Here is a 66,791-nt window from a genome sequence, read left to right on the forward strand (position 1 = left end):
AGCTAGGATGAGAGTTTTAAAGCCCAAACACACAGTGACACACCTTCTCCTACAAGACCACACCTACTCCAACAAGGCAATATCTCCAAAGAGTGACACTCCCTGAACTAGGCATACTCAAACCACCACAAGGACATATCATTCTGAACGTCTATGCCCCAAATGCAAGGGGACCCACACTCCTAAAAGAAACATTACGAAAACTTAAATCACACACCAAACACTACACATTAATAGTAGGAGACCTCAACACCCTACTCTCACCAATGGACAGGTCATTGAGACAAAAACTAAACAGAAATAATGAAACTAACAAAGGTTATGATTCAAATGGACTTAATAGATTAATAGAACATTTCACCCAAACATAGAAGAATATATCCTCTTTTCAACATCTCACAGAACCTTCTCCACAACTGACCATATAATCAGTCACAAAGCAAGCCTCAACCGATACAGGAAGATTGAAATAACCCCTTAACAGATCACTGTGAATTAAGGCTGGACTTCAACAATAGAAACGACAGAATGCCTATATACTCATGGAAACTGAATAACTCTCTACTCAATGATCAGTGGGTCAGGGAAGAAAGAAAGAAAGAAATTAAAGACTTTTTAGAATTCAATAATAATGAAGGTACAACATAACCAAACTTATGGGACACTATGAAAGCAGTGTGAAGAGGAAAGTTCATAGCACTAAGTACCCTCATAAAGAAACCGGAGAGTTCTCATACTAGTAAATTAAAAGTACATCTGAAGGTTCTAGAAAAAAAAGAAGCAAACACACCCAGGAGGATAAGATGGTAGGAAATCAGGACTGAAGTCAATCAATTAGAAACAAAAAGAACAATACAAAGAATCAATAAACCAAGAACTGTTTTTTTTTTTTGAGAAAATCAACAAGATGAACAAACCCTTAGCCAAATTAACCAAAAGGTAAGAGACAGTATCCCAATAAACAAAACCAGAAATGAAAAGGGAGACATTACAATGGACACTGAGGAAACTTGAAGAATCATTAGGTCTTACTTCAAAAGCCTGTACTCCACAAAAATTAGAAAGTCTAAATGATATGGATGATTTTCCAGATGGATAGCAATTACCACCAAAGCTAAGTCAAGATCAGGTAAACTATCTGAACAGCTCTATAACCGCTAAGGGAGTAGAAACAGTCATTAAGTCTCCCATCCAAAAAAGCCAAGGACCAGATGGTTTTAGTGCAGAATTCTACCAGACTTTCAAAGAAAAGCTAATGCCAATACTTCTCAAACTATTCCACAAAATATAAACAGAAGGAACACTGTCAAACTCATTCTATAAGGCCACAGTCACCCTGATACCTAAACCACACAAAGACTCAACAAAGAAACAGAATTTCAAACCTATTTCTCTTATGATCATTGATGCAAAAATACTCAATAAAATACTCCCAAACAAATCCAAGAACACATCAAAGTAGGCTTCATCCCAGGGATGCAGGGGTGGTTCGATATATGAAAATCCAAGAACAACAATGCCAACCAACCAAAGCTCCCAGGGACTAAACCACTACCCAAAGACTATACATGGATTGACCCATGGCTCCAACTGCATAGGTAGCAGAGGATGGCCTTGTTGGGCACCAATGGAAGGAGAAGCACTTGAACCTGCCAAGTTTGGACCCCCAGTGTAGGGGAATGTCAGGGGTGGGAAGGGAGATGGATGAGGAGGGGAACACCCTTATAGAAGAAGGGGAGGGGGAAGAGATAGAGGGCTTATGTCCAGGAAACTGGGAAAGATAATAACATTTGAAATGTAAATTTTAAAAATCCAATAAAAGTAATATATGTAATAAGAAAAAAAAAGAAAATCCATCAACATAACCACCATATAAACAAACAGAATGAAACACACACACACACACACACACACACACACACACACACACACACGATCACCTTACTAGGTACAGAAAAAGCATTTGAGAAAATTTAACACCCCTTCATGATAAAAGTATTGGAGAAGACAGGCATACAAGAGATATACCTAAACATAGTAAAGGCAATATACAGCAAGTCAATAACCAGCATCAAATTAAATGGAGAGAAACTTAAAGCATTTCCACTAAAACCGGGGACAAGACAAGGCTGTCCACTCTTGCCATATGTCTTCTATATAGTGCTTGAAGTTCTAGCTAAAGCAATAAGAAAACTAAAGGAAATCAAGGGGATACAATCATAAAGGAAGAAGTCTGTTGTGGTTTGCCCTGAAGTTATCTGTATTTTGATGCTAACTCCACCGCCCCAAGGACAGTTGCCTAGTCACATACTCAGGACTCAAGTGACTTCACCAGAACCTTCTCCCCATTGAATTTGTAAAATACAGGTGAGGGGCAGGTACAGGATAGAAGGAGGCCTGTCATTGGAGGAGAAGGAAGGATGGGCAGGAGAAAAGTTTGAAGGAAGAGGAGGAGACTGGAACGGAAAGGAGGAGAGACAGGAGGGACAGGGAGAGAGGCTGTGGCAGGACAATATAGCAGGTGACGTTAAGATTCCGCTCTGTGTATTTCAAGGTTGTTATTAATGTTCTTAAGGGATGGATGGTACTGGGCTTTGTATGTTTAGGTGGGCAATTATATCTTACCAATTGGGTCAAAGATAATTGTGTTGTGTGTTCTTTTATGTGACGGTTTGAGTGTAGGAAAGTGTGAGGTGGCAGAAGACATTGGGCCACCACAGAGTTGAGATGTGTTTCCGCCAAGATATCTAGCAGATATCTTGGGGCACTGCAGTGCTGGACCTAACGGGATAAAAGACAACTATACTTTTTTTATTTTTTTTATATTTTTACAATAACAGAGATCAAAGTATCACTATTCACAGATGATACGATATTTATACATAAGCGACCCCAAAAATTATACCAAAGAACTTCTACAGCTGACAAACAGCTTCCGCAAAGTGGATAGAAAATTACTCAAAGAAATCAGTAGACCTCCTTTACACAAGCAATAAATAGACTGAGAAAGAAGTTATGAAAACAACACCCTTCACAATAGTCACAAATAACATAAAACACCTTGGTGTAACTCTAACCAAGCAAGTGAAAGATCTGTATGAGAAGAACTTCAAGTCTCTGAAGAAAGATATTGAGGAAGATACCAGAAGATAGAAAGATCCCCCTTGCTCATGGATTGGTAGAATTAACATAGTGAAAATGGCTGTCTTACTAAAAGCAACCTACAGATTCAGTGCAATCCCCTTCATAATCCCAACCCAATTCACAGATCTTGAAAGAACAATTCTGAACTTCGTATGGAAAAACAAAAACCCAGAATAGCTAAAACAATCTTGAACAATAAAAGATCTTCTGGAGGGATCACTATCCCTCACTTGAAGCTGTACTACAGAGCAATAGTAATAAAATATTGCATGGTATTAATTATTATAGAAATAGACAGATGGATCAATGGAATCAAATCAAAGACCAGAAATCAAAACCCACAAACCTACAGACAATCGATTTTTTAAAGATGTTTTATTTATTTTATGTATATGAGTGGTCTATCTACACCTGCCTGTCAGAAGAGGGCATCGGATCCCATTACAGATGGTTGTGAGCCACCATGTGGTTCCTGGGGTTTGAACTCAGGACCTCTGGAAGAGCAGTCAGTGCTCCTAACCGCTGAGCCATCTCTCCAGCCCCGACAATCGATTTTTGACAAAGAAGCTAAAACCATACAATGGGAAAAAAAGCATCTTCAACAAATATTGAATCTTCAACAACTGGATGTCTGCAACTAGAAGAACCCAAACAGAGGCACATCTAGCACCCTGCATAAAACTCAAGGCCAAATGAATTAGAGACCTCAACATAAAACCAGACACATTTAATCTAATAGAATAGAAAGGGGAAATAGCTTTGAACTTGTTGGCACAAGAGACAACTTCCTGAACAGCACACCAATGGCTCAGGCACTAAGGTCATGAATTAATACATGGGACCTCGTGAAACTGAAAAGCTTCTGTAAGTCAAAGGACACCATCATTAGGAAACAATAGCCTAGAGATTGGGAAAAGACCTTCACTAACCCCACATTGGGTGGAGGGCTAATATCCAAAATATACAAAGAACTCAAGAAGTTAGACATCAACAATCTAAAACCTCAATTAAAATATGGGGTACAACTTGTTTTCTCTCTCCTAATGCTCTCCCAGGTTCCAGACGACTCAGTAACCATTCTCCTCAAACTTCTCTAGGTCTTAATCTTGGGGTCCCTCACTAGAATAACATTATGACTGTGCTGAGGGATAAACTGGAGGCTATTTAACTGTGGGGAAATAAAATTATTAACCCTAAATGATTTCTTAAAATTTGTAAAGTCGATTATTCATTAGTGTTTGACATAGATTTTTTAAACACATATTTATTTCAAATTGTCTTTTATTACAAAAGCCTTGATGTTGTATGTCCATTCATCATGCAAGCTCTGATCAGATAAGCTTCAATAAATTGTCAGCACACACACAAAACATTAAAAAAATGGGGTACAGAGCTAAACAGAATTCTCAACAGAGGTATCTCAAATGACCGAGAAGCACCCAAAGAAATGTCCAATGTCCTCAGTCATCGGGGCAATGCAAGTCAAAACAACTCTGCGATTCCACCTTATACCAATCAGAATAGCTAAGATTAAAAACTCAAATACCAGTGAGGATGTGGAGCGAGAGGAACACTCCTCTATTGCTAGTGGGAGTGCAAACTTGTAGAACCACTCTGGAGATCAATTTGGTGGTTTCTCAGAAGATTTGGAGTATTCTACCTTAAGATTCACCTGTACCACTCCTAGGCATATACCCAAAAGATGCTCCACCATCCCACAAGGACACTTGCTCAACTATGTTCATACCATTTTTATTCATAATAGCCAGAAACTGGAAACAATCTAGACTTCTCTCAACCAAAGAATGGATACAGAAAACATGGTATGTCTACACAATGGAATACTACTCAGCATTAAAAAAAATAAGGATGTCATTAATTTCATAGGCAAATGGATATAACTATCATCCTGAGTGACATAATCCAGACCCAAGGACACTTGCATGGTATGTACTCACTTATAAGTGGATATTAGCCATAAAGTACAAGATAACCATGCTATAATCAACAGACCCAATAAAGCCAAATAACAAGGAGGCCCAAGGGAGGATGGTAGAATCCTTCTCAGAAGGGGGAACAAAATAGGTATCAGAGGTTGATGGAAGGAGGAAACTAGAAGGAAGAGGGGATGGATGGGGAGAAGGAGATCAGATGTAGGGAGACCAGGGGGCAGAGAAGGGAGATCAGCTGGGTGTGGGGGTGGGAGCAATCTCTAGGACATGCCAGAGATCTGGGATGGGGAGAGGCTCCAGAGGGCCTCATGAGGAAACTCTAGCTGAGATTCCTAGCAGTGGTGGATATGAATCCTGAAGTGGCCACTTCCTGTAGCCAGGCAGGACTCCCAAGGGAAGGATAAGGGTAACAACCCACCCCCAAAGCTTTCGATCCAAAATGTGTTCTGCCTACAAGGTGTGCAGGGACAAAGATCGAGCAGAAGTGGAGGGAATGGCCAATCAATGACTGATCCAAATTGAGACCCATTCCATGGGCAAGAACCGATCTCTGATACTATTAAGATACTCCATTATGCTTGCAGACAGGAGCCTAGCATAACTGTCCTCTGAGAGGCTGCAACCAACAGCCAATTGAAAAGCGATGCAGAGAGACTCACATCCAAACATTAGATGGAGCTCTCATTTTTAAGGAAGAGTTGGAAAAAGATTGAGGGCCACATGGACTCAAAGGAAGACCAACACAAGACCCTTGGGATCTGCCAGAGACTGAATCACCAACCAGAGAGCTTCCAGCTCGACCTAGGCCCCCTGCTCATAGGTAGATGAGCGGCTTGGTCCTCCAACAATTTGAGCAGGGGCTGCCCCTAAGCCTGCTGTCTGTCTGTGGATCCCTGTCCCTAAATGGAGAGCCTTATGTGGCTTCAGTAAGAGAGGATGTGCCTAGTCCAGCAGTGACTTGATGGGGGTGGGAGAGATGATCATACGAGTGGTCTCCCCTTCTCAAAAAATGGGAAAGGTAGGACTTTCGTGACGGGGTACTGGGAGGAGAGGAAGGGCTGATACTGAGTTGTAAAGAGAATAAATTAATTTTTAAAAAGAATATTATACAAAAATATTTAAACCCTTCCCCCTTCTTTTCTCTAGTAGTACTTTTTTTTTTTCATGGCTGACTTAACCTAGGGCTTCAAGCGTACTAGCTAGGCAGGGGCTCTACCATTAGGTTACAGCCCTAGCCCACTTCCTTCCCAGTCTATGTTGGTTCCATAAGGACAAGGATTTAGTCAGACGGAGTTCACTGTTGTGTCCATGGTGTCCACACTAGAGTCTGATATACAGAAGGCACGTAATGAATGATGCGTAAAAAGGTAAGGCAGATAGAAGGTAAACAAACAAATGAGAAAGAAACCCAGCAACATGGGCTCTGAACCACAAAACGACCAGTTTCATTCACTGCTCTAGACAGGGCATCCGCCAGGCCAGCACTGCGCATGCGTGCTCGAGCACTGCCACCACCACCCCACCACCCCCGGGCTAAGGGACCGGGCAGAGCAAGCAGCTCCTGCGCAGCCTGAGTGAGTTCTGGTTCTTAAGACCGGAAGGAAAGGAAACGAATTCAGCAGAGACTCTAGGACCCCCGAAAGCCGCGCCCTGAAAGGCGTTCCCAGCATGCCCTACGCCGCTCCAGTCAAGCGCAGGACTCCACCTCCCAGAGGCCCGTGCGCGGAGCCGCTCCTCAGCCGCGCCTTTGTGAGCTCTACCGGCTCCGCGAGATCGAGCCCCGGCCCCGGCCAGACCTGCCTCGGCGCTGCGCGAGGTGTGACTAGGACTGAGGAGACGCTCGGTGAGGAGCAAGGTACCGTGAGAGAGAATGTGTAGCGGGACCAGAGTGACCCTGAGAGACCACACCACCGTGTATGAGGGGCCTATGATGTAAGGATGCAACTGTATGAGACTGAGGCTGTGACAGCGGCAACATATGTGACATTATGTGACAGCACCCCATGTGTGGGGGGAGCCTGTGACTGTGAGACTGGATATAGCATGAAACTGAGAGAGGCTTGTGCCAGTGTGTGATAGCGCTGGGGGATGTGTTTGGGGACCTGAGTGAATGCGGCTGAGCCTGCGCGCACTGTGTGAGACTGAGGTGGTTATAATGTGTGTGACAGTATGAGACCACCCACTTGCATGAGGGGACCTGTGATTGAATACTCTGTAAGACTGAAAGACTGTGACGATGTGTGTGATTATACCGGGGAGGAGTCGACTGAGTGGTGGTGTTAGATCAGATCACTGTATATTAAGGGCTTCTGACTGTGAGACTAAACACTGCGTGAGACCGAGGCTGTGACATCGTGTGTGACAGTATGCGACGATATAAGGAATCATGTGGGAGAATGTGTTTGAAGACTTATATGACAGAGTGAGACCCCACACCATGAGAGGGGATCTGTTACTGCATGCACTGTGTAAGACTGAAAGGCTGTGACAGTGTGGGTGACTGCACAGGGTAGGGTGTATATTTGAGCACTTTGGAGTGGGCACCTGAGTGACAGTGTCAGACCACACCTTGTGTACGAGAGGTCTATGCCTATGAGACTACATACTGTATGAACTGAGGGGTCCTGAAAGTGTGTTGACTGTATGTGACAGCAGGGGACCATGTGGGAGAATGTGTTTGGAGACCAAGCCACTTTGTTATGGAGGCCTGGGGCTGAGTGCTTTTTGAGACTGTGCCAATAGCGCTGTCAGGGACTGTGGCAGTTTGTGAGACTAAATACCATGACCTAGAGAGAGAGGGGCTAGTACAAGGTGTGGTACTATGAGACCATGTCACAGTGTTGACAGGGTATGAGACTGTGAGAGGCCATAACAATGTGTGTGACTGTACAAGACGATGCCACCAGGTACGAGGAGGCCTGTGACAGTGTGTGGAATGTGTGAATATCGAGGCCAGGAGAGGCTTTGTATGGGACTGTTGTGCGATAGCACCTTGTGTGGGTGTCCTGTGACGTGGGAGACCATGGTACACTGTAAGAGTCACATTTGACTATGCCACTTTGTATGTGATCTAGCCTGTCAGCCTGAGGCTGCATTTGGGACTATGTGATACTATTACAATGAGGCTTTTGCTACCGGCCGGGATGGAGCCTGTGACAATGTATGGGCCCGAGTGACAGTGTATAGGGCTATGTCATTGACACTAAGACAGTGTAACTGAGACAGACAGTGCTGGAGACTGTGTGACAGACAGTATGAGATGTCATGGGGAGGGGGGTTGTTAGCAGGCCGTCCTGACCCTGATCCAGTGTCTTCCAGATCCCACAGTCCCTCTGCTGCCCACTCTGTGCAAAGTAGCTTCACTCGATAGCCTATATTGCATCCTTATAAAAAGGGTGGGGACATTAAAAACATCATCACCGGGCTGGAGAGATGGCTCAGCAGTTAAGAGCACTGATTGCTCTTCCAGAGATCCTGAGTTCAAATCCCAGCACCCACATGGTGGCTCACAACCATCTGTAATGGTATCAGATGCCTTCTTCTGGTGTGCATGAAGACAGCTACAGTGTACTCATATGCATAAAATAAATTTTAAAAATTAAAAAAAAACATCATCACCTGTACACTATAGATTGCACTCTAGTTTCCAGTTTGGCTCGGTTATTTTCCCAACTGTTGCCTTGTGTATCTTTAATGATGATATCTGATAATGCCAGTGTTTAATTGCTCAGCCATAAGTGAAAGAGATAACTTAGACATAAAAATACATGTTGAGTCCCGAGCTATGAAGCACGTGGAAAAGCATGGTTAAGTGTAAGGATACCTCAAATGCATGACTGTGGAGGGAGGAGAAGGGCAGAGGCGTGGTGCTGGGGCTGCAGGGTACACCTGGAACTTACAGTTTCTTTTTTCTGTCCAGCTCTACTTTCTCAGGACATCGACTCGCTCCCAGAAACACAGTCATATATTCTTGAAGCTTTAACGCCATGTCCAAGGTAAGAAGTGTTTCTTATCCCCTGGAATGCCACCTTATTTTTCAGGCAGGCTAAAGCAACATACTGATTTCTGAAATTCAGGAGCCCGGCAAAATCTCATCTCTCCATTGACTTGCTCCTGTTCTCTGTTGCAAAACAAAAGAAAGTCCCTCAAAGTCTAAGAGCACGCTTATCCTCCAGCCAGCATTTGCTTCCTGATTCAGGGACTCGTTCAGCCTCGTCTGTGGGTTCAGTGCTCTTAGGAACTCTAATGAGGCAAAAATACATTCTTGGCATTATGTAAGCTCAAATTGTGGGGATTAGAGGTGTTCGTTTGTGACTAGTAGCAAGGAGCTTTTCTCTACAGTCTCGGGTTTGAAAGGAAATAGGAGGGCTTTTGGGTGCCCAGAGTTAGGGCATTTGGCAAAAACTCATGTTCCAGATGATTTTCAGAAGTCTGATGTATCAAATTGGGGGTGTTGTTGTTTTGTTTTTGTTTTCCAAGACAGGGTTTCTCTGTGTAGCCCTGGCTGTTCTGGAACTCAATCTGTAGACCAAGCTGGCCTCAAACTCACAGAGATTTGCCTGCCTCTGCCTCCTAAATGCATGCACCATAATTGCCCAGCTCAAATCTTGGCACTAAAGTGCACCTAGGCTCAGATAGCATTTTTCTTAGTACTCATGAGCTTTGAAAAATCAGATTTTATGAGAACAGTAATGTCTTCTTGTAGAGATACTCTTGAGTTAGTAGCAGTCCACAGCTGATATACTGGGCCATCCAGTTAATTAATTAAATGAAACTATTATGGAAAATAAGTTGAGATGATGCCTTACGTAGCCCAAGCTAGGCCCAACTCATTCTCCTGCTGAGAATGATTTTGAGCTCCCAATCCTTCTGCATCTACCCCAACATTTGTTGGGGGGGGGGGTAGGAGAGGAAACACTTGGGTCTGTATTTTAAAACATTTATTATTTTTATTTTATGTGTATATTTGTTTGCATGTATGTGCAGCACATGCATGCAGTGCTACAGAGGGTCAGAAAAGGGTGCCAGATCCCCTGGAACTAGAGTTACAGATGACTGTGAACTGCCATGTAGTTGCTGGGAACTGAACCTGTGTCTACTGCAAAAACAGTCAGTGCTCCTAACGACGGAGCCATCTCTCCAGCTCACTGAGCCTGCATTTATGTGTATGGGTGCTCTCTTTTTCTGCACACCAGAAGAGGGCATCAGATCCCATTGTGGATGGCAGTGAACCACCATGTGGTTGCTGGGATTTTAACTCAGAACCTCTGGAAGAGCAATCAGTACTCTTAACCTCAAGCCATCTCTCCAGCCCCCGAGAGATGGAGAGATTTAAAAATACCCCAGCTGGTATTTTTAAAACATTACAAAAATATTTCTACAATAACTACAATAAATAGCATGAAATAGAGTCAAAGGGAAACATTTAAAGATATATATATATATATATATATTACCCAGAAACAAATGCAAATATGGAAAATGTGTAAGAATTGAAGATTATTTTCCCACTCTACTAAGTGCTGTGATAAATAAAAATGGACATTGTCTTTCTCTTCATGTATTTGGTGCCTACTGGCTTAATTATATGTTAATATGCTGGTGTGCATTACAGTGGCAGGGGAAGGATAGATTATTTATTATGAAAACCTTTTTCCTTACCATTATGGATTCTATAGGCTAAGTATGAAAATCATACACATCACTAGATTAAAATATATAGAACAGCTGTAAAGAAAAAATAAGCTGGAATGAAATCCCCTAAAGCAGAATTAAAAGAACATTTTCTATTCATGACCCTGCTGTACCTGAGACATTTTAAAGCTAATTTTTAAAAAACCATTAGCCAGGCAGTGGCACACACCTTTAGTCCAGCACTCGGGAGACAGAGCCAGGAGGATCTCTGAGTTTGAGGCCAGCCTGGTCTACAAAGTGGGTTCCAGGACAGCCAGGGCTACACAGAGAAACATTGTCTCAAAAAAAAAATTCTCTGTGTGTGTGTGTCTGTGTGTCTGTGTGTATCTGTGTGCACACACACGCACACACATGCGATACTCCATGAGTATGGTTAAAGGGCAGTTTGTGGGAGTCGGTTCTCTCATTCTAACATTTGAGTCCTGGGTATTGAAATCAGATTTTCAGGTTTGGCAGCAAGTGCCTTTACCACAGAAATCATCTTGCTAGCTCATGCCTGAGAGGTTTTTTTTTCCCAAAACAGTGTTTCTCTGTATATCCCTGGCTGTCCTGGAACTTGCCATGTAAACCAGGCTGGCCTTGAACTCAGAGACTAATCTGGCTTTGCATCCTGAGTGCTTGGATTAAAGGCATGCACCACAACCACCTGGCAAGCCTGAGAGATTTTTAAACAACCCTAGCATACGGGCATATAAAATGGTTAGACAAATCAAACCTTCATTAATATTAAATCATTAAGAATTATTTTAAAACTGGTACACATGTGATTTTTACCATTTATTAAAGGCACACATAGTAATGAGATTAATGTACCTGTTTATTTTTACAAAAACAGTTAAATCTTGGCTTGATTCTGCAGGACATTAAGCAGAGTTAATCAGTATTTTTATTTTATAATTAGCAATGCTGAGAATTCTGCTTTGTTTAAATATACAGTACAAATGGCAGAAGTATGTTTAGGGCCTTCTTATAGATTGTTGGAAATTCTGTTGTAACCCCAAGGCAAAATTCATTTAATGATTTAAAAAATGTATATTGTCTGTGTATGTGTGTTGTGTCTCCATGTGTTTATGTGCAACATGTGTGTACCTGGTTCAGGTAGAGACCAGAAGAGGGGCATCTAACTCCCTAGAAGAGTAGCTGGACAACTAGAAAAAGTTGTGGGTGCTGGAAACTGAGTATAAGAACAGCAAGTGCCCTTAACCTACACCATCTCTCCAGCTCCCATTTCATGTTTTCTGTTTGTTTGTTTGTTTGTTTGTTTGTTTTTGGTGAAACAAGTCAGCACCTTAAATGGTGCCTTAGTTTCTTTTCCTGGTGCTATGGTAAAATACTCTGACAAAGCAAATTTCAAAGGAGAGCTTATTCTGGTTCATGGTCTAGTCCATCATGGTGGGGAAATGAAGGCTGGGGAGCTTGAAGCACCCCGTCACATCACGTACACAATCGGGACGCAGAAAACAAGGAAGGCATTCTGTTCATGTTTGCTTGGCTTACGGAGACTCTCGGATCCCAACCAGGGAGCGGTGTCACCTACACCGAGTGATCTTCTCACCTCAAGTAACACAGTCGAAGTAATCTGCCACAGGCATGTTGCTCAGAGGTCCATTTCTAGCTGTGATGGTGTCTTAGTTACTAGTCTGTTGCTGTGAAGAGATACCATGACCAAGGCTACACACTTAACTGGGACGTTGCTTATAGTTTTAGAGGGTTTGACCATCATGGTAGGAAGCAGATCAGTGTGTACTGGTGCAATAGCTAAGAGTTTTACATTCTGATCCCTGGGCAACAGAGACAGGGCCTGGTGTGGACTTTGGAAACCTCAAAGCCCACCCCTAATGACACACCTCTTCCAACAAGGCCACACCTCTTTTAATCCTTTCCAAACAGTTCCTGTAACTGGAGACAGGGTCTCTAGAGGCATCTTTCATTCAAACCACCACTGATGGTTAGTGTACGGTAGGAATCGTCTGGGAAATGTGCTTATCTGATGTTTGTTGATGTAGGAAGACATCCACTACAGGCAGCAGTATTCTCTGAAAGGGATCTTAGACTATCTAAGTTAGTCTGAGCATCCATTAGTTTCTTAGTGTAGGATGATGTCATTACGCAGGTGAAGGCAGACAAGATGAAATGAGGCCTGCGATGGGACAAGAAGGAAGGGAGGCAGAAACAGAGAAGGGAGGGAGAGAGAGAGAGAGAGAGAGAGAGAGAGAGAGAGAGAGAGAGAGAGAGAGAGGAGAGAGGCTGGAGCGAGGAGCGAGGAGCTGAGAGAACATGGCGGCAGATGTTAAGATTCTTCATAGTTACAAGTTGTTATGACTATTCTTAAGGATGGGTGTATACAGGATTTTGTGTTGTCTAGATGGGCAAATTATATCTTATCAATTGGATCAGAGGATAGCGTGTGATGTGTTCTTTCATGTGGTGACTTAATTAAGTTCAAGAAAGTGTATGGTAATGGGACACACCAGGCTGCCATGGAATTGGGACACGTATGCCTGGTGTGCTAACAATGTGCCCTGGGAACTACATGGGTAGAGAGATTGCTGCCTGGGTCAGAGGGTTCTTGGGGACAGGGTGGAGCTGCTGAGATAAATTAGTGCTAGTTCCAATGGCCGACTGGAGCTGGAATTATCGAGAGTGTTACCGCCAGGGTAAATGCAAGAACTGTTCTATTTTTGTTTTGTTTTGTTTTTTACCACAACATCTTAGCTACTGTTCTATTGCCGTGAAGAGATACCATGACCAAAGCAATTTTTATAAAAGAAAGCGTTTAATTGTGGGCTTGCTTATAGTGTCAGAAGTTTAGTTCATCATCATCATGGCGGGGAGCATGGTGGCCCACAGGCAGACATGGCGCTGGAGAAGTTGCTGAGAGTTCTACATCCTGGTCTGAAGGCAGGGAGAGAAGCCTGTTTGGGCTTTTGAAACCTCGAAACTCTCCCCATTGACACACTTCCTCTGACAAAGCACTACTCAAGTGGCGCTACTCTCCTGGGACTAAGCATTAAAATATATGAACCTATGGGGGTCATTCTGTTTGTTTTGTTTTGAGACAGGGTTTCTCTGTGTAGCCGTAGCTGTCCTGGAACTCACTCTGTAGACCATGCTGGCCTTGAACTCAGAGATCTGCCTGCGTCTGCCTTCCAGTGCTGGAATTAAAGCCATCACCTGGCTATGGCCATTTCTTTAATATGGATGCAAGTGACCAGGTATCTCAAGCTCCTACCACTGTTGCTTCTTCCATGGTGGTGGACTGTAACCTTGAACTATGAGCTGAATTAAATCCTTTTCCCCTTAAGTTGTTTTTGTCAGGATACTTATCTTTTTCCTTTATGGTTTATTTATTTTTGTGTATATGAATGTTTTCCCTTCATCTATGTCTGTATACCACATATGTACCTGGTACCCAAAGCAGTCAGAAGAGGGGGTCAAGTTTCCTGGAACTAGACTTACAGATAGTCGTAAGCCACCATGTTGTGAGTTTCCCATGCTGGAAACTGAACTGAACTGAGCCATCTCTCCAGGCCCTTGTCAGGGTTTTTTTTTAAATAACAGCAAAAGACAGTTATGACACCAAATGATTCTAGAGTCTGTCAAGCTGGCCACACACACACACACACACACACACACACACACACACACACACACTAAGACTACTGTCTCTTCTTCCAAAAGAAGTAGAAGAGTTTGATTCCCAGCACCCACAAACATCTGCGACAACAATTCTAGGGGATCTAATGCCCTTTTCTGGTCTCAATGGGCAACAGGCATACACATAGCAAACAGACATACATGCAGACAAAACACTCATACACATAAATAAGATACATAAATAAATTAAAAAAAATAGTTATCATCAATAAAGATTGTATCTTAAAGTATTCTTGTTATAAAGAGACTGTAATTGATTGGGTTTTGAAAGTCAAGCCTGGAATGCCAGCAGCAAACCACTGAACTGAGAACGGGACCCCCGTTGAAGGAATCAGAGAAAGGACTGGAAGAGCTTGAAGGGGCTCGAGACCCCATATGAACAACAATGCCAAGCAACCAGAGCTTCCAGGGACTAAGCCACTACCCAAAGACTATACATGGACTGACCCTGGGCTCCAACCTCATAGGTAGCAATGAATATCCTAGTAAGAGCACCAGTGGAAGGGGAAGCCCTTGGTCCTGCCAAGACTGAACCCCAGAGAACGTGATTGTTGGGGAGGGTGGTAATGGGGGGAGGATGGGGAGGGGAACACCCATAGAGAAGAGGAGGGGAAAGGGTTAGGGGGATATTGGCCCGGAAACCGGGAAAGGGAATAAGATTCGAAATGTAAATAAAAAATACTCAAGTTAATAAAGAAAAAAAAAAAAAAAAAAAAGGAAGTCAAGCCTGATAAGCCTGATAGTCTTTTAATTAGTACATTTTCACTTACTGTTATTACTTACAGGTGTACATTTAAACCTAACATTCTCCTGTCTATTGCCTTGTCCAGATACATCTAATTAATTACACATAATCTCCATAACTTCTTAAGTGTCTGTGATAATATGTATCCATTACTCTCTATATAACACTCTTTTTTCCTGCCCCAGTGTATCCTGTTTTCCTCAAGAGGAGTTCTTTGTCATTTAGTATGAATCCCCTGTTACTGTACAATATGGATTGTAGGGTTACTTATCAGTATACATATGGTGAATCCGCGGTTGACAGTTTATCAGAAGTCATATACCTCTCGTAAGGGAGCACCAAAGCAAGTATGGCAATTACTTGACGTGCATTTTTTAGAATATAAGGTACAGGCCGATGGTGGCTGAAAGAGCTGCAGCTCTGAAGGGAAAGGTATCCTGTCAGTTGGGAGGCACCCCTGCTCCAGTGAGAAACAGCAAAGACCTGAACAGGAGACCAGATTTATGTAGGGTTTCTTGGTGGTTGGGGGTAGAGCTTTCCAGGGCGGCCTAGGATTGGTGGGATTTTTGTGGTCTGTTTTTGGGTCAAGCTCAGGGATTGGTGCTTTTGATCTTGGGCTTTTTTTTTTCCTATAGGGCAGAGCTTGGCCACTTGTGTTACCAGGTACTGGAAAATGGCCATTATAGCAGCCTAGAATAATGGTGGTGGTGGTGGTGGTGGAACGGGTACTTGCACCTTAAGGGACATAGAGTGGCCATACCTGTAAGTCCAGCACTTGGGAGGCTGAGGCAGAAAGACCAAGAGGCCAGCTTGAGAGAAAAAGAGACAGACAGGCAGGCAGGCAGGCAGGCAGGCAGGCAGACAGACAGACGTACATAAATAATCTTGGAAAGCTGAGACAGAACAGTTGTGATTTCAAGTCAGCCCTGAACCTCACACTGAGCTGTCTTTTTATAAAGTTGGGGTTTTTTGCCTCTACAAAGTATAGCCAGTTTAGTTAGTGCTGACTTTTCCCTGCTGTGCTGTGTTGTGTTGTGTTGTGTTGTGTTGTGTTGTTTGTTTGCTTATTCGTTTGAGACTGGGTGAGGTCACAATGGAGTTTTGAACTCACTACAGCCCAGGTCGTCCTGGAACTCTGGGCATCCGACCTCTGCCTCCTGAGTGCTGGGATTACGGGTGAGTGTGCTGTCTCCAGCTTTAACTGTTTAATCTGTGTGAGGACTGGGACCAGAGTGCAATTATATCATTTCAGGACTTGCTGACATTTGAGGATGTGTCTGTAGATTTCACTCAAGAGGAATGGCAATGGCTGAGTGACACACAGAGAGACTTGTACAGGAAGGTGACATTGGAGAACTATAGGAGCCTGGTGTCGCTGGGTAAGGCAGTCTCTACAGAATCCCAAGTCTGTGTTCTGTGAAGTGTCTCTGAGATGCCTCTGGGTTGCTTTACTAAATGTCCCCCTTTTATTAAAAATTTTAAAAATGATGTTTAACTCTATCTCTCCCTTTTTGTGTGTGTGTTTGTTTCTGTGTGTGCGTATTTGAGTGTATGTGTGTATATGTGTGTGAGTCTATGTCTATGTGTGTATGTGTATATGTGTATGTGTGAATGTGTGTCTATGTGTGTATATCTGTGTATATACACATGTGCTTGTATGTGTGTGTGTTTTATATGTGCATATGTATATGTGTCTATGTATGTGTATGTGTGTTTGTATGTGTGTGAGTGTGTTGTGTGAGTGTGTGTTTTATATGTGTCTATGTATGTGTATGTGTGTGAGTGTGTGTATATGTGAGTGTGTGTGTGTATATGTTTGTATGTGTGTGTATGTGTATATGTGTGTGTATATGTGTATGTGTATATGTGAGTGTGTGTGTGTGTGTATGTGTGTGTGTGTGTGTTAGGGAGTTGTGTGCACATGCCATTTTATTTGCCCAATTTCTTTGTAGTGCTTCTCAACCTTCCTAATGCTGCAATTAGTTCTTTAATACAGTTCCTCATTTTGTTTGTGGAGACCCCCCCAACCATAAAATTATTTTTGTTGCTACTTCTTAACTGTAACTTTGCTACCATTATTAATTGTAATGTAAGTATCTGTTTTCTGATGGTTTTAGGTGACCCCTAAATTCTAGAGGGGTCATGACCCTTAGGTTGAGCACCACTGCTCTAGGGGTACACAACTGATAGGAATAGTGAATATATATGTATATGCATATATGTATCCATACTCATATATATGTGCATTTATTAGATATAGGTATTATATATAGGAATTTATTAGATTGGCTAATCCAGCAATGGTTGTCTACCAACCTGAGGTCCAAGGATCCCATAGTTATTCAGTCCATGAGGCTGGATATCACATCTGCTCTTTAGTATATACCAGAATCCCAAAGAAGCTCTAACACCAATGAAGAAATGAACATGCCAGAGAGGAAGATCCAAATTAAAAGTGGGTCTTTCCACAGGGCGGTGGTGGCACATGCCTTTAATCCCAGCACTCAGGAGGCAGAGGCAGGCAGGTCTCCGTGAGTTTGTTCGTCAAGGCCAGCGTAGTCTACAGAGCAAGTTCCAGGACAGCCAGGGCTACTCAGAGAAACCCTGTCTAAAAAAAAAAACAACAATGCAGGTCTTCCCACTTCAAATGCTTTAATGAAAACAATTACTCACAGATGTACCCAGCCATGTGGGTTTTAGTTAATTCCACATGTGGTCAAGTTGACCACCATGAATAACCAACACAGTCAGGAGAAGGGGAACTGCTCTGAGGAAATAGCCTGGGCAACCTAGCAAACCCAGTTCCAGAAGTTCAAAGAGAATCCTTCCCCTCACCTCCTAGTTTCTGCTCTCCAAATACGTTACATTTTACAGAATTACAGCTTTTCTTAGACTACTCCTTCTTGTCACTTATTCTAAAGAATATTTCCTGTCTTCCTCAGCTCCCACCTATAGTGCCTCTCCTTCCTGATGAGCAGCAAACTTGATTTGATCTCTGAGAGTGGCTAATTCCTCTTCTGTTTCTTGGAAGCAGGAATTCCTATTTACAAACCAGTCGTGATCTCATTACTGGAACAAGGAAAAGACCCCTGGATGGTGCAGAAGAAGGGGGCCAGAGACACATGCCCTGGTGAGTGGGGATGAGCCAGGGAGGTGGGTGCCTTTGCAGTAGGTTTTGTTAAAGCATCTGGTCCGTTTAGATCAGTGGTTCTCAACCTTCCCAATGCTGCAGCCCTCAAGTTGTAGTAACTCCAAACATAAAATTATTTTTGTTGCTACTCCATAACTGTGATTTTGCTACTATTATGAATCTTCTTAAATATCTGGTCCAACATCTTTTTTTTTTTTTTTTTTTTTGTGTTTTCCAACAGGGTCTTAAGCCCCTTTGGAAAGCCCTGTGGAGTTGGACCCCCCAGGTTGAGAACCACTGGTGTAGCTGGTGCTCTGTTGTGCTGAGTTTCTGGTTTAGAGTGAGTGAGTTATTAGGTACACAGCCTGGGGCAGTAAAAGAAGAAAACAGCAAGCTTCAGAAAGACATTGGAGCATCAGGTCAGAAGCCAAAATCAGCGGGACCTCCTGATTGACATGGAGGGTCCAAGCAGAGCGCCTCCTGCATGGAGAGTTCTGGTCGGCCACTCCCACCACAAGTAGTTTTATATCATAGGGTAGACAGTAGCTGCTTTGGGAAGGTGCTTGGGAGTGTTTACCTCCTAGCTGTGTTCAAGGACACAGTGCTTTCTCTCTAGCAGTTCTCTCTCCTTCTCTTCTCATGGTGTTCTTTTATAGGATTTAGTCTTATTTTATGTGGATGAGTGTTTTGTCTGCATAGTATGTAAGTACACCATGCAATACGTGCAGAGGCCAGAAGAGGGAGCCATGCCTGGATCTGGATTTACTGCCAGTTAAAAATCACTTTCTGGGTGCTGGGAACTGAACCTAGGGCCTTTGCAAGAGCTGAAAGCACAGTCATCTGTGGAGCCATCTCTCCAGCACCGTGAATATGGTGTTTCTCTTGGAGGCTATTCAGGTTTAAATTGGACGGGCTAGCCTATCCCCAGCCAAGGGGTCTTAGGGGACACTCTTAAGTCATGCATGCTTAAGTCTGGAATTAGCCTCTCGGTAGGTTTACACAGCATGTGACAAGTTTCTAAAAGATTCATTCATTCTTATAATAATAAGAATATGTGGGGGGTTGGGGATTTAGTTTCAGCGACAGAGCGCTTGCCTAGCAGCGAAAAGAAGGCCCTCAAAGGTTAGGTCCCAGCTCTCGAAAAAAAGGAAAAAGAGAAAAAAAAAAAGAAAAAGATATGTGTGTGGGTATTTTGCCTGAATGAATGTTTGTGTAACACATGTGTGCAGTGCCCACAGAAGGCATCAGAACTAGTTACACCTGGTTGTTACTTACCTCATAGTTGCTTGAGGTCAAACTCAGTCCTCTGGAACAACAACAAGTGCTCTTAACTACTACACTGGGTCAATTTAAAGACTGATGTAGGATACATTGCAACATCAAGGCCTGCGAAGAGATGTAAGTCCCTGAGCTACTCTCTCGCTCCCCTATCTCAAAAGATCCTGACAACCCATTTCCCTCTTTCCTGCATCCACTGTCACAACCGGAATCCTTTGGGTTCTTCACAAGCTTATAAACCACTGGAGACAGCCAAGGCTACACAGAGAAACCCTGTCTCAAAATACCAAAGAAATAAGTATAAACCATCACAGAAAAAAGACAGCACTCTCCAGGTTTGGGTGATGACATGAAATAGAGATAGTCAGAAGAACCTGGGTTGGTCGGAAGAGAGATGAGCTGGGCTAGAGATATGAAGATGCCCAGGGCGTGTAGCTCAATCTGTACAGTGATTGCCCCGCTTGGTGAAATCCTGGGTCGATCACCAGCACTGCCTAAGCCTGCCATAGTGGTGCACACCTGTAGTCCCAGCATTGGGGAGACAGAGGCAGGGGGATCAGGAGTTAAAGTTCACCCTCAGATACATAGTGAGCTCCAGGCCAGCCTGGCTCTAGGAGATTCTGTCTTAGACAAGAAGGAGAGAGGCGAAGAAGGGACAGATGAGAGAGATATTATGGGTACAGAAAGCAGACTGCAGCTGAGCTGAAAGGCAGACTTAGAAAGTCGGATTTAGAGACACTAACTGAATGGTACATCTATCCTTAGGGGCTGAGAGGTAACCTCCAATATTGAGGCTTTGTGGGGAAGCAGATGTCTTGAGAATTTTCTCGGCATCCTCTTTAGTAAATAGTCTCTTTTCATATAAGTCATCAGGTTTGTGTCCATGAACCTGAGCAAAATAATCTCATAACTTTTTTTATATCGATGATAGTTTGTGGCTAAATCCCCAACCCCTCATAACTTTTTTATATCGATGATAGTTTGTGGTTTTAATTTTTTGTTGGATATACTTAACATTTAGAAATGATGTATTAGGTTGCTAATTCGTGAATTCATTTTATTTTTCGAGATCCAGCACGTGGCTTTATTTTGTGTTTCTATTCTCTCTTTCAGTTTAGCGTGCTGAGCTCACGCTCTCTTGTTTGGTGATGAAATTGTCCAGCCCTGTGAGATTTCCTCTGTCTCATCAGCTGTCTCCTGTAGGCTCTGTAGATCATGGATTTTGTTACTATTCTTTCCTATAGTTTTAAGTTTCTCTTTCACTTGAGTTGTTTGTTTTTGTTCTTTCAATTTGGGGTTTCCTCTGTGTAGCCCTGGCTGCCTTAGAACTCACTATGTAGACAGAGCTGTCCTAGAACTCACAGAGATCTCCCTGCCTCTTCTTCCTGGGCGCCACCACTGCCCAGCTCACTCAAGTTGTTTAAAAGATAATGTTAGGGTTCAAGAATCCCTGAAGGAAGACCCCAAACTCAAATAGTATGCAAAGGTGAAAAGTGTTTATTCTGCAGAAATGACCAGCATGCATGGGTCAACCATTTTCAAAATAGTGACCAAGGAGTGTGATCTACTGTGTCAATTTAAAGCCTGTTAGGGGAGGAGTGGGTGACTTTTACCCTTCTTTCCCTTGATTGGTTGGCTCTATCTCCAGGGGCATCTGTGCCTTTATGATTGGTTAGGGCTCTGGGCACTTTCCAGGGTGGCAAAGCATTCTCGGATTGGCTGCCCACAGCTGTGGTTGGCTGACCACAGGTTCCTGGATCCGGGTTCTCACTTCTAGGAAACAGAAACTTAGAGGCCTCGTCTCCCAAACTGCCAGTTTACAACCTGGCATCAACTGGGTTCTGGCTAACTCAGTCCTCTCAATAATTTTCTTGTTTCATTACATTTTGGTCAGATTATTTTATTGTATTTGATCAGATGCTGTTAACATTGTAGACAGTAAACTGCATTCATATAACTCATACAGTCTGAGGCATTTTGACACCGGTTACGTTATACTAAATTTAGACATCATGTAGTACCATTTGTAAAATTGCTTCGACTATTTCAGAACATTTGCATTTCATATAAATTTTAGAATGAAAATTACTATATTTACTCAAAGAGCTTTGTTTGGGACTATGTTTATATATCAATTGAGAAAGAAATGACATTTAGCCCTGTTAAATTCCAACAACATGTTTTAATTTTCTCTAGTTTGTCATAGGAATATTTTATAATGCCCAGAATAATAGTCCGTCCGTCCGTCCTCCGTCCTTCCCTCCTTCCTTCCTTCCTTCCCTCCTTTTTTCCTTCCTTTCTTTTTCTTACTATCTTTTTTTCTTTTTTGAAGTGGTTTCTCTGTGTAGCCCTGGCTGTCCTAGACCAGGCTGGTCTCAAACTCAGAGAAATGCTTGCCTCTGCCTCCGTTCCCTACCCCTCGACCCCCCTCCCCACTCCTGCTTCACTTCCGCCTCCTGAGCGCTGGGATGAAAGATGTGCCCCACCACCATGTGGCCTCAGTGTGGTGTTCTTACTGCCTTTTGCACTTTTTCCCTGAAGCGCTGAGGACTTTCTATGTAGTCATGCCATCTGCAGACATGGGCTGTTTTATTCTCCCTTTCTGCACTTTACCTTGTGTTTCCTGCTATCTTGCAACTGCTCTATAATGTTGAATGGAGGTGGTAAAAGCATATGTTGTTATAGGGCTCCAGTCTAAGGAGGATATGTATTCTATATTCTGTTTTTCACTGTTAAGTGGATTCCAGCTATTGGACTTTTGTCAAGCTACTTAGAAACAGATCCCTTGCTTTGCTAAAAAATTTGACAGTTCAAATACTCATTCTACATCTGTTGAGATGATCATATTTTTTTTTTGGCTTGGTTTTTTAACTGTTAACATAAAACATAGTGAATGATTTTCCAATGTTAAATCAACCTTGCATTATTGGATTAATTTTTTTGATAAAAATATGCTTCCTGTGTTTCGTTGCGTTTACTTTGCTATGTTTTGTTAAACAGTTTGCATTTATGTTTAGGCACTGCGTTGGTCTCTGGGCTCACTCGTGATCTCTTTGTCTGGCTTTCTTATAACGATAATGCTGGATTCGTGAAAACAATTCAGAGTCCTATCATCTTCCCCTTCAGAAAAAGCTTCATGCGATTATATTCTTTCCCCCTTAAATCTTTGGTGGAATCCACTAATGAAAACATATGTAGGAAGCAGAGTCAATGACTATAGGATTATTTTTTGATCCAATTTTTCTTGCTTCAGCTTTGGTAAGGGTTTTTCTTCCAAGAGATTGTGCATTTCAGTATGAGTTATCTACTTTATCAACTTATGTTTATAAAATTATCTTCTTAGTTTTATAGAATATTATAATTAACTCCTTTCGCTCTTATGTTGCCAATTTTTCTCTCTTTTTTTTTTTTTAGATTTTATTTATGTTATTCATATGAGTACACTGTTGCTGTCTTCAGACACACCAGAAGAGGGCATCAGATCACATTACAGATGGTTGTGAGCCACCATGTGGTTGCTGGGAATTGAACTCAGGACCTCTGGAAGAGCAGCCAGTGCTCTTAACCACTGAGCTATTTCTCCAGCCCAATTTTTCTCTTTTTTAATATAATGTTTTTTTAACATTTTATTTACTTCATGGGCATGTGTGTAGGTACACACATGATACAGAATGTATATGGAGGCCAAAGACAAATCTCAGGAGTTGGTTCTTTCCTTTTACAGTGTGGGTTCTGGAGATCAGCTTTGGGTCATCAGGTTTAATGGCAATCCCTTTATGCCCTGAGCCATCTTACAAACCCTCTCCTTTTCATAATTAGTGGTCTTTATTAGCTAATTTTGGCTTTACTGTCTCTGTTCATTGTGGCTACTTTGTTATTTCCTCACTTAGTGTGGTGGTTTTAATCTCTTTGGTCCAGGGCGTGGCACTATTAGGAGGTGTGGTCTTGTTGAAGTAGGTGTGGCCTTATTGGAGGAAGTATGTCATTGTGGGCATGGGCTTTAAGACCCTTCTCCTAGTTGCCTGGAGATCAGTCTGCTCCTGGCTTCCTTGGGATGAAGATGTAGAATTCTCAGCTTCAGCAATGTGCCTTCCTGCCTGGATGCTGCATGTCCCTGCCTTGATAATGGACTGAACCTCTAAACCTGTAAGCCAGCCCCAATTAAATGTTGTCCTTATAAGAGTTGCCTTGGTCATGGTGTCTGTTCACAGCAGTAAAACCCTAACTAAGACACTTTTCTACTATGTCTATTAAGATGCTTCTCTACTTCCTGTGGGCTTATGTTGGCCTTTTCTTCTGAGGTAGCCCCTCAAGGATTTTGTGTTTGGTGGTTGTTGTTGTTGTTGTTGTTAATTGTAAGCATTTTTAAATTACAACTGTTCTTAATACTCTGATAGTTAGTACATGCCAGCCATCATAATGCCTCTTAAAAATAATTCTTCTGAGGTTAGAAAACAACCCTCTCTGATTTCAGTCAGTCCTTGAAATTTATTGACACATTTTTTTCTTATGACCCATGAAAAACCCTGACTTATTGAACACGCCGTAAATACCTATTGGACAGTTGTTAGATGTATTTATATTGATAGAGAGTAGGATATGGTAGTCAATTCGGATGAGAGTATATGCATTTACTAATTTTGGCCAAGATTTATCAATTTCGAAGACCCTGGTCTCAAAACACACAAAAAGGTAATGTTGGGCCACTGAGCTAGCTTGTCAGGGACAGGCATTTCCACCAAGCCTGATGACCTGAATTCTGTACTCAGGTCTGACATGGTAAAAGGAGAGAGAGAACCAGCTCCCGCAAGTTGTCTTCTGACCTCGACACAAATGTCATAACATTCACTTACGTGCACACATTAAATAAATGTAGCTTTAAAAAGAAGTAACCTAATTGGGGACGGATAAGGGTAAGACAAAGTAACTTGTACTAAATAAAAGCAAGCGATTTGATAGAAAAGTACGTTTTCAGGAAGGCATGTTGGTTTCAGGAACCAACTGAGATTTTATATTTAGTTAGGACTTATTACAAAGAAAATTGTTTTCAGAAACACCTTTCCTAGAATGTAGGGATTAGCCATAAAGTTTAATGACCCACCAGTCAGCCAGCGTGCATCGAGGTCTGGGTATCCAGTGGGGGCACTTCAGCTACACGCGTGACATTCTAAAATTGACTTCTAACTTGAGATAGGAAGAGAAGATGTTTGAAGATTATATTATTAGCTCAGATGTAAGATCTTAATTGTCTCTAGATTTTAATTAATTAATTTTAAAAAGACAATTGTGATTTTAGATGACCTCTAATATTTTTATTTTCTAAATTATATTTCATGGTTATGTCTGATTAATTTAATTGACTTTCTTTCTTTCTTTCTTTTTGAAGAATTAGTCTCACTATGTAGCTCTGGCTATCCTGGAACTCACTGTGTAGACCAGGCTGGCCTCAAACTCACAGAGAAGGGCCTGCCTTTGCCTTTCAAGTACTGGGATTAAAAGTGTGTGCCCCTGCACCTGGACCGAGTGCCTTTCCTAATTTAATTTTTAAGGTGCATTAAGAGATGTTAAATCTTTTCATTTCTTTTGTATTTTACCTTCTCTGAGCACTTTCTTTTCTTCTTACGAATGAATCTTACAACATCTATTTTCTTGGTATCTTTCAGATTGGGAGTATGTTTTCAAAGGCACTGAATTTATATCAAAGCAAGATATTTATAAAGCATCTGCCAAAGTCCTGACAACGGGGAGAAGCCATTTTAGTTCCAGATTTGACTGTTCCAATTTGAAAGAAAACCATGAAAGTAAAGACTGGTTTAAGAACAGGTTGGGAGGTCAGGAGGTGCGTTCCAGTCAATCCCTTATCACTCATAAAGAAGTCCCTGAAAATCAAAATAGTGTGTGCAATCCATCTTGTCAAGCCTTCCATCGGGACGCAATACTAGATACACCCCAAAGTTTCTCTACCAAAGAAAGAATAGACCAGAGTGAACCACAAAAGAGAAGTTACCGGAAAAAGCCCGTTGAAATGAAACACAAGAAGGTCCACGTCGAAAAGAAAATCCTGAAGTGTACTGAATGTGAAAAAGTCTTCAATCAGAGCTCGTCCCTTACTCTCCATCAGAGAATTCATACCGGAGAGAAACCCTACGCATGCGTCGAATGCGGGAAAGCCTTCAGCCAAAGCGCCAACCTAGCGCAACACAAGAGAATACACACCGGGGAGAAGCCTTATGAATGTAAAGAGTGTAGGAAAGCCTTCAGCCAGAACGCACATCTTGCTCAGCATCAGAGAGTTCACACTGGAGAGAAGCCTTACCAGTGTAAAGAGTGTAAAAAAGCCTTCAGCCAGATCGCCCACCTGACTCAGCATCAACGGATTCATACGGGAGAGCGACCTTTTGAATGTATCGAGTGCGGAAAAGCGTTTAGTAACGGTTCATTTCTTGCTCAGCATCAGAGAATTCATACGGGCGAGAAACCGTATGTGTGCCATGTGTGTGGGAAAGCTTTTAGTCACCGTGGATACCTAATTGTACATCAGAGAATCCATACTGGGGAGAGACCGTATGAATGTAAAGAATGTAGGAAGTCCTTCAGCCAGTACGCACACCTTTCTCAACATCAGCGAGTGCATACTGGAGAAAAGCCTTACGAATGTAAAGTGTGTAGGAAGGCGTTCAGCCAGGTTGCTTACCTTGATCAACATCAGAGGGTTCACACTGGAGAGAAACCCTACGAATGTGCCGAATGTAGAAAAGCCTTCAGCAACAGTTCATCGCTCGCACAGCATCAGAGAAGCCACACCGGGGAGAAACCCTACATATGTAAGGAATGTAGGAAAACATTTAGCCAAAATGCAGGCCTTGCTCAACATCAAAGAATCCATACTGGAGAGAAACCTTACGAATGTAATATTTGTGGGAAAGCCTTTAGTTATAGTGGATCTCTTACCCTACATCAGAGAATTCATACCGGAGAGAGACCTTATGAATGTAAAGACTGCAGGAAATCTTTCAGGCAGCGTGCGCACCTTGCTCACCATGAGAAAGTCCATACTATGGAGTCACTCTTGTCCCTTTCTTCTCCATCACCCTCTATGTCCAGTCAGTTGCCAAGGACTCTCAGTTTTATCTCCTAAATCTGACCCAAATCTGACCCATTGGAACCATTTATATTACCTCATCCTTGTCTTCTATGTATTATCTGTTGTGTGTGGGAAAGTGCAACGGCTTTCTGGAGAATTCACCCAGGCCTCTTGTCAGTTTCCACACCAGCCAAACTTTAAAAAAAAAAAAAATTGGTCATATTATTTATCCCTCATTAATTGAAATTCCTTTCCGACGTCCAAAAGTTTGTAGGGAAAAAGTACACAGTCCTTAAGTAGCACCTAGCAGGCTACCTTGTCCTCAGAACCTTGTTTCAAACTACCAGTTAAAGCCTTTATGTCACTATTCATCCATATCTCTCTCTCTCTCTCTCTCTCTCCCTCCCTCCCTTCCGCCCTCCCTCCCTCCCTCTCTTCATACAGAATTAAAACAGATCTAGGTTTTATCATTGCTTTTCCATCTTCCATCCTTAATTTCAGGAGAGCATCTGGTCCTTTGTAACCTTCAGTCTTATTTACACTATGGGACTAATAATGGTTCTACCTCAGAAGCAACTGGGAGAAATAAATAATGCATGTAGATTTCTTAGCAGAGTGCCTAGCATAAAATAATATTAATCTAAAATAAAAATATGATATAACAAGAGTTGATTATTTTAATCATAAAGAAGCAAAAACTAGACCTGGGGCATTATAACATTTTTATAATTAGAAATAATAAAGTTGGAGACTGAGGGTGTAGCTCAGTTTATAAAGTGCTTACTTAGAGTACACAAAACCCTGGGTTCGGTCCCCAGCACCACATAATCTGGGTTCAAGGTTATCCTTGGCTATATAGTAAGTTCAAGGCCAGCCTGGGCTACATGAGACCCTATCTTAAAATATATATACTATCTGGGTGACATCTAATGCAATTGGACTTACGTTGGACTGGTGATAGAGGGAAACATGTTAGCTTCTATATTAGGATTAATATGTAAATATATCACTGGATAAGAAAAATGATTATTCAAGTTCTATAAATCCACATTTGCTTTACTTTTTAAAACAAATCACTTGGGCTGGAGATATGCCTCAGCGGTTAGGACAACTGACTGCTCTTCCAGAGGTTCTGAGTTCAATTCCCAGCATCCCCATGGTGGCTCACAACCATCTGTAATGAGATCTGATGCCCTCTTCTAGTGTGTCTGAAGACAGCTACAGTGTACTCACATAAAGTAAATAAACCTTTAAAAAAGAAAAAAAAACAAATCTCCTGAGGTAGAATTTACTGAGAGATATTTATATATATATATATATATATATATATATATATATACATATATATATGCAAACCAGATACTTAATAAAGCAGAAAATCTAATCAGTAACCAGTGAACTAGAGCACTAACTAAGATGTACCATAATTTAGGCCTAAAAACACATCTTCAGGCAGGCATGGTGGTACACACCTTTAATCTTGGCAATCTAGACACAGGCAGGTAGATCTCTGTGAGTTTGAGGTAAGTTCAAGGCAGCCAAGGCTACACAGAGAAACCCTGTTTCAAAATAACAAAAACAAACCCCACATTCTCCAGTTACTTTTTTAAGTGTGTGTGTGTGTGTGTGTGTGTGTGTGTGTGTGTGTGTGTGTGTGTGTTTACACGTGTGTACATGGAAAGCCAGAGGAAGGTATTAGATCTCCTGGAGCTGGAGTTCTACCTGTGGATGAGCCACCAGATGGGAAAGCTGTATTCTTAACCACTGAGTCATCTCTGTACCCTACATCTGTTCATTTGAAAGGGCTCAAGACTTGTGAAATGTTTTCTGTCCAGAATGGAATGAACTTGGGACCAAATAACAGAAAGATAACCCAAATGTGCCCAAAATTTAAACCAAACTAGCACACTTTTCAGGAACTCAGTTCAGGAAACAGGAAATACTTTGAACTGAGTCATCTGTAAATATAGCAAGTCGGAATTTGCTGGATGCGGCTCACGTGGTACTTAGAATACAACATCTCACAGCTGCTCTAAAAGATCTCGAGTCAACTTTAGTTTGCACCTGAACAACTTAGAAAAGGAAGAATAATGACACCCATGGCATAAGAGCGGACACGAGGGTTTGCCGAGATGGCTCAGTGGTTAAGAGCACTTGCTTTGCAGTGGGCCTGAGCTCAGTTCTCAGTATCCACATGGTGGCTCGCTACCACCTGTAACTCCAGTTCCAGGGCTTCTGATGCCCTCATCTGGCCTCCTTGAACATGCATGCAAGTAGTGTACATATAGACATGCAGACACTCATATGCATAATATACTAAAACATTTTTTCTATAAAAAGAACAGGAACTACAGAAAGGCTAGGAGTGTGTCTTGATGGCAGAGTACCAGCTAGTATGTATGAGGGAGGCCCTGTCACTCCCTATCACCTGTGAGGGCGGGCACACACACACACACACACACACACACACACACACACACACGTGTGCATGCGTGTGGATGGGAATCAAATAGAAATTCAAACCAAAAACTGATTCTTTGAGAATGTCCATAAAACTAATAAGCCATTTATATGCATATTCAAAATGGAAAGAATGTATATTGCCAATGTCTGGGATTATAACAATTCATTTTGTTAAAATACATATAGCTAATGTCCAGGATTATAACAACTCCCTTTAAAAAGCACTGGCTCCATACCTAGTCCCACAAGTCCCTGTAAAGGTGCCCACAGGTCTCTCCATTACCTTAAACCTGTACTCACCTTGGATTCCAGGAACAACAGTGTGATTGGTATTTTTATGGGGCTTGGGAAATGGCTCAGTCATGTGCCTTCCATGCAAGTGTGAGGACCTGAGTTTAGACTCCCAGCGCCCACATGAAAGCTTGGTGTAGCACCGTGTCAGCCCATAACCACAGCACTGCAAATGCAGAGGCAGGTAGATCCTACTGACTCATTGGCCTATCTAATTGATGAGCTCCAAGCTCAGGGAGAGAATCTTTCTCAAAGGTAACGACCATCACTATGGCTCAGCCCATAAAGCCTTTGCTACACTAGCCTGATGACCTGAATTCAAGCTTCAGGACCTATGGAAAGGTGGGAGCAGGAATCTACTTCCCACAGTTGTCCTCTAACATCCTCTAACATGTCCTCTAACATGTCCATATTAGCATCATGACACACATTTCCCTCACATGACGAATACATATATACTGAGATCACCTGATACCAACCTCCAAAAACATGCTCCTTCTGGTGTACACATACTCCCTACACACACATGCACGTGCACACATTTTTTTTTCTGACAAAGGGTGAAAATTAACCCCATATGATGGTGAGGTTGTACCCTGGTCCAAGAATAATCATCTTAGATGTTTCCAAGCACTAGCTCTGGCTTCCCCTTTGCATCCTAGTCTACATGATCTTGACTGAAAGAATTCAAACAAGACACAAACAGCAAAGTGTGGATAACAGGTGTCTGTTAACGGGCAAATTACAGCATTTCCAAAAGGGACATTGTGGGTGAGAGTAGACAGTAGCCACAGAAATCTAAGCAGTGTTTATATTATTTCTATTGTCTCTAGAACAGAAAGTTTTCCCAAGTCGTTTTTCAACCTGGGCGATTGACAGGCTCATTGGGTTAACTCCTAAGGAAAGAAATAATGGTATATTAACCCTTGTTCTGTACCAGCTGTCTTCGGGTTTAATTGCTGTGCACAGACAGCATGATCAAAGCAACTCATTTAAAGGACAATATTTAATTGGGGCCGGCTTACAGTTTCAGAAATTTAGGCCATTATCACCATGGCAGGAAGCATGGCAGAGTGCAGGCAGATATGGTGCTAGAGGAACTGAGAGTTCGACATCTTGAGCCACAGGCAGCAGAAGGGGACTGTATTCTGTTGGCAGGCAAAAGACTATTACACTAGGCATAGCTTGAGTTCATATATGAGACCTGAAAGCTCACCTCCATAATGACACATTTCCTCCAACAAGGCCACAACTACTCCAACAAGACCATACCTCATAATAGATTCCTTATGGGTCAAGCATTCAGACACATGAATCTATGGGGGCCAAATTCAGAATGTCATACCTTTACTTAAGGACAGAGATATGACTCCAGTCCCACCACATGATCAAAAATCAGAGTCCTACATTCTGTTTTCTGGTTTTACAAGTTGCTGCTACAGAGGGTTGTGTCCACCCTCAACAACTTTAAGCCTGCTAACACCTCATTAGCAAAACCTAGTATTATGGGGACAGCACTGCTTCCCCCAAGTAATGATAATAACTTCCTGGAACCACTCTGTAGAGCCATGTTATATGATGGATTTTCCTGGTGAGATGCAACACACACACATTCTCACACACACCTACTCATCCCAGAAAGGGAACCCACTACAGACCAAAGTAATGATCACGTCAAAGTCCAACTTGGTCAGCCAATGAGTTTTTTTTTTTTAATTTGTACTTTATGTTTATAGGTGTTTTGTCTACGTGGATGTCTAGTGCCTGAGGAAGCCAGAAGGTGTCAGATCCCCTGGAACTAAATTTATAGATAGTTGTGAGCCATCATGAGGGTGCTGGGAGTTTCTTACTGGGGTTCCTAACAGGAGTACACATGAGGGGTTACTTACAAGAGTAGGGATTACAGACATGGGTGCTACCATTTCTGATTTTAACATAGGTTCTTGAGGTGGCCAGGCTTTTGTGGAAAGTGCTTTACCAGTGTTATCTCCCCAGCCTTGGTGATTTTATTTAGAAGTGTATGGGTGGTTTGGCCTGCATGTTTGTGCACCACATGCGCCTCATATCTTGGAGGCCAGAAAAGGGCATCAGATCCCCTGGAACTGGAGTTGCTGCTGAGACGTCGTCTAGAACTGAAGCTGTGTCTTCTGGAAGAGCACCAAGTGCTCTCAATCACTGAGCCATCTCTCCAGGCTCCTACCTTTCATTGGTTTTGTTTTGCCGACTAGGAACTATCTATGTAGTAGTCCAGGCTAATTTTGAACTCATAAAAATCCCCCTACCCCTGCCGCCTGAGTTCTGGGATTAAAAGCATGCACCATTCCTGGCTGTATTTTACTTTTTGAGATGGTCTCTCAGTGAATCTGGCATTCGCCCTTTCAGCTATTCTATCTAAACAGCAAGCTCCCCCAACCCAGCTGTCTCCACCTTGCAGAACTGGAGTTACAGACATTTACAGCTATGCCTGGCTTTTAAATAGGTGCTGGAAATCTGAATTTAGGTCCTCATGCTTGTGTTTGGAGAGGGGTGTACCATGCCATGTAGCTTGACAACCGGGGAGGTAGCTAAACACGATTTATTTATTTATTTATTTATTTATTTATTTATTTATTTATTATTAATTTATTTATTTATGAAAACATACGTGGGTAGCTCAAGCCGAGCAGGGATCTGGTTGCTTCTATTGGCTCATTATCATTTAATTTGCACCTCTATAAGTCAACTTATGTCCACTGAGATTATGTGTTCTTGGAAACCGCCCTTTACTATAACCTCTTTTTTTTTTTTCCTGTTGAATTGAACCCAGGGTCTCACCACATGCTAGGCAATTACTCTAGAACCCCTTTATCCCCTTTCCCATGTTTCAGCTTTTTGAGTGTTTATACTACCATCCCCACCATCACCACACACAAAACACCATTTTACACTGAATTTAGGTATTTAAGGTGCATTTCAGGTAGTTCAGTCTTATATATTCTTTTTTTAGATTACATCGGTGTGTGTGTGTGTGTGTGTGTGTGTGTGTGTGTGTGTGTGTGTGTGTGTGTACAACCGGCAGGAATTGCTTATCTCCTTTCACCATGTGAGTTCCAGGATTTGAACTCAGGTCCACCGGACTTGTCGCTTTGTCATTTGAGGCGTCTCAATTGAGAACTGCCCAGATCAGATTACGGGCATGTCTTCTGTGGAGAATGGTCTTCGACTATAAAATGAGGTCTGTGGGTACCATCATTCTCTGGGCCAGTTGTCCTGAGGTATGTGCTGCGGCTAAGCACGAGCTTGAGAACCAGTCAGGAAACACCTCCAGGTTCTGCCTTCTGAGTTCCTACCCTGACTTCTCCATGATGATCTGTTCCCGGGAAGCGTAAGCCAAACAAACTCTACTCCGGAGTTGTTTTTAGTTAATATTTGATCACAGCAGACAGAGTGGAAATCAGAATACACGTGCTCCACTACGACTGAGACAGATCGCAGATCGCATCCTCTTAGGGATACTATTGATCTGGAACCAGAGAGAGGACTTGGCAAAGCATAAAGATTTGGACAGAGGTGAGGGGTGTAGAAGAAGAGAAAAATGTCCCTCTCTCGAGTCTTCTCTATGCCATTCCTCATACTTGCTGCAGTGATTTTATTTTTGTTTACGTATCTGAAAATTTAACATTTCAGCTGTGTTTACCCTGCCTGCAAGTTTAACTTCTGTATCTTTCGGTTGTTTTCTTTCTTGTATTAGAATTTTTATTGCTGAGACAATATACCTGAGCAAAACAAGTATTTATTTTGGGTTTAGTTCATCATAGCAGGGCAGGCAGCCCTCTTGGGATAATCAGAAAAGAGATGGGGAAAAGGAGGGATAGAGAAGGTTCTAGGGAAAGCTCTCATTTGTACCAGTTAGCTTGAGCTGCCATAATAAGATACTATAGCCTGGTTGGCTTAAAGGGGCAGGGGGTGGAGAAATGGCTCAGTAGTTTAGAACCCTTGTCTTTATTGCAGAGGTTCAATTCCCAGCACCCACATGGTGACTCACGACCATAACTCCAGTTCCAGGGATTCTGATGGCCTCTTCTGGCATCGGAGCACAGGCTTCTGTGTGGTGCACATACACACACAGGCAAAACATGTATACATATAAAATATTGTAAACATTTTTCTTTTTACTTTTCTCCATGCATGCTGACAGCAGCCTCTACTCCCTCTGCTCCTCCCAGTCCTGTACCCGTCACCCCCCCCCACATCCACCTCCCCAGACCCACCCCTACTCCATTTCCCTTCAGAAAAGAACAGGCCTCTCAGGGATATCAGCCAAACACAGCATAACAAGAAGCAGGAAGACTGGGCCCAGGCAGACTCTGATTGCTGTGCCAGTCTCTGTGAGCCCCCATGACTCCTGCTTAGTTGATATCTTTGGGCCATGTTCTCCTGGTGTCCACCCCTTTGGCTTCTACAATCCGTCCTCTCCCTTTTCTGTGGGGTTCCCCTGAGCTCTGCCTAATGTTTGGTTACGTGTCCCTGCCTCTGCTCAATATACTCACACAAATAAACATTTTTAAATTTAATAATTTAAAGGAAGGTTTTAAAGGAGAGGGTGGGACAAGACAGCACCCAAGGACACCCCACAGCCCCATGACATAGTTCCTCCAGGAAGGCCTCCCCTGAAATTCTCAGAGCCTCCTACCAGCTGGGAATGATGAACTGTGCTGGACACTTCCTATTCAAACCCCAATGTTTGTGGTCAAAATCAGAACACCTATAAACTTTTCTTAAAATATAAACAAACACTCTAAGCTTTTCTTACAAGAAACAGATGTTCTCTTAAACAGCTTTTGCAGAAGGAAAACATGCAAAAGAGCCTGATTGTATATGACCTAATCATACAAAAGAATTCAGACTTTATTTTTAAATAGCTTACAAAGATTAGAAAAGGAGACACACACACACACAAAAAAAATAAATTGAACGTGTTGGACAGGCCAAAGGAAAACAGCCAGTACCTTAACCTAGGAGTTCTTCCACGAACTAATCAGTTTGAGGTGCTCTATAACACAGGATCACAGACAGGCTGACTTCAGAGAAACTAGGTCCTCGTAGTTCCGCTATAAGCTGGAAGTCCAAGATGAGAATACCAAACTGGTCAGGTTCTGGTGAGGGGTTTTCCTTGTTTTGCAGATGGCCTGCTTGTGTTCTTGCATGGGACAGAAGAAGACAAAGCCTTCTTGTGTGACTGATCAAAGCGTATCAAAAAGGCCCATCCACATCATGACTTCATTAATCTCATTTCAAAATATCACCATATTGAAGAGTTAGGGCTTCAACATATGAGTTTTGGGATGGCACAAATATCCAGACCATGAAAACCCAAACATGTATCTCAAGAGTAATTTTTTGTACAGCAACTGGAAATATTGCATGAAAACACTGTTTACTTATATAAATATAGACGGTTTATTTTCAAGTAAAAAAAGTAAAAAATAGTTTCTCCCTGCTCTGAAGTTCCTCATTTTTCAGTATCTCCTGCCCAAGCCCCCAGCTTGTCTTAAAAAATTTTCTCAGGGTATCTTTTGTGGTATTGACTACTTTTCCACACCCACTGTAGCTACTATTTCTAGCAACCTAAGGACTCACTCTTTTTGTTCTCACCCCAACACAGATCTGTCAGGAGAAAGAGGCACCCTACTTTGCCTGGTTTGCCTGTTAGACTTAATACTCTATTTTCCTGGGACCTCAACTCAGGCTCAAAGCTCCACTACACTAGAAATGAAATGCCAATTGAAAAACACCTTCATTCACAAACCCTGATCCAAAATTCTGAGCATACCTCAGCTGATTTCAGATCTTCACTTCAAAATCCACCGACTACTTTTGTTCTTTGGCTTTCAAAGGGAGAATATTATAACAGCCCCACTTACACAAAACATGTTATAGGCAGATAGTTCCCAATTTATGATTTTTTTTAGCATTACAATAGTACAGAAACAATATCCGTTCAACTAGGAATTGGGTAAAAGTGACCTAGGCGGATGGTACGCAGGATACTAACTCTCACAATGCTGGGCAGCGGGATCAGGCCATGGCTTCCAGAAAGCCATACAGTCAGGAGAGTGAACAACTGGGACTCCACATTACACTGTGCTGCTAAACGATCACATTTGGTAGGTCAGGTATATTAAATATCTGTTTGTCTCAGACGCTTCAACTTACGATGGGTTTATTGGGACATACGTCATCATAAGTCAAGAACACTTACATCCTCCATGTCTCTGAACACTTCTTTGATGTCCTTTTTAGCTTTTGCAGATATAGCGACAGCCTTAGGACATTTCCTCCGAATGTATACTCTGATGTCGAATCAGAGAAGAGCTCCGGCTATATGCCTTACCACATTTGCTACATTCATATGGTTTCTCTGAAGAATGACTTCGCTGATGTCGGATAAGGTCCGAGCCACTACTGAATGCCTTCCCACATTCATTACACTCGTAAGGTTTCTCCCCAGTGTGACTTCTTTCGTGTAGAATGAGGGATATGCGCTGAGTGAAGGACTTCTTACATATTTTGCACACGTAAGGCTTCTCTCCAGTGTGAATTCTTTCATGCTGAGCAAGATGAGCACTCTGGCTGAAGGCTTTCCCACACAGGTCACATTCGTAAGGTCTGTCCTCGCTGTGAATTCTCTTATGTCGGGTAAGAGAGATCCGGTGACTGAAGGCTTTCCCACATTCTTCACACTGATAGGGCTTCTCTCCAGTATGAATTCTTTGATGTTCACTAAGAAATGACTGACGGCCAAAAACTTTACTACACTTATTGCACTTGAAAGGTTTCTCTTCCGAATGGATGTTGAGATGTACTTTAAGGTTTTTCATTCCACCAAACATCTTTCCACATTCCTTGCACTCGATGAGTTTCTTTTTCCTTTTATGGATTTTCTTGTGCTGAATGAAGGATGAAAGGCGATTGCATACCTTCTCACACTTGTTGCACTTAAACTGCTTCTCCCCACTATGAATTCTGAGGTGCAGAATAAGGGTTGAAAGCCGTCCGAAGTCTTTCTGACACTTATCACATTTGTAGGGGTTCCCTGAAGTGTGAGCTCTCTGATGAAGCATTAAGGCTGAGATCCTACTAAAGGACTTCCTGCATTTCCTACACGTAAAAGGGTTTTCTGACTGGCAAGTTCTCTGCCTGAGACTCTGAATTAAGGCCTTACTTTCATGAGTTTTCTTCCCAATACAAATTCTTCTATGTACAAGGACTGGCTTCTTTTTGAAGCCTCTCCCACATGCACTGTATTTTTGTATTCTCTTTTTGTTGTGAATCTTCTTATGAAGTAAAAGGGATGACATCCGGCTGAAGACTTTCTCACATTTTCTGCACTGGTGAATGCTGTCAATAGCGTGATTATTATGGTGTGGACTGAGGGATGGGCATGAATCTGAAGCCTTCTCATGGTGAAAATTTTCCTTTCCATTATGACTTCTTCTATGAATCATCAGAGTTAACTTTTTATTAAAAATGTCCCCACACTTATCACATTCATAGCTTTTATTCTGAGTGTGAACTCTCTGGTGAAGAATGAGAGATAAGATCTGCCTGAAAACTTGTCCACAAGTACTGCACTCATAAGACCTCTCTCCAGTGTGAAAGCCTTGATGGAGTTTAAGAGAAAAGCTTCGAAAAAAGGTTTTCCCACAGCTATTACACTTTAAAGATTTCTTGCCTGAATGCCCTTTCTTGTTTTTTCTTGGGACTGAATTCTTGTTATGTTTTGCCTTCTCTGTGGGAACCTTTTGTGAAGAATCTGGTTTCTTACAGATGCTTGGCCCAGATTTGTTACATTGACTTGGTGGTAACTTCTTGGTCTCATCCTTAGACCCTAATTCTGAAAGACACCAAAAAGTTAGGATTAGTTTTTCTGTAGTGAAGAAATGAAGTTCGTATAATAAAAAAAGGGGTCATTGTAATTAGTGATTATAATGACCCAATGTTAACAAGAAAAATGTGTCTTACCATAGTCCCCATTACTATACTGAGGTCTTGTGGTGATTACTTTTAATCATTGGTGTGACAAAATCCAGGATCACCTAGAAGGAGAGCCTCTGAGGATATCTTAATTATGTTGATTCACTATAGGAGGCACCAATCCCTAGGCTTGGGGTTCCAGAGTGAATAAAAAGAATGTAATTATATTAATACTGTGGGTGGCACCATTCCCTAGGCTTGAGTGAATAAAAAGCAGAAAGCTAGCTGAGCAATGCACACATGAATTAATTCCTCAGCTCTTACCTGTGGCTAAAGTGGCTGCTTCAAGTTCTTGCTGTTTTATCTTTCTCTCAATGATGGAATGTAATCTGGAATTATGAACCAATACATCCTTTCTCCCTTAAGTTGCTTTTTTCTGTGTGTTTAATCGTAGCCACAGGAATTCAGGAATGTTTGAAATTTGAGAATGAATAAGACAATTTTTATGTATATGATGTTTATACCATATGCCACATTTAGCTCTAGACTGTTCATCAGTTAAATGTAACTTACTATATGAAATGTTTACAAAAGGGAATATTTACACAGAAATGTTATGTGGTTACTTGGGACTAATAGTGAAACAGAAATTAACTGTAAATGGGTAAGAGAAATATTACCTGTGTGATAAAAATCATCTAAAACTGGATCATGGAGAAATCAAACTTTGTAAATTAATGGGAAATGGATTACACTCTTTTCTTTTTGAAGAATGAGTTCACTATATTTCTTTCTTTCTTCTTCTTTTGTTTGTTTGTTTGTTCTGTTTTTGTTTTTCAAGACAGGGTTTCTCTGCATATCCTTGGCCATCCTAGAACTTACTCTGTAGACCAGGCTGACCTCAGATTCACAGAGATCCGCCTGCCTCTGCCTCACAAATGCTAGGATTTAAAGGCAGGCAACACCACTGCCCGGCTGGACAATACTTTCAAAGTTACAAATACTAAAAGCATATTCTTGAGTAGCAAATCCTAAAAACCAAGAATATACTAACAATTAGTATTGAGTGGACATTTAAAACAATAAAAACTTTAAACTTAAGAGAAACAGGAAAAAAAACTCCAAGGAAACAGAGTAACATATTAAGCTAAAAAGAATGAATCTATTATTTAAGTGATCAAATTACAGTAGGATGCATTAGTCTGAAAGGCTCAAAATAATTACTTGTGCTGATAACAGTGCTGTCATGCCTGAATTCCAGCAATCAGGAGGCCAAGTCAGGAAGATCCTGAATTCAAAGTTAGCTTAGCACATATGCATATATGCATATGCAGTGTAATAAGATACTGTCTCAAAATTAAAAGAAAAAAGTACCTTTAAAAGAGTTGTTTTTTTCAAATAATAATGTACTTATATAGCATATTGATTATAGACCTTAATTTATTGGGGCACAATAAACAGAGCACAGGCTTTAGAACTGTACTATTCAATATAGTAGCCACTAGTTACAAGTACCAACGGGTACCTAAAATGTAGCTGGTATGATATGGGTCTATTATGTGAGTATAAAATAGATATACAGAAAATTGTGAATGAAGAAGGGCTATGGCCAGCCTGAGCAAGACAAACATGGCTCGAATAGGAGCCCTTCCCCCACTCCATCTCCCATGTAAACCCTTAGACTACATTCCTGAAGCTAGCCCCCAAGGTCTATTCCCTTAACTGGCCACTTCCTCCTCCTGAGGCTGACTACTGAGGTCCAGGTATCAAAGTATTAAAGTGCAGCAATCAAAAGCTGACATTGGCTCACCTAATTAACACGCCCAATTAAACACCTCATCCTAATACAGGGGTTTCCCCCTTTACCTTTATAAACTGTCAGTTGCCTGTGGACCACATCTGTCTCCTCTCTATCCAGAGGCAGTCCTTTGTCTCTCTGGGACAAATACCCTTTCTCCTGATTCTTTGTTCCCTTCCCCTTCTTCCTCATCCTCTGTCTCCTGTTTGTTGTCTCTTATTTCCTGCCCTCTCTTCCTCTGGGGCAAACAAATCTCCTTTGTGCTGAGTAGTTGGTCTTGGTGTGTCCTGTGCCAACACCAAACCTTCTAGTGAAGATATTCCATTCAAAAGGCATGCAGAACATCTCGTATACTATAGTATTTGGGTCATACCAGATTAATAAAATTATTAAAGAGAAGCCCTGCGTGGGTGATGGTAACACCATAAGCACTCTGCAAGAATCTTTTTTTTTAAAGATTTATTTATTTTATGTATATAAGTACACTGTCCCTGTCTTCAGAAGAGGCATCAGATCCCTTTACAGATGGTTGTGAGCCACCATGTGGTTGCTGAGAATTGAACTCAGAACCTCTGGAAGAGCAGTCAATGCTCTTAACCGCTGAGCCATCTCTCCAGCCCACTCTGCAAGAATCTTGATTGCTGACTATCTTTCTATGCCCCGTTGTGTTCTTTAAATTGGATAGCATTGGGCTCACCAAATAGCTCAGCGGGTTAAAGCATCTGCCACCAAGCTTGGCCTGTATTTGACCTCCTGGACCAAGATACAGGACAACCTTCAAGTTGTCCTTTCATCTCCAAATCTGCACTGTGGTGCATGTGCATGTGTGTGTGCAATGTAATTTTTTAAAAAAGATTTATTTTATGTATATGAATACACTGTAGCTGTCTTCAGACACACCAGAAGAGGGCATCAGATTCCTTTACAGATGGTTGTGAGTCGCCATGTGGATGCTGCGGATTGAACTCAGAACCTCTGAAAGAGCAGCTAGAGCTCTTAACCGCTGAGCCATCTCTCCAGCCCTACCATGTGATTTTTTAAAAAATTTAAATGAGGGCTAGAGAGATGGTTCAGTGGTTAAGAGCACTGACTACTCTTCCAAAGGTCCTGAGTTCAATTCCTAGCAACCACATAGTGGCTCATAACCATCTGCAATGATTTTAAAGATCTGTAATTTTTTAAAAAATTTAAATGAAATGAATATAATTGCTACCTGACAGGATTTTTCTGAGAACTATAAATAATAAATATAAATTTTCTGGTCCATACTATCTCCTCCATCTGTTAATTCTAGTGTTCAAACACCTGAGAACTGAAGCTTTTTTAGTTTATTATTGATGTTGAATAATTAAGAACAAAAAGAACAAGACTATTCAAAGGGTCTTCAATTATTGTATTTTAGAAGATGTGAGTCTCTCAACTGCCAACTGTATACCAGAGAGACAAGCCTCTGGGCTTGTGAAGGATTATTTTGATTGGGATAAATGAAGGAAGACCCTCCCATTGTTGGGTGTTGCATAGCATTTTCCTCTATTACAACCATTGATCTGGGAAAGAAATTCATTAAGACACAGGACGTAGGAAAGCAGGAGGATAAAACAGTATGTTGTAAAGGAGGAGCTCATTAAGACATAGGATGTTAAAATGGATGTGAAACATTCCATCCTGCAAAAAAACTCATTAAGATACAGGATGTTCTAAGGAGAGATAAAATCACATTATCTTGCAGAGAAGCTTGTTAAGTTCAGAAAGTAAACATCAAAGGTTTTAGGAAGTTCCTGAAACTGAAAAATACATTAGGCTTCTCCCTCCTGAACATATATATCCAAGCAGTAAAGGTTCCTGAAAGACATTCTCAAACAAAAGAGGCTCAGACTACCTGAGCTACCTGCAAGAGATACTCCCCAACCTCTTAGGTAGACAAGGCAAGTTGTACAGTATGCTCCAGTTTTATAGCCTTTGTGAGCTGTTTCTTGTGTTGTTGTGTAACAGTGTCCTCCAAGATTGAAACATGCCATTCTATTTGGAAGCTCTTTGGGCAGGATGATAAATACCTCAGGAAGTCCCTGAAACTGATCAGATTCACCAGGTCCCCTCCCTGCCAGAGTAAATAATAAAAGCTGAGAGTCCCTTTCAAACAAAGGAAGCTAAACTGCTTTGAAACCAAACCAGCTGCCTGAAAGAAACAGAAACCAGCTAAGCTGCCTGGAAAATCAGAGTCACTGAGAAAGGATGCTCTCCAACCTGTTGAGTTGCCTGTAGGCTATGTGGTATGGTACAGGTTTCCCAGTTTCTGTGAGCTATCACTCATGCTGGGGTGGGCCTGGGTGATGCAGTTGTCTTTCAGTTGTTTCTGCTCCTGTTAAGTAATCCCTCACCCACACTCCTGTTAAGTAACTCCAATAAAACTCATTGATTTATCAAGTTGGATTCTGGTGGTATCCTTAAGTTGGTCTGCCACTGGTTTCCTGTCTGGGGTGAGCAGATGCTTGTCTACCTTGAAGGGACTCTAGCTAGTTTGCGAACATGACTCTGATAGGCCTTGCCCTTCTCCTGTATTTCCTCTGCCTTGCTAAAAACCCTTAGACTACATTCGTAAAGCTAGCCCCCAAGGTCTATTCCCTTATTTGGCCACTTCCTCCTCCTGAGGCTGACTACCGAGGTCCAGCTATCAACTATTGAAGTCCAGCAATCACAAGCCCTCTTTAGCTCACCTAATTAACGTTCCCAATTAAAATTAAACACCTCATCCTAACATATGTTTTTTCTCTTGTACCTTTATAAACCACCAATTCCCTATGTGTCACGTCTGTCCCCTCTCTATTCCGAGGCAGTCCTTTGTCCCTCTGAGACAAAGATCCCTGCCCCCTCCACTTCCACCCCTATTCCTTGCTCCCTTCACCTTCTCCCTTATACTCTATCTCCTGTCTTTGTCCCTTATTCCCTGCCCTGTGTTTCTCTGGGCAAATAAATCTTTGTGCTGAGAACTTGGTCTTGGGGGTCATGAGCCATTACCAATCTCTTACACATCTCTCACCAGAATAGTGTTGGGGTGACACCAAAGGTCCTGGGCTATATAAAAAGAATGTTGAATGAACACAAACATCCATAACTTCTTGACAGTCACAGCTGCCCTTTTGTGGCTGTGTGAATGAAAATGGCCCCACCGGAGTTTCATATATTTTAATGCTTAAATAACAGTTAGTTAATAGGGAAGAGGAGGTGTGGCCTTGTTGGGGTGGGCATGGCCTTGTTGGAGGAGGTATGCTACTAGGGGCCAGCTCTGAGATTCCCAAAGCACACACCAGGCCTAGTCTCTCTGTCTCTCTCTCTTTCTTCCTCTCTGTATGTGTGTATATGTGTGTGTATCTGTCTCTCTGTCAGTCTCTCTGTCTCTGTCTCTCCCTCCCCCCAACACCCTCCTCACTGCTACCTACAGATCAGGATGGTAAAGCTCTCTCAGCTACTGCTCCAGTGACACGACTGTTTGCTTTCTGCCAGGAAGACCATGAACTAACCCTCTAAAACTGTAAGCAAAGCCTCCAATGAAATGCTTTCCTTTACAAAGCTGCCTTGCTGTCTTCACAGCAACAGAACAGTGACTAAGACACCCCTCTCCCTTAAGTTGCTTTCGTCAGAGTATTTTGCCACAATTGACAGAAAGGTGATTAAGAGAGAAGACTAGCCATACATGATTTATCAAAATGTCAGTGTGTGTGACTTTGAAGTTCCAATCCAGCCCTTGCTGGACGCAGTCAATGTACAGTCTAGGACTTCCTCACCTTTCACAAGTCTGCACAGTTCTGAATTGGGAAGCACAGGCTGCTCCATGAGTGCTACGTAAAGAAAATTCCCGCAACTGTCCAATATCTGGTGATAACTATCAAAATTATTATTAGGAGAGACAGAACATTCCGGTAAAGTGAGGAATTAAAGTAACACATCATTTCACAATGAAGCCGCAAGATCAGATCAAACAAGAAGTCTGGCTCCCCAAGGCTCACAGAACACGGTGGAGAAGTGGGTAGAAAAAATGTTAAAAGTCAGGACAGAGAGGAGCCGTGGCCATCGCACTCATGAATTCACTGCAACTGTGGTCACCTGCCCAAGTTGAAGCCAGCAAGATCAGTAAATATTCTAGCAGGCAACACTAAAAAGAACCGGGTGGTTTGCAACAAACAAAACAAACAGAAAGTGGAAGGGGACATACAAGGGAGTGCCAGGGCACTGGGACGGTTGAGCTGCGGGTAGATATTGAAGGGACCTGTACTCGGCACAAGACAGCACAAGAGCAAATTCTCAGCACAAAAGACTTATTTGCCCAGAGGGACAAAAAAGCAGGAAATAAGAGACGAAGACAGGAGACAGACAGAGGACTAGGGAAGAGGGGAAGAAAACAAGGGATAGGGGAACACGTATTTGTCCCAGAGGGACAAAGGACTGCATCCGGATAGAGAGGAGACAGAAGTGGCCCATAGGCAAAAGGCCGTTTATAAAGGTAAAAGGGAAAAACCCCGTGTTAGGATGAGGTGTTTAAATTTAATTGGCTATGTTAATTAGGTGAACCAAAGAGGGCTTTTGATAGCTGGACCTTGGTAGTCAGACACAGGAGGAGGAAGTGGTCAAATAAGGAAATGGATCTTGTAATCTAATTGTTTTTAGCAAGGCAGAGGGAATGGGGGAGAAGTGCAAAGTCTGTCTTGTTTGCCATGCTCGGGCTGGCTAGAGTCCCTTCAGATACTGTATACACGTATAAAACCCTCAAAACATATGTACATATATATACATATACATATATGTGTGTGTATATATACATATATATGATGTTTTTAAAGGAAACTGGAGAATGGAAAGGCGGCTCAGTTGACAGGAGTGTACAGTGCTGTAGAGGATCTAAGCACACGAGCCGGGTAGTTTACAACCACCTAACTGTAGCTTTGGGTGAATCTGATGTCTCTCCCATCTGCTGGTACCTGCACTCATATAAACATATACACATAATAAATAATAAATAAATAAATAGAATTTTGGAATTTATCGTAGAATCCTTCCTGGTTCCAATCTCATTGGCTTTCCTTTATCTACTTTGTCAAGTTCTTGTCTTTTATGTGAGTGTTCATGTAAGGGTAGGTACATGGAGAAGCTGGATGATGGTGTTGAATCTCCTGGAAGTGGGAGATCCCACCCACCAGCAGTGCTAAGACTCAAGCCCAGCTCCTCTGGAAGAGCAGTGAGCTCTCTCAGTCACGAGACCATCTCTCCAGACACTGCCTAATGGCTCCTTCTTTGCATCTTTATGGACTGAGGACTTCTCCTTTTCTTCTAATGAATATTACCACACCCCTTCAGTTCATCTCCCTGTTTCTAAGAAGAGAGTCTGAACCAGAGCAGATGTTAACGTTAAGCCCAGTGATAATCGTGCAAGCCTGGGGACCTTACATCCCTGGAACCTACATAAAGGTGGAAGGAGAGAATCATGTCCTCAAAGCTGTCCTCTGACCTCCACATATACACTGTGGCATGCCCATGCCCACCCAGAGAACAGACAACACACACATATCAAAAACATTTAAAAGCAAATTAAAATAAAATGGGACATATTCCAACTTCTAGAAGGCAGATGCGAGTCTACACACAGCAAGAGAAATCACAGTCAATGCAACGCGTTCGACGATATGAAAAGGGCCTTTGAGGTGCCTCAGCCAGTAAAGGTACTTGCTTCTAAGTCTGGTGGCCTTAGCTTGATTTCTGAGACCCACATGACCGAAGGAGAAAACCAAATCCCGTACAGAACATCCACATACCTATCCACCAGCTGACCCTTAGGTATCCACACACAAAAAGGGAAGAGATAAAACAAAAACAAAATCCCTGGGTTGGAGATATGGCTCGGTGATTAAAACACTTGCTGTATAACCTTAAGAGCCAGAATCTGGATTCCCAGAACCCAGGTAAATGATAGGTTGTCCCTGTGGCCTGTCTGCAGTTCCAGCCTCAGGTCTGTAGACAGGAGACCCAGAGCATGCTGGCTAGCAAAACTAGCTACAATGCTCTGGAGCTCCAGGATTGATTGATAGAGTCTGCCTCAGTGAGAAAGATGGAAGACTAATGAAGCATGATTCCTGACACCAACCTCAGGTCACCAAATGCACCTGCACACTTGTGCCCATGTGCAAACATGCATACATACACATGCTCAATGCATGCACATGTGTGTGTGACACATACACACATGCACATACAGAGAGAGAGACAGAGAGAGACAGAGACAGAGAGAGACAGAGAGACAGAGGGAGAGAATGGAAAAAGAAAAAAAGTTTAAAGTATAGCCTATAACCAAACAGAAAACAAGGAAGAAATAAAATATACTTCGGGATAGAATGGAAAAATGTTTTTGTTTTGTTTTTAGTTTTCTTAGTTTTGCTGTTGTTGTTGTTGTTTGTCTGTTTTGGTTTCTTGAGACAGAGTTTCACCATGTAACTCTGGTTGGCCTGAACTCACCAGGCTGATCTTAAACTCACAGAGGTCCACCTGCCTCTGTCTCCTTCTACTGGGATTAAAGGCGTGTGCCACCCCATCGGGGCAACATCTTCTCTTTTTAGAAGAAAATAAATAATAGTAGTAACTGCTCCCATGTTGAGGCATAGAGATGCGGCTTCCTAACAGGGTCAAGTAAGGACTGGTGACAGGTGCATGTAGGGGCTGGAATGCTGCCCTTGAGAAGAAAATGTTTTTCTCATTTGGCCTTAAACTGCGTCTTGTTTCTGTGGAAGCGGTTCTCATGCTAATAGGAAGAGGGGTGATTTGTTATGTGAATATTTTGAGAAGAAGCCTTTGTTTAGTCTTGCCTCAGATGTTCCTGGTATCCTGGGAATAATGATCTTATGGTATATTGCCAAAATGGAAATTGAAGTAATGCATATTCATATCTATATAAGGATTAATAAAGCTTGTAACTGCATGCAGTTGCTTCTGCCTTGGCTCTGCATCCCCTGTGTCCTGGTGGTGTGCGACCATACCCAGGGCCCCCAACGCACTAGACATTGACACTTTGTTCCTCAGGGCCTGTGACTTTTGAGCAAGGTTCAATGTATGCAAGATTCAATGTGATCTGGGGTATTAAAGGGAAGGAGGGGGTTTTAGAGTGAGAGTAAGAGAGATAAGAAGAGAAGATTGGAGGAGGGAAGAGGAGGGAGAGGGAGCACTCCATGGTGACTGCCTCTGAGCCATGAGCTGGATAGCTGGGAGACCACAGGAACCTTTTCCTCAAAATCCCCAGAATAGCCACTAAAGAACACTGTCAACCACAGGAAATGGCTGACGTCTTATAAATATTTCAAGGAGTACTAGGATACATGGTGAGGGGCCTTGGGATTCAATCAGGTTTTGGGGTTGAATCCTTTGGCTGGGATTAGTGTCCTTACAGTGTTCCTTCGTCCTTTCTACCCTGTGACAACACAGTATAAAGGCCACATCTATGAGTCTAGCTGAGCCTGGCTCATCCTTAGATACTCTATCTGCTAGAGTCTTCCTCTTAGACTTCCCAACACTTAGGACCGTGTATGATAAATTTCTACTGTTTACCAATAGCCCAGTGTTTGTACTGCTGTGGCACCTTCCGCAGCTTGAATGACAAAACTTAGGCCTTGGTTCTCAGTCACTCACCAGGACCCCGGCGCTTTCTTGATGGCTCCACCATCCATGGTGCTTTCCCTTTCTCCAACAAGGCGATGATATTTGGCCTCCGGCAGGCAAGTCCTACACATGGGACAAATACCCATCATTAAGTGGACACCACTGAAATCAGAGCCAAGTCCTGTGTTAATAAAATGTGGGTTCCTCCTCACAGTGGGAATACACTGTGATGTAGGGATACAATGTGAGAGGCAACTGCAGAAATGGGGGATGGCAGGAGTAAGGGTAGATATGGTGATGTCCTTTTCTATTTGTGTGTGTGACGGGGTGAGGGGGATAAGGTTTCGAAACAGGGTTTCACTGTGTAACCCTGGCTGCCTTGGAACTTGCTCTGTATACCAGGCTGGCCTTGAACTCACAGAGATCTGCCTGCCTCTGCCTTCTGAGTACTGTGATCGAAGCCATGTGCCCTGAGAACATAGTTATTTCTAAGAGAAGTAGATTCATGATTCCTGGCGCTCAGCTCCTAAAAACTTGGGCCCTCCCAAGTGGTGACTTTCATATATTAACAAGATAGCAGGTGCACATGAGCTCCTCAAAATCAGCCAGAGAAATCGACAGTGATTATAACTTTGCCCTCCATCCTGTCTCCTAACTTCACAAGAGGGCTGGCAAATCAAATCAATTCCTGACCCATCGATCAAACCAGTATATTTATGAGCCTAAAGGAAGGGTTCAGGGAGCATCAAGGTTGCTGAACACATGGGGACGAGGGAGGGCCTGGAGACTGGCGCTCTTTTCTCCCAATCTCTCCTGATTAATCTCTTCATCTGCAGCCTCTACAGCATCTTGTATGCTGAGTTAGCAAACTTGAAGCATACACCTCGAGTCCTATCAAACCTGGGAGAGGGCAGTTTGTGGGAACCTCCAACCTACAGTTAGTTGGGACCTTCAGAGGCCTGGACTTGTGAATGGTGTCTGTGGTAGTTTGAATATGCTTGGCCTAGGGAGTGGCACTATTAGGACGTGCGACCTTGTTGAAGGAAGTGTGTCACTGTGGGGGTGGGTTTTAGGACCCTCCTCCTAGCTGCCTGAGGACAGTCTTCTCCTAACAACCCTTAGATCAAGGTATAGAACCCTCAGCTCCTCCTGTGCTGATGCCTGCCTGGATGCTGCCATGCTCCTGCCTTGATGATAATGAACTGAACCTCTGAACCTGTAAGCCAGCTCCAATTAAATAAGAGTTGCCTTGGTCGTGGTGTCTGTTCATAGCAGTAAAACCAAAACTAAGGCAGAATCTGAGGTAGGGAGAGCCCTGGGACAATGAGTCCTTAATGTGTGGCTCTGACACTGACCCAGGCAGGGAGTGCCAGCTTGACAATGCCAGCTTGACAGTCAAGTAAGAACCATTTGGTTTGGGGTAACCTCCTGCCCTGGTATCAGCGTGTTCTGGGCTTGAGTGGTCACGTGTGAGAGCTGGCTTTAACTTTTCATATGGAGAAGGTGAAAGCTAAGTTTTATATACAGTAGAGTTACTTAATCTAACTCTATAAAATAAATTAATTTTCTGAACATAGGGTCAGGTGCTTCTGGCACAAGGTCTTCCGCTATCATCGTTCAGGTCTAAAACACTCATTCTATGGTCCATTGGGATGTCGGAACTCCATTCAAGGTTCTGAGGCCGAAGCATATATGTATTTAAAAAGCGAGTACTACATACATTACTGTACATTACACGTTAAAGTAGTTATAATTGTCACACACACACACACACACACACACACGCACGCACGCACGCACGCACGCACACATGCACACGCACATGCACACACAGCAACTTGGGTCCATTGAGGATTTACAAAGTTAAAGAGTTTGACTTTACATGGCCTCAAGTTCTGCAATCTAAAGGTGCCCTTGGCCAGTTGGGGTTCTATTTCAATTTCCAGTATGACACCCCTGTTCACAGAACACATCTCATATAAGCAGACCAGACAGCACACCACCCTTCTCTTTCAGAAATCTGAATTCCAGCTTTGCAAGTCTCTTCCTTTCAGCCCTAAAAGGCCATCGGTTCTTCCCTTTCTTGCCACAGTCTTCGAGCTGCATGGTAGCTGCATCCCTGTCCCCACCTCTGTGTTAAATCCACATTCAAGTTCGCCTCTTCACACCTGTCGACTCCCTGTAGCACATTCTTTCTAAACAACGGTGAAAAGAATACCATGGCGGGGGGGACTGGAGAGACGGCTCTGAGGTTAGAAGCAATGGCTGTTATGCAGAGGACCTGGGTTTGAGCCCTAGCATGTACACAATGACTTACAATTGCCTGTGACTGTGGTTGCAGGGGATCTGATGCTCTCTTCTGGCCTCCATAGGTATCAGGCATGCACACAGTGTGCATACATACATGCAGGCAAAATACTCATACACATAAAATACATACATCATAAAAAAGTGCGGTCTCCATATGACCCACCTTATTTATAAATATATAACCAAGGGAAATAAAAGCATATGCTGCAAAACCTATTTGTGAATGCTCACCATGGTAATTCATTAAAAGTAGAGCAACATAAACACCCAATGGTTAACGAAAGATGAACTCTAGCCATACGATGTAACTGTTCATTAATACACCAGAATAAAGAACAGATATGTGCAGCAACAGTTGCAAACCTCAAAATGCTATACTAAATGAGAACAAGTCATACAGTCATGACTCCGTCTGTATACGAGGCTCAGATGAACAAACACAAAGAGACAGGATGTTGGCCAGGGATTTCCCACTCCCATACGATATACAGACACCGGCAACGACGTGCTCTTGACTGCCAGGTTTCACTGGGGAGTAATGAAAAAGGTTCCAAAACTGATCGTGGTAACTGGTGTCTAACTCTGTGACTACAGTAAAAACCCAACCGACTGTGTAATTCAGAAACAGACACAGACACACACACACACACACACACACACACACACACTTTTTAAAAAGTGTACACAACTTCCATTTTCCTGAAAAGACCCTAACTCATACATGCCCTTCACAGGTTGGTTCTGAATTACTGACTGGGGCTGGGATTAGGGAGTGTGGGCCATGACACCTTACCAACTGAGACCAGATTGTGATAGTTCTCCAACATGACATCTTCGTACAAATCCTTCTGATTGGGACTCAGCCATTCCCATTCTTCCTGTGAGAAGTAGATGGCTAAGTCCCCAAAAGTCACTGGTGCCTGAAATGAAAGAAAATTACAAGTCTCTTCAACTATGAACTTCAAAAGTGCTTTCTGCATGACTGGAGAAAAACGATGACTATAGGAGGCATGTCATGACAGGGGTTCTGAGACCAATAAAAAGCAGAGGTATTTAATAATTTAATAGCATGTAACAGAATAATGTAATAAGATAATGAAACTGTTGTTAAAGGCCATGCTGCTTAAAAAAAAAAAAAAAAACAGCAATTTGGACTTACTGGTTTTTATAGTGGAGACATTTTTTTTCTCTGAGTACCTAACTTTACTGGTTCACTCAGTAATCACCTTTAGTAGTGGTAAGACACTGCCAAGAGGATTGTAGTAATACTACGAATGAGGGAACTAAGACCTAGAGAAGTGAGGTAAATTATTGCAGTCTCACATAATTACTAAGTAATGGAGCTGGCATTCAATCGTACAGTCTGGCTCCTTCCAAATTAAAATCCATTCTTTAATCCTGTTATGAATGGAACACGATAACAGGATGATGGTGTGTGTGTGTGTAGATGGTGTGTGTGTGTGTATGGGGTGGGGGATAGCAGTACACGTTCATTTGAGTGTGAGCATGTGTAAGGGTGCACACATGCCAAGCAGATGGAGGACCGGGGTCGATCAACTGTTCTCCACCTTGTTTTTTGAGACAGGGTTTCCCGCTGAATCTGGAGCTTCAGAGAGCTACCTCTCTCTACCTCCCAGCAGTGGGATTATAGCTGGATATTATAGACCTGACCTTTATTTCTTTTTTTTTCTGACCTTTTTGTTTTACATTTATTTCCTTATTTATGGGTGTATGGTGCAAGGTGGATGTCAGAGGACAATCTGGAGGAGAAGTCAGTTCTCTCCGACCACAATGTAAGTCTTGGGAATCAACCTCGGATGACCAGGCTTGGTGGATGGTGCCTTTATCTGCTGAGCCATCTCACTGGTCAGCGCCTAGCTTTTAAATATAGGGATCCTAACTTGATTCCCCTGCTTGAATGGCAAGCACTTTACTGCCATCTTCCCCAGCTCCAGGAAAACTTATATAGAGTAACTAGGTCCCACTCTGGGTTGGCTATTGGTATTTCTTCCATGAAAATGGGTATGGGGAGCTGGGGGGGAAGGGGCGCAGGTACACAATGTGAAAATAAACTGTGTGGGACCATAAAGACCCAGGGTTACAGTCACCACTTGCCTTGGATTTTGATTTCCCTCGGGCTGCAGGCATTCTTTCCTCCCAGCTTTGACGGTCCACATTCAGAGACTGAGACCGAGAGCTAGCAGAAAAGACAGATCACGAAGCTCAATGGCCTTCGAGCGTGGTCCTGAAGTCTCCGGTCGCCAATCACCTGTCCCAGGCCAAGGCACCCGAAATAAGCCCCACCCCCCACCCCCACTAAAGTCAGGAAGGGGCAAGGAGAGAATATCACACGACACTGTCTGTTCGGACGATCACAGTAGGCTCATGGCCAGACACCGATAAAGAAAGTACAGACACCTGGCAGCCACCTGACGGCGGGTGACTGCAGGTGCCGGGAGCTGTACTGAGAGTCAAAGCCGGAAAGTTCCTGATCCCATGTACCATTCATTCAGGGCATAGTGATTTAGGGTCAAAAGCAGGAATCCTAACTATTTCGTTCGCCACTCCCAGAGCTACCATACCCAGAGAAGCTGCATAACAAGAAGCAGGCGCTGGAGCTGGGCATGGAGCTCAGCTGGTAGAGTGAGGTGGCCTAGCATGCACTCAGTCCGGATTCCACATCCAACATAACACAAACTAGGCATGGTGGCACATGCCTACCCTAAGGGGTAAAACAAGGCATAGGGGACCAGAGAGAGAGAAAGCCTCTCTGCAGGAGCTGAGAAAGGCCTCTCTCAGGAGGTAGCAGTGAGCTGAAGTCTGAATGTAATAAGCACGTGAGCCACAAGGTACAGGGAAGACAACTGTCTAGGTACAGCCAAGGCCCTGTGCTAAGCATGGGCTTGAGGTGTAGAGAGATCTAACAAGGCTATGTGCGGCCAGGGGTGGGAGGGCTTGAGGTGGGGGTGGCACAGGTCCTTAATCCCAGCCAGGGCTATACAGAGAAACCTCCCTCCCACCTGGATGTCCTACCTACTACCCCACCCCCACCTCCCCTCCCACCCCCACCCTCTGGCAAAAAAAAAAAAAAAAAAAAAAAAGGCTATGTGCTAAGACAGTAAGGTGAGGAAGGTTGGTGGAATCAGGTCAGGAAGGAGGCGGTGAGCAGTTTCTGTGATAAGATTACTGGGGGAAAGGTGAGAGGAACTGAGCAGGAGAGAGACTAATCAGACTTTTCTACTTAACAAAACTTGGAGGTGGCTACGTGGCATAAAAACGGCTTTGGTGACTGTGGAGAAAGCAAGCAGTGTCAGTCATTAGGCAGCTATATCAAAACTGTGGGCAAAATGTGGCCAGGATAGACTAAGGAACCCTCTTTACCCATGTGCTACAAGAGTCTCCATCCCGAATTTAAGAAGTAGTACCCGACATTTTTTTTTTTTTTGAGACAGTCTGACTGTGTAGCCCTGTCTTGGAAATCTATTTGTAGACCAGGCTAGACTTGAATTCACAGAGATCCACCAATCAATCCACCTTCCTCTGTCTCCCAAGTGCTATTGTGTGTTAGCATTAAAGGGCCCTTTGTGCCCAATCCCCAATGCCCCTCCATTGAAGCTCTCAAGCTATCCTGATAAGGAAGACACCCAACAGGTTCCACAGGGTGCACCTTTCCCTCAGGACCATACTTGGGCAGACACCAAGAAGCCAGATGCTTGCCTAAGGGTAAAAGGAGTATGTGTGTGGGGGGGTGGGGGATGCACCACTGCTCAAACCAGAACCTCTGCTAGAGGTGAAAGACAGCCAAATTCCAAATGCAGAATTCACCACTACAATCCTACCTGTACACAGGACAACAGCACAACACAAAACCTCCACTCTCAGCACTACAACAAAGGCCAGACTCTACACTGCACTCAGTATGTCTCAGGCATTATACAAGGCATTTCATCTGTATAATTTCGTATTCCATTTAGCCTTTCCATCAACACTCTGATGGGCACCATTTATCCCTTTGTACAAAAGGAAAAGTCTCATCCTTAACAGGTTCAGTTTCCCAGAGTAGGCCATCACATCTCCTCTGCTAGAGGAGCCCGTTGCCATGGTAACAAATGAGATGAGGCACAATCAATCACACACTGGCACACACTCACAAAGCCACTGTCATCTGGTGGCTCACAGTATCTCTAGACTTTGATAAATAATTTCATCAGCCTCTCTCTCTCTCACACACACACACACACCCACACACACACACAAACACACACGCAAACACTCTCACACCCGCACAGCTAGGAACAAAAGAGATGCTCAGAATTGTTTGCCCACACCCTCGGCCCCCTCCAGCATGCGGTGGCTTCCTTTTCCCACTATGCCACTAATCAGTTCCTGTACAGTCACCTGTTCCTGGGCCCCACGGGCCGAGTGCCCCCCTCCACCTCCATCATTCTGTCACACTCACACACAAGTACAACCGAGATTCTCAGAACTCTGTTCCTACAACCACTAGCGGCCCCTTCCTGTGGTGTCTTCCTTTATACAAGTCATATCACGCAGTTGGTTGTATTCGCACCTGTTTCTTGACAGGCCTAGTCAGTCTCCGTGTGTGTGTGTCTGTCTCTCCCTCCATTTCTCTCTGCCACATACACACACGTGGAGTCGTCTGAAGGATTCTCATACTGTGTCCACCGGACAAGACACGCTGAGCGTACACGAAGCTTCAGGCGTGCACACAAATCAACTCAGATCACCAGAACGACCCAAGCAAACAGGTCTCTCTTTTTCTCTCTCTCCCCTTCTCTCTCACACACACAAACACACGCACAAACACGCACACAGACACACACGCCATTCATTATTTCCACCGACGGCTCGCGGTCACCAGACCTCTCACCTATCTCCCTACAGCGTCCTCCGTCTCACAGCTGCCACAGAACTGCCAGCAACAGAGCCCCCGCGCCTGCGCACTCGCCTGCCCGACCCGCAGGGATCCCTTCGGGGCCTCTCCCCCCTCGCCCCGCCCCTCGATCAAGACGTAGGTCAGTACGGCCCCGCCCCCAGGGCTTCCCCGGGAGCGTGGAGCCACGCCTCCTGACGCACAACTGGACGCTGCTCTCCCCGGGCCCCAGAGACAGCGCGAAGCCACGCCCTTAATAATTTGCATAGAGGGCGCAGAGGGCGGGGCTCTTCTGCGGACCCGTGTGTGTGCGCTAAGCGCTTTTCTAAGGGGTACCAACAAGCTAGTTAACATCCACACAGCATTCCTCTATTCCCGGGTGCTTCTTCTAGCGCTCCACACCTTGGGCTCACTTGGCTTCCACGCGTCTCACGCCGTGCGCAACCGCGAGCTTGTAACGCCAACCTCCGGCTTTGGTCAGGGACTATGGATGTCCACGCCCAGAACCTGAAGGAAGGGCGTTTTCCCTCTGGTTGCCTGTCTGGAAACCTTTTGACCCTGAAAGAGGACAGATTTTCTTCAGTGGCTGTTCAGAAGTCCATGGGGAAATGATGGCCACGTGAGGAAGAAGAGGAGCGTTCTACCTTGGAGTCTGATTGAAGACTCCAGAGCACATTCATCACTGCTTATTAATAATGCTTTACTTCCTACCAAGCTGTAAACCTGAAATTTTCTAGGAATCTCAGTAGAAATCCCACTTAAAGGGGTAAGGCCAGCCCTAAACCTCTTGAGCAACCCTAATGTTTTCTGGTTCTACTATATCAGATTATAACTCCATTCAAGTCACTTCCAGAACCAACTCACATCTCACCAAGGAGAAAGGGGCTGGGGGTGATACTTGAGGGAACTCTAGGCTCAGTGAAGGACAAGGAATGACTGGGGTCACACAGCAATCTCGACACCAGACCCTGTTGTGGCATCCCTTAGCAAGAATAGTCATTGGTGTGTTCACAGTGAAATGCTGCCAGCCACACAATTCAGTATATCCAACCAGAGCAAAACAAATGCCTAGAGAAAGGGAAATGACTTATTTAGTCAAGACAGTGATGAATGTCAACCATGACATCTGAATGGTCAATGTGTGAGGAAACACCGTTCTTAAGATTCCATAGCTCAGGGGTTGGGGATTTAGCTCAGTGGTAGAGCACTTGCCTAGCAAGCGCAAGGCCCTGGGTTCGGTCCCCAGCTCCGAAAAAAAAAAAAAGAAAAGAAAAGAAAAAAAAGATTCCATAGCTCTCCCAACAGCACTACTGAGCAAATACTGCAATTTCATTCTACCAATGGTAAAACTGAGGTTTCAAGCATGTGGGCCTTACCTGAGGCCCCAGAAATAGGAAGGGGAGGGGAGCACAAAACTTAAATTCTACACATCATTTCTTTAAATGGGGAAACCAAGAGGGAGTAAAAGGGCCCCAACCCAAGAATAAGGTGGGAATCCCCAAAAAAGAAGTGCGGCTCAGATTCTCATAACCCTTTCAAAGTTGTTGCATCCAAGAGAAACCACGATGTTACCAGCAAAATAATGCATTCATTATCTTGGAGACCAGAAAGGAGGAGACTAAATGTTGCATTCACTTCCCAGTGAATGAAAAAAAAAAATAAAATAAAATAAAAGGAAAGGAAAGGAAAGAACATGACTGTTCCTAGGTATGATATAGGAGAAGGTTTATATAAAAGGGAGACAAAATCAGAGGCAAGGATGTCTGAGAGAGTCCAAAGTGAGTACCACCCTAAGCCATATGAGGAGAGGGAGGAGGGGAGAGAAGAGGGCTCACCCAAGAGGCCAGGAGGCTAAAGAGAGTAGGTGAAAGGACTAGGTAACAAAAATGATTGGATCGTATAGGGAAGAAGAGCTGGGGGAAGGGTAGTCCAACCCATGGGCTGGAGAAGTTTAGGGTAGACAGCAGAGTATGCCTGCTCTGAGATAGGTATAGACTGAGAGTTGTGGGAGAAGCTGGTGGCCAGGTCCCCTTTAATATCTTAAGTAGGCACCTTTGTACAGGGTTTGAAACTTAACACCCAGGAGATCTCTTGAGACCTCAGGAATGTGCCTAACACGGCTTGCATGCTCAGACTAGCCTCTCCTGTCATACTCGCAACTGTCCAGCTGATCCAGAGGAAATGAGGAGAGGGCACGCCTCAATACACTTATGCCACCCTGAAATGTGTCCTTTTGTCTACTGGAGATGGAAGGATACAAGACCGGGGAAGGGGTTTAGGGAGAAGACCAGCCGCGGAGCAAGGAGCAAACCATAAAAAGAAATTGTATGAAAAAGGCCATAAAGAAACTTAGAACTTGTATATTAATATTTTAAAAAGAATTAAAATGAAGAAGTGAAGGGACGAAGGGACGGAGGGAGGGGGGGAGGGAGAGAGGGAGGGAGGGGAAAAAGAAAAAGAAAAAGAAAAAAAAGAAGCGACTAAATAGGCCTCTCCACCAATCGGAATCCTGCTTTCTCAAGACGCACAGTCTTTCTCCCCTAACCCTAACACCCAACCAGCAGTCTAGCGTTTCTCTGTCTCCAAGGCAACACAGCTTGGTAGTCTGGAGGTGGCGCAGCCACTTCTGGGTGCTGTAATGTCAAAGAAGCAGAGAGGCAGGAGGTGCTCTTGTCAGTAAAACGGAGTTTGTTAGCAGAAACGCCTGAACCAAGGAATGGTTTGAGAGACTGAAAACGCTTTGCAGATATTCTTGGGGTGTTAGGATCTTGTTAGAAAAGAGGGAGAAGACAAGGCAGGGCGCGAAAGTTTATGGGAATTGTAGTTTTGTGCTCTGTGGCGGTCTGTAGACGGAAATCATGAGACTGCCGCCTAGTGGCAGATATGAGGACATCAGGCTCTGCATTTAGCCTGCTGTTTTTCCCAAGCCAGGGTTTCAAGGTCAACTAAAAAGGCTGATTCCCATCAGGATTCTCATGACCTTCATAAGAGCACCCGCAAGGTGTAACGTGGATTGGAGAAGGGGAGGTATGGGGGGGGGTTGTAGGACGGGGGAGCATTTGTGCAACAATATGAATGTGCAACCCCTCACGTTGTGTCTGGCTGCCCGCTTTACGGCAAGTGAGCAGAGTGCAGCAATGTGGAGCACTCAGGGTTTTTTCCCCCTCCAAATTTGACGGGAAATCAGACTCTTGAGGCAAATTGGGTCACTACCCGCTCTAATGAGCATCCTTGCTCCTCTGGTCTGAATTATAACTTATTAGGAGCCAAATTAGTGTGGTTGCCAAGGATACAATAGTGCATAGAACCTGTATATAGCCTTGAACCATACTTTATTATTTTTTAAAGATGTTTTTATTTTATAAGTGTGGTTTGCCTTCCAGATTTTAAGTATGCCACATGTATGCAATACCAACAGAGACCAGAAGAGGGAGGCAGATCCCCTGTAACTAGAGTTACTGACAGTTGCGAGCTGTCATGTGGATGATGGAAACTGAACTTGGGTCTTTTGCAAAAGGAGCCGGTGGTCTTAACTGCTGAGCCATCCTCTTGTTTCTGAGACAAATTTTCATGTATTCCATGTTGGCTTGAAACTCACTATGCAGTCAAAAATGGCTCTCAACTCCTGATTCTGCATATCCACTGTTTAGAGGTGCAGGAATATGGGTCCATTTTCTCTGCCGATGAAAGTATTAAAAGACAGGGACTAGGCAGAGCAGTAGTGTTGCTTGTCTCCAATACCACCACTAAGGGGCAGAGGCAGGTAGATCGCTGTGAGTTCAAGGCTAGCCTGTTCTACACAGTGAGTCCAGGACAGCCAAGGATACACAGAGAAACCCTGTCTTGAAAAAACAAAAAGAGGAGGGGGAGCAGGAAAAGGTGTTACAGGACATCATGGGGAGTCTCAGCAGAGCCATAATGTGGGACTGGGGAACTCAGGGTTCATCTTGGGGCTCTTATTCTCATTAATAACATAAGTTAAGAAGGATCACAAATGGACGCTCAAGAGCAAAGAAGTGACACCGGCAGAAGCTTTGGGACCATTTATTTCAGTTCAAAAAGAAAACCCCAGGACAGGTGAGGTCAGAGGGCGAAGAAGGGAAAGACAAGAGCTACCCTGCTGCAGTAGAGGAGAGAGAGGCTTCAGAAAGAGAGTAAGGAAGCCCACCATGTCAGGGAGTTTTAAAGCACACTCAGATTTTGGCCAACATCTGAAAGCAAACGGAGACAGACAGGGCTTTCTGCTCTTGGGTTTTTATTGGAGGACCAGCAAGAGGGCTTAGTTGTTAAAGATACTCGCTGCTAAACCAATGATGCCCTCAACACACACAGAATCACATGGTACTCATTGAATACACACTGAATCAAAATATAACAAGTTTTATTTGAAAATTAGAGATGATTCCCAGCACCCCGCCACCCTGTGTTATTGGCTGTTTTGTGAATGTAAGAAACAAACATTTAGCTATTAAGTAGTGTACAATAAAGAAAGGTTGAAAATGGCCCAGAAGGGAAGGCGTTGGGGAGACCCCTGGGAAGGCTCACTCAGCTGCTCTGCTGGCTACTGTCACACTGCACAGTCCTCAGACAGGCTTCCTGCTGGGCCTCTCGACACTCGTCACTCTGCCAGTTGACAGGCCAGGGTACGAAGAAGAGCTTCCTCGGGATGTGAAGTGCTCGGGAGAATGGAGGGCTTGTGTGGGTTGCGTGAAACACAGTGGCTTCACTGGAAAGAACAGCAGGGGTCGTCTCTAAGGAAGAAGAGAAAGGGGGGAAGTCACAGTTGGACACTTACTTACATATTCATATATTCTCAGACTCCTTGCCTCATAGCCCCCCAACAACCCCATAGGACTCTACTCGAGGAGGCTTCCGAGAATGTACTTCTCACCTCCATCCGGGACTTGGCTCCTCAGAACCATGGTCCACCCACTTTGTTCTTCCTCCCCCAGACCATTCCACCTGCTGCTGTTGCTTGCTTCAGACCTCACGGGATTCATGGGGATGGGGAGCCTTGCAACCAGGGGAGCAGGCCTGGGGCAAGAATGAGGTCGAGGTGTGTCCAGACCCAAGAAATCTCGTCTTGGGACGCAGGAGTAGCCAGTCTCAGGAGTAGCCTGCACGTCCTAGCTCACATAGCCTGTGCGGCCCCTACCTCTGCCACCCTTGAAGTGGTCATGTAACCTGGCAGCCAGGTTACAGGTTAAACTTCCTCCACCCTTAAGGTAAGTCCAGCAAGCACCTGAAATTCCTTTTTATGCAAATAAGGCATTCCCAGCACCTTGTCCCCAGCCAGTGATGGGCACTCACCCAAAAATGTCTACCCACTCCCCAAAGGTTTAGATACACCACCACCCCCATTAAATGAGCTCTCTCACTGAAGCTGCCTCCCTAAGGCTGTTTTTCATGCACTCACCGCCAGTTGAGATTCTGCATTGTACCCACCTCCCGCCCCAGCTAAGCTTCCCTTCCTCCAGTCCAGCTCCATCAGCAATGAGCCTGGATACCCTGATGGGTTCAGTAGGGGTTGATGCCCAGGCATGCACCACCACCACCACCCATAGTTTTAAAGACATTTTTTTTTTTTATTAACTTGAGTATTTCTTATGTACATTTTGAGTGTTATTCCCTTTCCCGGTTTCCGGCAAACATCCCCCCCCCTCCCCTTCCTTATGGGTGTTCCTCCTCCCCCCCCCCCCATTGCCGCCCTCCCCCCAACAGTCTAGTTCACTGGGGGTTCAGTCTTAGCAGGACCCAGGGCTTCCCCTTCCACTGGTGCTTTAAAGACATTTTTAAAGGTTTACTTTTATCTTACGTATGTATTTGTCCACATGTATGTTTATACACCACATGCATGCAGTGTCCTTGGAGGCCAGAAGGGAGGGTCAGATCTGAGGGTGGTGAGCAATGCTGTGAGTGCCTGGGGCTTGGAACCAAACCTGAGTCCCCTGCAAGAGCAGCAAGTGCTTATTGCACCTCCTGGGCCATCTCTCCGGCCCCTGATTTATTTTTAATTATTCATGTGTGCATGTATGTGTGTGTGTGTGTGTACATGTGTGTGTCTGTGTGTAGGTATGTTCATGTGAATGCAGGTGCTTTTGGAAGGTGCCCTTACAGGCCAGAAAAGGGTACCTGGTCTCCTGTAGCTAGAGTTACAGATTGTGCAAGTCCTATAATATGGGTGTTGATAATTTAATTTGGGTCCTCTGCAAAATAGTACATTTTTAACTTCTGAACTACCTCCCTAGCTGTTAATAATAATAATAATAATAATAATAATAATAATAATAATAATAATAATAATATTAACCCACTTAGAATTATATTTTATTTTATATATTGTGCTGGGGAGGGGAACACACGTCTCTCACAGTAAAGGAGAATGAACCAGGAACTTACCATGCAATTCTGTAACTCTGACTTTGAGCCTACAAACCCTGCCTTGGACATTAGGTTGTAGAGAGAATATCTTGTGTATTGTATGGATGCATCACCTGTCAGTTAAAAAGGCTATGGCCTATGGCTTAGGCAGGAATTAGAAGGTGGGACATCCGGGAGAGAGAAAGGATTTTGGGATAGAACCAAGCAAAAGGTTTGCTGGGAAGATGTGAGGAGATTAGCACAGGTAGCCAGGCATATGGCAGGATGTAGGCTAGAATAAATGGGATATTTTAAGTTATATCTAGTCAGAGAAGAGGTTACATGGCCAAGGTGTGTGTAAATGTATTTTGGGTCTGGGTCTTATTTCTGGGAGCATGGGACTGGGAGGAAGAACCAGGGCCTAACTTAAATTAGTTATTTAGAAACCAAGCTCCTGAATCCAGTGACAACAGGTAAAGCTACTTTGCTGCCAAGACTGAAGACTAAGTTCTGTCCTTGGAACATGTATGGTAGAAGGAAAAACTGATTCCAGTAAGCTGACCCCTAATCGTTTGTATGCCGTGGCACAAGTACACAGACACATAGCACACATACCCAAATAATAATAACAAAATGTAAGAGCTAGAGGAACCCTGTCTCAAAAAACAAAAACAAGCAAGCAAACAAACAAGAGGTTTAAAGCTAATCTCCCCGACTCACTGGCAAAAGGTGAAAATGCCCTTCCCGGCCATACCTCAAATCCAGGTCTGGGTTACAATAGTGGCAGTAACACTGGAGAAGAGAACGATGAAGGAATGGGTGTGAAACAGAGAAAAATAAAACATAAAAATCAAACAACATCTGGGATTTACCTCCCGAGTGTCCCTGTCTCCCTCAGCCCTCAACTCCAATCCATGAGCAGCTAAGAGTTAGCATTTCTCAACCTGTGGGTCAGACCCCTTTGGGTGCTTAGGGTCCCTTTCACAGGGACCACCTAAGACCGTCAGAAAACACAGATGTTTATATTATAATTCCTAACAGTCGCAAAGTTAGTTATGAAGTAGCCAGGAAGATAATTTTGTGGTGGTGGGGGGTGTTACCACAGCATGAGGAACTATATTAGGGGGTCACAGCATTAGGAAGGGTGAGAACCACCACAGGTCTAGCAGATCTAGCAGGATTTTCCTTGTGTCTACAGCCCCTGGCCTGACCGTCTCTCTTCTTCTTCTTGTGTCCTGCTCCAAATTCATTCCACACTTGGTGCCCTCCACAAGAGGCCTGATTTCACAGCCAGATGGGATGGGCATGTGGCTGAGTGGGTACAGTGCTTGCTCTGCATGCATGAAGCCCTGGGTTGATCCAAAGCACCCCCTAAGCTAGATGTGGCAGTTCACGCCCATAACGCCAGCACGTAGGAGACGGAAGCTGAAGGAGCTTCATCCTGGTCATCCAAGGCCATCCTAGCCTACATTAGAGACTCTTGTCTCAAAAACCCAACATGAGCCGAAGAGGCGGCTCAGCAGGCAGAGAGGTGAAGACTTGGTCCTTAAGACTTTCCTGACTATGGAGGGGCAGGGCGAGGAAGGATACAAAGTGTCCTTCACAGGAAACAGGAAACGGAGCTCTCCGTGGGGAATGGCCTGGCTCTCCTCCAGGCTGTGGAGGTGTTTCTGTTACTTACTAGCCAAGCCCAGTAAGAACTCAGTCTCTGAGATTGAATGAGGCAGCAACGGCAGTAAATTGGAGGAGTGAAACTAATGCTATATCGGATGTACTCACAAGCTTGCTTAGGAACTTTTAAGTTACACAGAGAATTTAGCCGAAGGAGCGCTGCTTCCTTTATGGCTGAGTAAGTAGTGTGATTCTCACTGGGCTGGTGAGGAAGGTATTAAAGTTTAGGGTTGTTGAGAAAGTTCCTGCTGATGTTTATTCGCCAGGACTGTCTGTCCTTTAGGCTTCTTTCCCATGACAAAAGGAGACAACCCAGACTTTAGAAACAGCAGCCCCACATCAAAGACTATGGTTCTAAGAGGCAGCTCAGGGGACAGCACAGGATCACAGCCATTATTGAATCCTGATCTGCCTTAAGGCCTCTGTGCTCCTGTCAGTAAAACCATAATTCTGCCAGACAGGTAGGATCACCCTGGGTAACCACCATTTGAAGAAATCAACACTAGTATACATAAGACATAATTCTGGCAATATCTTGCCCCATGTACAGCTCTTATCTGCCCAAGTGGCCAGACTCCGGGCCTCCACTCTCCGTTTAAATTGTTCAAAGCATACTCTGGGGCTGGTACGATGTAAAATGCATACACCCAGGGCGTATATAAATTACTAAAATCTCTTATCCATGGTCAGCTCCTCTTTGGGCATTAGCTAGAGCCATATATGTGCAATTATTCAAATTTCCACTTTAATCTCCAAGTGTGCAGGGGTAGTTTCTCACTGGGAAGGCATATTGATTCTAGAACACTAGAAGGAGAGACCTGGCTTCTGAAAGCTGTCAGATGACACCCACATAATTGCACACCGAAACACACACACACTCGCGCACGCACGCATGCACGCATGCACGCACACACGCTCGCTCTCTGGCGAGGCCACTTCTCTGCACATTCTCCCCTCCTACCTCCCTCTTCTGACAGCTCTGTGCAGACTCCCTTGTCCCATGATGCTTCCTCCATTTCTCCCTTCTTACCCTGTCCCTCCCTCTCATCAATCTTCCTCCCTCCCTAGATAGAAAGGCTGCCTCCTCACCCAGTCTCCTTTATTGTAGGACACGAACAAGAACGTCATCACCATGTAGGCACACCTCAGAAAGTTCCATCCACTGCTCCTCACAAGTGTCCTGGCAGTGGTGGTGGCAGGAGAAGGCTTCACTAAAGGCAAATGCTGACAGTGATTAATAATACCCAGAAACTCCCTTCCCCTTTGCCACTCCAAACTTGTGCCCCTAGTTGTCTCCTGGGTTGGAAGCTTTGTTTATATTCAAGGTCATGGCCATTCTCTCCCATCTTGGTAATCTCTCAACTTCCAGGCAGACCGTTTGCTGCTCTTTTGCACCAAGTCTAACCTGCAGTCTGCGGGGGTGGGGGTTTCGGGGGATTGGGGTGGTGAGATGGGGGAGTGGGAGGTGTGGGTGGGGGGTGGATGACAACCCTCTCAGCAAACCACCGGTAGCTCTGAGGGAACCACACTAATTTTCCTTTCTCTTTGTTCTTTTGACTGACTTGGTTTGGGTTTTTGAAACGAGATCCCACGTACCTCAGGCTGGCTTCAAATTTAATGTTGCTAGGGATGACCTCTTGATCCTCCTGCCTCAGCTCCCAAGGCCTGGGATCACAGGCATGCACCTTCAAGCCCATCTTACTAATTGTTCTGCTGCTCTCTGTGTGCATACGTTTATGTTGTGTGCACGCATGTCCACACACACACATGCATGACAGTTCCTTCATCAGTCCATCCCATCTTATTCTTTCATTACACTTTATTTATTCTTTTCTTTTTTTTTTCCTTCTTTTTTTTTCTCAGACAGGGTCTCTCACGGAACCTGGAGCTCACCAATTTGGCTAGGCTAGCTAACATGAATTCCACATGGGCAAGGCATCTTGCTTTTACCTGCTAAGGCATCTTGCCTGCACCCCCAATTTTAATATTCTTCCTTTTCTTTTGTTTGTTTTTTCTTTTTTTCAGAGCTGGGGACCGAACTCAGGGCCTTGCGCATGCTAGGCAAGCGCTCTACCACTGAGCTAAATCCCCAACCCCTATTCTTCCTTTTCTAAAGACATATGTGGTGGTTTGAATGAGAACGGCCTCTATAGGCTCATATGTTCGAAGCAGTTCCTAGGATGTTTGGAAAGGGCGGGAGGTATGGCCTTGTTGGAGAAGGTATGTCACTGGGGGTGGGCTTTAAGGTTTAAAAAAGCCCACAGCATTCCCAGTGAGCTCTCCATGCTCTGTGTCTCTCTGTGTGTCTGTCTCTCTGTGTGTCTGTCTCTCTGTGTCTCTGTCTGTCTCTCTGCCATGTGCCTGTAGACCAGATGTAAATCTCTGCTATAGCTTGTGTCATGCCTGCCTGCTCCCCACCATAATGGTCATGGATTCATCCTCTGAAGCTGTAAGGAAACCAACCAATTACACACTTTCTTTTATAAGTTGCCTTGGTCATGGCGTCTCATCACACCAATAGGAAAGTGACTAACACAATGTATTTTATTATCATTGTGTGGGCGTGCACAGTGTCTGCACAGGCGTGTGCATGCCACACCTGTGGTGGTCACAAGGCAACGTTGTGGAGTCAGGTTTGTCCCCCAACCTTTACATGGGTTGTGAATGGACCATTCCAAAAATGCTTTTAACCACAGAACCATCTTGTGGGGCCCAGTTTCCTTTATATTGGGTGGCTGTGGGATTCTCAAAACCTCCTAAAGCATGTTGCTTGGTGGTTCTTTTAAACATACAAATCCCAAGAGTTGGTTCTCTTCCTCCACTGGGGATCAAATTCAGACCCTTGGGCTTGAAGGCAAGCACCTTCACCTTCTCAGCCTTCTGGTCAACCCAGGAACTCAACTCTTAATGGCAGCTGCATATTGTTAGTTCTAGAATTGTAATGCTTGTTATAAACTATAGTTCCCAGGGTCATTACTAATAGCTCTAGGGTTGTTTGTTTTTGTTTTTTAGACAGGATCTTTTGGAGCCCAATGGCTTCCAACTGCCTATGTAGCCTAGGCTAGCCTTGATCTTTTTTCCTTTCCTCCTAAATCAGCAGCTTTCAATCTGTGAGTCATGGCATCAGGGTGGACTGACCCTTGGAAAACACAGATATTTACATTACAATTCATCACAGTAGCAAAATTACAGCTATGAAGTAACAATGAAAACAGTTTTATGGCTGGGGGTGGTCTCCACAACATGAGGAACTGATTAAAGGGTCCCAGCATTAGGAAGGTCGAGAACCACTGCTCTAAGTGCTCCATTCCCAGTGGTTTATTGTTATTGTTGTTCATTTTTGTTTTGTTTTGTCTTGTTTTTGAGACAGAGTCTCACTTTCCTAAACTGGCTACTCCATCCAATCCAGCTGTAACCTGAGATTCCCCTGCCTCTGTCCATGCTGGCCTCTGATAACGATATCTGGCAAGTCTTACCTACATTTTCTGATGTTATTTCTCTGTTTTGTGTTTTGAAAAGGGGTCTCACAAAATCAAAACAGGCCTTGGGCCTTCATAAGCTGCCTATGTTGCCCTTGAACTTCTGATCTTCCTGAGTGCTAGGGTTACAGGTGTAAGCCACCGCTTCCATTGGGTGTGGCCCTAGGGCCACTTTGTTCTTACTAGTTAGGTGCTCTGCCGAATCCAAGATCCTTTAATAAGATTGATCCACCATCACCGGAGGCTGGTTTCTGTGGTTTTCTGTTCTCTTTTAGTTTCTAGTCACATATGCCTGCCTGCCACTCAACTTACCCGGGCATTTCCAGGGGAGAGGATGGGTTCTGGAGGTCGGCGGAAGCAGGGTGCCACTTCTTACCTTAGTGCACCAGGCACCTTGACTCAGAGGAGCCGAGTGGAAGAGAGAGGGTCGCTGGGGGATGCTCCCAGAAGCCTCAGGTGTGCTGACACATCTGTGTGACCTTTTCTCTGATACTAAATTGTTCCTCACTCAAAGAGGAGGTGCTAACCGCCTGCCCGAACCGCAGGAGGGATCAAGCACACAGCCCCACCCACCTTCTTCTTGGCAGTTACTTGTTTCTTCTAAGGAGGAAGAACATGGAGAGAGTAGAGGAGGGGAGGAAGGGGAGAAAGAAGGAGAGAGAGGGAAAGGGAAGACAAATAAAGGAAAATTAGGGACTGGATGGAAATCCAACTGCAAATGGTGCTTCTGTTCCCTTTGGTGAAGGGGGAACTTTCACCTCCTTAATGTCACTTGGTCACTTGACTCAGGTTCTCTAGTGCCACTTGGCTATTCCTCTGTGTGAAGTGGCCTACCCACAGATATACAAACATGCACGAATATGCATACAGTATGCACGTGTGCCGATCTCCTCTGTTCCTTCTAGCCTTTGCTTAGATGTCACTTCCCATGGACCGTAATAGCCCAGTTCCCTCCAGCATCCTCTAAAAATGCATCAGCCTCCTCCACACTGGGCTCTTGTGTCCTCTGCTCTCCTCGCTCCATCGGACACCAAACAATGTTCTTCAGACTCTTATCCTGCCCCTTGACCACCTCATTTTCCTCTCATCAGAATACCAGCTGTGTGTTTGTCTTGTTTTGTTTTTAAAATGGCATTTATCTCTTTGGTATATGTGTGTGGAATGCATGTGTGGGGGTGTGGAATGTGGGGTCTGTGTGTGGTGTGGGGTATGTTTGTGTATGTGTAGTGATGGTGGTTATATATATTTGT

The 66,791-nt window shown here is 43.7% G+C and overlaps 3 protein-coding genes across 7 annotated transcripts in view; 1 reads left to right on the forward strand and 2 right to left on the reverse strand.

Moving 5' to 3' along the window:
- The first annotated feature begins 6,713 nt into the window (after positions 1-6,713).
- LOC116892722 (zinc finger protein 583) lies at positions 6,714-27,351 on the forward strand. 4 transcript variants are annotated; one of them, XM_032894590.1, is made up of 5 exons: positions 6,714-6,951; positions 9,016-9,091; positions 16,445-16,571; positions 18,224-18,322; positions 25,264-27,045. In XM_032894590.1, the coding sequence occupies exons 2-5, from the start codon at positions 9,083-9,085 to the stop codon at positions 26,736-26,738; spliced, it is 1,710 nt and encodes a 569-aa protein (XP_032750481.1). In that variant the 5' UTR covers positions 6,714-6,951; positions 9,016-9,082; the 3' UTR covers positions 26,739-27,045. The 4 variants fall into 4 exon arrangements, with proteins under 4 accessions (XP_032750481.1, XP_032750482.1, XP_032750484.1 ...); XM_032894591.1 differs by having other exon boundaries at positions 6,714-6,939; XM_032894593.1 differs by having other exon boundaries at positions 6,715-6,951; positions 18,227-18,322; positions 25,264-27,351.
- A 6,938-nt stretch (positions 27,352-34,289) lies between these two features.
- Znf667 (zinc finger protein 667) lies at positions 34,290-54,557 on the reverse strand. 2 transcript variants are annotated; one of them, XM_032894589.1, is made up of 5 exons: positions 54,434-54,557; positions 51,253-51,334; positions 49,931-50,057; positions 46,858-46,950; positions 34,290-37,314 (listed from the first exon to the last, which is right to left on the reverse strand). In XM_032894589.1, exons 2-5 carry the CDS (start codon positions 51,283-51,285, stop codon positions 35,744-35,746), a joined length of 1,824 nt encoding a protein of 607 aa, XP_032750480.1. In that variant the 5' UTR covers positions 51,286-51,334; positions 54,434-54,557; the 3' UTR covers positions 34,290-35,743. The 2 variants fall into 2 exon arrangements, with proteins under 2 accessions (XP_032750480.1, XP_032750479.1); XM_032894588.1 differs by lacking the exon at positions 54,434-54,557 and adding an exon at positions 54,029-54,122.
- A 4,137-nt stretch (positions 54,558-58,694) lies between these two features.
- Eddm13 (epididymal protein 13) overlaps positions 58,695-66,791 on the reverse strand; it is a 29,340-nt gene continuing 21,243 nt past the window's right edge. Inside the window, exons 10-13 of the mRNA XM_032894612.1 lie at positions 66,115-66,141; positions 63,152-63,273; positions 61,146-61,183; positions 58,695-58,782 (exon numbers count right to left, since the gene is read on the reverse strand). Coding sequence (XP_032750503.1) covers positions 58,755-58,782; positions 61,146-61,183; positions 63,152-63,273; positions 66,115-66,141 — 215 coding nt within the window. The 3' untranslated portion in view covers positions 58,695-58,754. The remainder of the gene's footprint in view (positions 58,783-61,145; positions 61,184-63,151; positions 63,274-66,114; positions 66,142-66,791) is intronic.

The sequence above is a fragment of the Rattus rattus genome, chromosome 2 (genome assembly GCF_011064425.1).
Source record: "Rattus rattus isolate New Zealand chromosome 2, Rrattus_CSIRO_v1, whole genome shotgun sequence".
Classification (NCBI taxonomy): Eukaryota; Metazoa; Chordata; class Mammalia; order Rodentia; family Muridae; genus Rattus; species Rattus rattus.

Excerpts from the sequence above, each read along its gene's own strand:
- Znf667 (XM_032894589.1), bottom strand. The coding sequence starts at position 51,285 with ATGCCTGCAGCCCGAGGGAAATCAAAATCCAAG. Across the intron at positions 50,058-51,252 it reads GAGGGAAATCAAAATCCAAG|GCACCAGTGACTTTTGGGGA; the intron begins GCAAGTGGTGAC and ends CTTTCATTTCAG. Across the intron at positions 37,315-46,857 it reads AAGAAAGCGCCGGGGTCCTG|AATTAGGGTCTAAGGATGAG; the intron begins GTGAGTGACTGA and ends GGTGTCTTTCAG.
- LOC116892722 (XM_032894590.1), top strand. Across the intron at positions 16,572-18,223 it reads TAGGAGCCTGGTGTCGCTGG|CAGGAATTCCTATTTACAAA; the intron begins GTAAGGCAGTCT and ends GTTTCTTGGAAG. Across the intron at positions 18,323-25,263 it reads GGCCAGAGACACATGCCCTG|ATTGGGAGTATGTTTTCAAA; the intron begins GTGAGTGGGGAT and ends GGTATCTTTCAG.